The sequence below is a fragment of the Tamandua tetradactyla genome, chromosome 14 (genome assembly GCF_023851605.1).
Source record: "Tamandua tetradactyla isolate mTamTet1 chromosome 14, mTamTet1.pri, whole genome shotgun sequence".
In the NCBI taxonomy this organism is placed as follows: Eukaryota; Metazoa; Chordata; class Mammalia; order Pilosa; family Myrmecophagidae; genus Tamandua; species Tamandua tetradactyla.
Window position 1 is genome coordinate 44541604 of NC_135340.1, and position 72089 is coordinate 44613692.

The 72089-nt window shown below is 34.2% G+C and overlaps 1 protein-coding gene and 1 pseudogene across 1 annotated transcript; one reads left to right on the forward strand and one right to left on the reverse strand.

Moving 5' to 3' along the window:
• Positions 1-37267: 37267 nt before the first annotated feature.
• LOC143655422 (histone PARylation factor 1 pseudogene) lies at positions 37268-38348 on the forward strand (annotated as a pseudogene).
• A 6649-nt stretch (positions 38349-44997) lies between these two features.
• LOC143655057 (olfactory receptor 4F3/4F16/4F29-like) lies at positions 44998-45936 on the reverse strand. The gene is given in 1 exon segment (XM_077126608.1): positions 44998-45936. A coding segment is annotated over 1 exon segment (939 nt).
• Positions 45937-72089: the final 26153 nt, after the last annotated feature.

The following is a 72089-nucleotide window of genomic DNA, read 5'->3' on the forward strand; positions in this document are numbered from 1 at the left end:
TAATTAAAAGTTCTCATGCTAAACAGATGGTCTGTCCCCACAAGCTGGATTAAGATTCTTAAAACATGACTTTTTCTGGGCTGTACATAACAGTTTCAAGCCAGAACATTCCACCCTCTGGACCCCAAAAAGGAATATTCTTTCCCTATACAAAATACATTCATTTCATCAAAATATCACAAAGTCTTAAAACATTTCAAACAATACAAATACAAAGCAAAGTAAAAAAAGTACAAAGTCTCATCATAATCTATTATAGGCATGGTCTGTTCTAAGGCAAGATTAGTCTCTGGCTGTGGAACTGTGAAACCCAGAACAAATTATCTGCTTTCAATGTACAAAGGAGGGACAGTTATAGGATGAACATTCATATTGTCATAGGGAAAAGTTGAAAGAAAAACAGCGGTCACCAGTCAAATAGTTCAGAACACCTGCAAGGCAAACTCCATTAGATTTCAAAGCCTGAGAGTCATTAATGCTTGGGGCTTGTGAGAGCGGCAATCCTATCCTTTCCAAGGACTTATGCAGTAGCCCTGTTTTCTCCAAACACTGGGATGAGGGTTGCAATGATGGGGATGTTTGGGTTCCCCCTCTCCAAGCATTGCCACAGCACCCAGACCCTTTGACATTTCTGGAGCAGAAACTCAATCCGTTTAGAATAATAGCGTGGTCGCCATCTTACCCCAATCCCCAAGGAATGTGCTCAACCTTGTCTGAGCCTAGGGCACCAAAACTCTTTCTGAACATCAGGGCAGAAGGTGCACTCTCTACCTTTGGGGACATATCACCCCTCTACACATGCATGGTTGTATCCACTCTCCTGACCTGAGATCTCCTGGCTCCAGACCTTAACTTTCATGGTTCAGCGTTTGAAGTTATTTTTTCTTCATCTTTCCCTTTCCTGTCCCTTTTAATCCAGACTGGTGGAGGTCTGTTCATACAGCCCTCACAAGGAATTTGTTAATTTCCCATGCAGTACACAGGGAACACACCCATCAGACAAGGGGACCTTCTGGATAACTTCATTTTCAATCCTTGCTTGTAATATAATGACTAACTACTTCCATGTTTGTTTATATCCTCATGTGGAGCACTAGCTTCTGGGGTTTCACTTTCTGGAAGCCCAAAATTTTTCAGACAATCAATTTCTGGTTTCTTTGTACCCAAGAGTTCACTTCTCAGCTTATCCCATTCCTGTCACATTTTACTATAAGCTGCAAGGAACAGCCAGGCTGCATTTTCCACATTTAGTTTGAAAATTTCTTCAGATAAGTATCCCAGGCTATCATTTTCAAATTCTACCTTCTATCTAACACCAGGACTCAATTTTGGCAAATTCTCTGCCACTTTAAGACAAAGATTGCCTTCCTTCCAGATTGCAATAGCACATGCATTATTTCTGTCTAAAGCCTCATCTGAAGCAACTTTAGCATACAATTTCTACTAACAGTCTCTTCAAAGCAATCCCAGCCTTTGCTATTCACTGCCTCAATTCTTCCAGAATCTTCTGCTTATCCATGTAAAAAGCCATTCCAGCATGTTTTGTATTTACAAACTACAATACCTGACTTCTCTGATACCAAAGTCTTTTTCAGTTTCCTAAAGCTGCTGGAATGCAACATACCAGAAATGGACCAGCTTTTACAAAAGGGATTTATTAAGTTACAAGTTTACATTTCTATGGCCATGAAATAGTCCAATTAGGGCATTGACAAGAGTGTACCTTCACTCTAGAAAGACTGATCACTCCCAGGGGTTCTCTGTCACATGGAAAGGCACATGGTGACATGTGCTGGCCCTTTGCTTCTGGGTTTCCTTGCTTTCAGCTCCTGGTTCCAGTGACCTCCACTCTGAGCTTCTCTGGGCCCTCACTTAGCTTCTCTGGGGCAAACTCTGGATTTCATGTCTTAGCTTAGTATCTCCAATATCTGTTCCTGGTTTCATTTCTCTGATCTGTGTGTCAGTTCTTTAAGCATCACTAAACATCTGTGTTAGAGCATCTGCTCTCTGTGTCTGGTCTGAGATGTCTGAAACCAATACATATGGAATACTATTCAAACATAAAACAGAATGAAGTTCTAATACATGCTACAACATGGATGAACCTTGAAGACATAATGTTGAGTGAAATAAGCTAGATACAAAAAGGCAAATATTGTGTGTCCTCATTTATATGAAATAACTAGAATCTTAGAAACAGAAAATACAGTGCAGATTACCAGGAATGGGGTATGACTGGAAATCAGAGATTAATGCTGGGCTTCTGTGATGTGAAAGTTCTGGTAATGGATAGTGATGAGGATAGTGCAACACTGTGAATGTGATCCTCCCACTGAATGGCATGCTTGGAAGTTGTCAATATGTGAAACATTATGCTGTCTCTATATTTCCACCATTAAAAATGAGAGAGATTAAAAAATAAATGGCAATCAAATGTAATCTACTATTTTAAACTAGAACTAGTAATGTGGAAGAAAAGTCTAATTGACATTATTAGGACAATTGAAAAAAAGTGGGATATTGACTGTAAGCCTTATTTATATGTGAAATTGATAACCAGACTTAAAGTTCTTAAATAAGTTAGTGTCTTCATTCTCAGGAACTGTACACTGAATGTTATGTGTACAAGAAACCAAATGTATAAAACTCAATTTCAAATTTTTATAAAATATATGATAGATAGATAGAGAAATAAAGAAGGAAGGATGGAAGGAAGGAAGGAAGGAAGGAAGGAAGGAAGGAAGAATGAATGGTACCACAAACGGTAAAATGTTAAAAGTTTGTGGGTCTGGATGGTGTCTGGTTGGGTAATATGTGGAGTTCTCTCTGCATGGGTTTTGTACTATTTTTGCAATCACATTTTAACTTCAGAATTATTTCTAAATAAAAAGTAAAAAAAAAAGATGGTAAAACTTTTTGGCATTTTTGTATTTGCCATTGTTCCCCTGTGACACCCTAGTTCAGAGATGGTTTTAAACACATCAGCCCATATTTCCAGCATGGACCCTAGTCTCTGGTTCCAAAAGAAACTAGAAGATATTATCCTCAAATAATTTTGTTTGTTTTAACCAATCTGACTCCTACATGAAAGACTGATTCAAAGTGCTTAACATTTTTTCACATAACTTGGAATTTACTAAGAGTGAAAAAGTAGTGTACAGTCCTAAAACCATTATAACGGAAATATAACCCACACTTACTGTGCTAGCTCCAGATCAACCTTCCTTAAGCCAAAGTATTTTTCTCTGAATGCCTTAGTAAAGACATATGCCTGGCCTTAGGACTGTAAATGTATAACTTATAAAATTCTCTTTCTAAATGCTATTCCATTTCTGGTATATTGCTTTCTATCAGTATCAGCAAACTAATAAACTACCTGGTGTAACAGATTGCAAGTGAGGCAAACTATAGAGAAATGAAAGTCTGAAAGGAAAATTGGAAGAAAGTTCTTTGGAATATTAGAACATTCAAAAGGGTTCATGAATACTAGGGAATTTAGAAGGTCATCACATGCCCAAGATAGGATGCATACTCAAAAAAGACTTGAGAAAACTTTAAGGAAGTAAAAACTAAGAGAGATTTGTGAATGACTGCTAAATTTTAAAGGAGTAAGACAGCATAAAGATAATCTGCAAAGAATAGGAGAGTTCTCTATTTTATATTTATTGTTTTATCCTTCCCTCCCCTCTATTTTCCCATCTCTCTCTCTCTTCATGAATTCAGAAAACCTCTGTCAAAACACTAAGTGAATACAAGCTAAAGAATATATGCAACAACCACCAAAGCTCTAAATATATTAAAGAAAGATTGAATTGAAGATAGAAATAGACTTCAGGGACCATATATGACAAAGAGTAGGGAATTTAGAAAATAGTTTAGAAAATCAATAAACAACATTCTACAGCCCACAGCAAGCAGCAACAACAAAAAACATTAGAAGGAGAATAATTTTATTTCTTTGTTACCACAATATAATAATCGAAATGTCCAGATTTCAAAAAAAAAAAACAAACAAAAACTGTTCCCAGGGACAAATAGATATTGTGCTTACTAGACAAAGACTTTAAATCAAATGTTTTTAATCAACTTAAATAAATAAATAAAACCATGGATGAAGAATTAAGGCAGAAAAACCATGTTTGAGGAAAGAGAGACTATCAATAAAGAAATAGAAACTACAAAAGAAACATAATCGGAATCTTGTAGTTGAAAAATGCCATAAATGAAATGAAAAACTCACTAGAGAGTTTCAATAGTAGATTTGAGCAAGCAGAAGAAAGAATCAGTGAACTTGAAGGTAGGTCCAGTGAAATTATTTAGTCTGAGGAGCAGGAAAAAAAATGAATGAAGAAATATGAAAAGAAAATAAGAAACCTACATGATAACATCAAGTATATTAATATAGGCATAATGTGAATCTCAGAAGGAAAGAAAAGAAACAGACAGCAATAATGTTTGAAGAAATAATGACTGAAAACTCTGAATTTGTTAGATGATACAGAGCTATACCTTCAAGAAACTCAATGAACTTCAAGGGATAAGCAATGATACAAACTGGCACATATTACAATAAAATTATCAAAATCCAAAGACAGAGAGAATCTTGAAAATAGTGAAATATAAGTGAATTGCCACTTACAAGGGATCCTTAGAGTATCAGCAGGTTTAATTTCAAAACCATGACCAGAAAGGACTGGGATGGCATTTTTAAAGTACTGAAAGAAAAACCTCAATCAAACTCTAACTCTGGCAAAATTGCCTTCAAAATGAAAGAAAAAGAAGACATTCCCTGATAAGCAAAAAAGTTCATGGTTTAACTACAAGACTACAAGAAATGTTAAAGGGAGTACTTTATGTGAAAATGAAAGATTGCTAGGCAGTAACTCAAAGTCATAGAAAAACAGAACACCAGTAAAATCAACTACATAGGTAAATATAAACGCCAGTATTTTGGTTTAGCAACTCCTCCTTTTATCTTCCACATGACTTAAAAAAAAACTGCATTAAACAATAATTCTATCTCTATGTTAGTGGGAACACAATGTATAAAGACTTTATGACAACAACATAAAGGGGGAATGGAACTGTACAGGAAAAGAGTCTTGCATGCTCTTTAAGATAAGTTGAAATAAATTAACCTGGCTCATTATTGTTATTTGTTTTGTTTGTTTGTTTTTGGATGGGTAGGCACCAGGAATTGAAATTGTTACTAATTTAGGACATTAATTATAATCACCATGGACATCACTTAGAAAATATATAACTGATATACACAAAAGAAAATGATTAGGGAATCCAAATACAACATAATAAAAAAATCAAACAGAATAAGACAGGAATAAAGGAAATAAAGTACAATAAAGGTATTAGACATAGATAAAACAGCAAAATGGCAAAAATAAGCACTTTTATACCAATAATTATTTCAAATAAGATTGAATTAAACTCTCCAATCATAAGGAAAAGATGTATTTTTAAAAAACATGATCTGTTTTGCTGACTACAAGAGATTCACTTTAGACCAGAAGGCATGTTCCATGCAAACAGTAACCAAAAGAGCTGAAGTGTCAATACAGATTTCATACAAAATAGATGTTAGGTCAAAAATTAATACATGCAACAAAGAGAAACATTGTATATTGATAAAATAGTTAATCAATGAAATAATTATAAATGTATATGCATCAACCACCAAAGCCCTAAATATATTAAAGAAACATTGAATTGAAGATAGAAATAGACATCTCTAAAATAATAGTGATATTATTAATATTATCATATTAATTACTTCACTTTCAACTTAAGTAACTATATGAAGAAGAGCAAACTAAATGTAAAGCTAACAGAAGGAAGGAAGTAATAAAGAATTGATTTTAGAGATAAAGAGACTAAGAAAACAATAGAGAAAATGCAAACAAATTTGATTATTTGAAAAGATTAATAAAATTAACAAACATTTAAGACCCACAATTCAATAAAATCAGAACAGAAAGTGGAAAAATTTCTATAGACCTGACATAAATAAAAAGTATTTAAAAGACTACTATAAACAATTGTATGCCAAAAAATTAAATAACCTTAACAAAATGAATAAATTTCAAGATTTGCACAAACTATCAAAAGACAAACTCTCAGAAATAGAAAACCAGAATAGATCTATAACAAGTAAAGATCATCAATAATTGAAAACCTAGAAGAAAAGTCCAGGACCAGACTGTTTCACTGATGAATTCTATCAAACACTTAAAGAAGAATTAAAACCAATCCTTTTCAAACTCATCCAAAAAAACTGAAGAGAATTGGACACTTACCAACTTGCTTTATGAGGCCAATATTACCCTAATGTCAGAGGTAGAAAAAAAAAACATGAAAAGTAAACTACAGACCAACACTTTTTATGAGTATAGATGCAAAAATACTCAGCAAAATAATACCAAACTGAATCTATCAACATATTAAAATTATTATACACCATGATCAGGTGGAATTTATTGCAGGAAAACAATGGTGGTTAAACATAAGTTCTATGAATGTAATGTACTAAATAGAATAAAGGAGAAAATTCTCATGATATTCTCTAATGCCATAAAAAAGCATTTGATAATATCCAACATGCTTTCAACATAAAAAATTACAAAACTCAGAATAAAAGGAACTTCTCAACATGATAAACAACATTTATGAAAAATCACCCATAATATCATATTCATTGCTGAAAGAATGAAAACTTTTCCTTCCCTCAATTAAGATAAGGAACAAGATAAGTGTGTATGCTCTTGCCACTGCTGTTCAACATTTTGTAGGAAATACTAGAGAGAAATTTGGCAATAAAGTCAAATATAAAACATCTAAATTGAAAAGGAATAAGTAAAACTATTCAAAGATAACATCATCCTATATGTAGAAAATTCCAAAAGATTCCATGTGAAAACTACCAGAGGTAATAAATGAATTCAGCAACATTGTGTTTCTATCCACCAGTGAACAATCCAAAAAGGAAATTTCAAAAACAGTTTCATTTACAATAGCATCCGAAATAAGAAAATATATAAAAATAAATTTAATTAAGGAGGTAAAAGACTTGTACAATGAAAACTACAAAACAGAACTAAAAGAAATTAAAGATCTGAATCAATGGGAAAATGTTCCATGTTCATGAATCAGAAGATAATATTGAGATAGCAATGCTGCCCAGAACAATCTACAGATTCAATGCACTTCCTAACAAAATATCAATGGCTTTGTTTTTTTGTAGAAATCGAAAAGCTATTCCTCAGATTCATATGGAATTACAAGTAGCCAAGCAAGTCTGTAAAAGAAGAACAAATTTAAGGGGGCACACTTCTCAATTTCAAAGCATACTATACAGATACAGTGGCACACTTCTCAATTTCAAAGCATACTATACAGATACAGTGATAAGAACCCTGAGGTAATCATAAGAATAGACATACAGACCAGGGGAGTAGAACTGAGAGAACAGAAATAAGCCCATATATCTTTGGTCAAATGATTTTCAATAAGGATGCTGTGCCAGTTTGAATCTATTGTGTACCCCAGAAAAGCCATGTCCTTTAATCCTCATTCAATATTGCTGATTTGTATCATTTTTATAGTTTCCATTTAGATGTGACTCACCCAATTGTGGGTCGTAACCTTTGACTAGATGGCTTCTCCACCCATTCAAGGTGTGGTTGCTTACTGGAGCCCTTTAAGCGGGAAACATTTGAAAAATCTCCAGAGCCATGAGAGCCACCAGAACTGACCGAGCCAATAGAATGAACAGAGCCCCAGGGAAGCCACTGAAGAGAAAGCTAGCAGATTCACACCTGCCTTTCCAGTTGAGAGAAACCCTGAACATCATCACCCTTCCTGAACAAAGGTATCTTCCTTGGATATATTAAATTGGACATTTTCATAGCCTTGCCTTAAATTGGATATTTTCACATCCTTAGAATTGCAAGCTTGCACCTTAATAAATTACACTTTTTAAAAGCCATTCCATTTCTGGTATATCGCATTCTGGCAGCTTGCAAAACAAAACAGATGCCAACCTCATGCATGTGAAAAGAATAGCACACATGGTGCTGGCAAAACTGAATATCCACATGGAAATGAATAAAATTGTACCTCCACCTCACAGCCCCCCCAAATTAAATCAAAATGGATCAACTGCCTAAATATGACAGATAAAACCAAAAGGCTCTGAGAGGAAAATGTGGTAGTAAATCTCCATTATCTTGGATTTGGCAATATATTTTTACATATAGCACCAAAATTATGAGTAATAAAAGAGAAAATAAATTGAACATCATAATTAAAAACTTTTGTGAATGAAATAACATCAGGAAAGTGAAAAAAGACAACCTAAAAATGGAAGAAAATTCTTGTAAATCGTATGTCTGAGAAGGGTCTGATGTCATCTAGAACATATAAGGAATTCTTTCAACTCAACAACAATAATACAAACAACCCAAATTTTAAATGGCCAAAGACGAGTATAGGCATTCTCTAAAGATGATACACAGATGGCCCACAAGAAACATGGAAATATGCTCAATATCATTAGTCACTAGGGAAATGCAAATCAAAATTATGAGTTAACACTTTACACCCACCAGATTAGCTATAATAAAAAAATAAGTATTGGAAAGATATAAGAAATTGGAATCCTTGTGCATTTTTTATGGGAATGTAAAATAGTGTAACTACAAAACAGTTTTGTTGTTCCTCAAATAGTTAAACCTACTGTTACCATATGATCCAGCAGTTCCCCTCCTAGGTACATACCCAAAAGAATCAAAAACAGGTACTCAAGCAAATGCTTTTGCAAGAATGCTCACAGAAGCATTATTCACAATAGCTAAAAGGTGGAAACTTCCCAAATGTTCATCAATAGATAAAGAGAGAAACAAACTGCAATATGAACATACATTGGAATACTTTTTAGTCATAAAAGAAATGAATTACTGATACATGCTGCAACAAGGATGAACTTTGAAAAAATTATACTAAATCAAAGAAGTCAGACACAAATGTCACACATTGTTACGATTCAGTTTATATGAAATATCCAAAACAGATGATCCATAGGTAGAGAAAGCAGGTTCATGATTGTCAGGGGCTTGGGTATGGGTGAACAGGGAATGACTGCTTAATAGACATGGTGTTTCATTTTGGGCTGATGAAATTGTTTTGGAATGAGATAGAGATGGTGATTGTTAAATATTGTGAATGTACTAAATGCTGCTGAATTGGTAACTTTAAAATGGTTACTTTTATGTTATGTGAATTTCACTTCAGAAAGATTGAAAATATTAGGCAAAAGGGATTGACAATTTCCCAAACAGATATTAAATGTCCCTTAAACATATAAAAAACATTCAGCTTCACCCATAATAAGAGAATAACAAATCAAAATCATTGTAAGAGCAGGCAGAGTTCTTGCCTGCCATGCTGGAGACTTGGGTTCAATTCCCGGTGCCTGCCCATGAGGGGAAAAAAAAAAAACACTGAGATATGCATTTCTCATACATGAGCTTGGCAAAAAAAATACAAATGCTGACAACAGACTCTTGTGAGACTGTGGAGAAATGGTAAGTTTCTGGTCTTAAAACAAAATAGCCCAACGATTACAGAGAATAACATGGTGGTATTTAACCAAACTATGTATGCATTAGTCACAGAGGATTTCTGAGATGGCTGGCAAAGCTCTATATCTTCACCTGGCTGATGATTACAGGAGTATTTGCCTTATAAAAATCATTGAGATATAAATTTACTTTGTGTGGTTTTCTGTATCATACTGTACATCATCATAAATACATAAAATCAAAGTCAAAGCATGGTGAACAGGTGGGAGTACCAACTTCTCACCTATAAACCACCCTTTCCTGAAGGTCTGCATTCAACTAACCATTGCAGAAGACTGTTCCCACAGGGAACTCATATTTTTAACGCTGAAACACAATGAACAAGGAACATTTTTCACCTCTGATTTGGGGCATAAGGCAACAACATAAGGGAGGAAGAAAAACTCAAAATTTCTGTCCTGTTACATAATTCTCCCCTCTGCAAAGAGTTACCCAAAATGTTGTCATAGTAAATCAGTTAACTAACAGCACTAATTAAACTTGGACAGTGACCAAATGAAACTTCAGAGACATGATCTTGCCAGCCAGAATTCTGTCTGTTGTGGGAATTGTCTCCTAGAATCATGTTGGTTTTCCCAGAGTAATTAAGAGGAGAAGTAATTAATGGGCCACTTGGGAGTGACAACTCCTTCTGTAAATTGCTTTCCTTTCCCTACTAAGAATTTTTCCCCATGTATCCAAAAAAGACAGTCCTTGAATAACATAGAAATTAATTTATAATATAATAAAGAAAACGGTAGCAAAAGCCCTGTATGAACAATTTTAAGCTTTTAAAGAGTTCTACATTGTGAATTCTACATTAGAAATATAAAACCCTAACCTAATTACAGATGCAGAGACAAATTGAAGTTAGCAATATATTGCCTTGTATATCTCTTCTCTTATTGAGAAGAGAAATGGAGAAAAAGCAATGGGATGAATAAAGGAAAGGTTACAAAAACCTAAATGACAATGCCAAGGAGATATATCTATTTCCTGTTTGTCCACAAAATTTTAATTTATAACATGCAAAGAATAAATATTAATGATTGCTATTAACACTAGAAGTGAGATATTGAAAATGTCAGCTTTAGCCAGGACAAGATCATTCAATTTCCATACTGTAGTCTTAAAAGTAAACTCCTGATTCTTTAAAAGCTAAAATGACCTATTAAAATAAAATGAATGAATAAATCACAATTTAATAGTAGAGAATAAAAAATCTAGTTTTCAAAAAGAGTCAAAGTAAAGGAGAATTCTACATAATTAGTTAAGTGTATGGTTAAAGAAACAAATACAAAAATGTTGGCTAACATTTACTGTTTCCCTTGTGCTAGATAATATGTTAATGCTCTATCTTATTTTTCACTTAATCCTTGCTCTAACTTTACAAGTTTGTGGAACTTACATTTAAATTCAGGAGATCTGATATAGAACCTACACATCTAATAATTAAGACATATTTGTTTCACGTTCTTTTTTTAATATTTCAGCATATGTACATATACAATAAAAAATAGAGGGATTTACAGAGTTTTGTGTTACTCTGGAATTGTATAATGATACAATTAAGGTTTCTTTTATCAAGTCATCTATATCAAATAGAAAAATAAGAGAGAATGACCATATCAATCTGTGATATTTCCATCATAACAGTATGTTCTCAAATCAGTGCCTCAAAACCAGCTGACTACATACAGTTTAGTTCACCACATATTTACTGAGTGATTACTGGGGACTGAAAACTGCTAAATGCTGAAAATGCAAAGATAAATAAGCCCTTAGAAAGCTTATCATTCAGTAGGAGAGTTAGCATGTAAAAAGAATAATCCAGGAAAACCTAAAAAGTGATAAATTGAATAAATTCATAAAAATACAGGAACACAGAGGAAGGGGATCAGAGAAGACTTCTGAAGCCAATACCTAAGGTGAATCTTGAAAATAAGTAGGGGTTAACCAAGGGAAGAAATGTGTAGGTATTCCAAACAAGAAAGAACAGCATGAGCAAATTTAAGGGAGCAAGAAATAGAGGGATGTGTAAAGGAGCTTAAGCAGCTTTGTATTACTGAAGGATAATTAGAAGTCAATCAAGGGTTAAAAGAAAAAGCTGGATAAGTGTCCAGATCATAGAAAGTTTTGGTTATGTTATAAACAACAGGAGGGGAAGACCCGAAAAAGTTTAAATGAAGATGCATGTTTTATATTGATTATTCTGACTGCACTGAGTGGTAAAAAAGATTTAGAGACAAGAGAATAATTAGGAAACTACAAGAGTACAGGTAGATGAGTGATGACCAAGGCCTTAACTAAGTGGGAGAAACAGGAACAAGGAGATAAATTCTGCATAAGTGTTTGAAAGTAAAATGAACTTGACCTGGTATTCAATGGAATATGGAGAGTGAGAAAAAGGGTGAATAATTGGAGGATATTTATTCCACCAAAAATCCCAATCTACTACGGTGACAGAATAATATGTAAGCTTTCCCACATTTCAGAACTTCTGTCACCTCTGTGAACCTCTGTCACCTCTGGATAGAACATAAGAAGAGGAACTGGAGATTTCTATTCACAGAGAAGAGTATTAAAACCTATGTTTAGTGTTTAAATATTAACAACAAAGTAAATACCTACATAGCCCCATACAGGGTACAAAATATGACATTATCTGTGATTAAAAGTCCTTTGAGTGCTGCTTCCCTTTTTGTATTCTCCTTTGTTTGGCTCTATAAATGGCCACTATCCTTTTGGGAAAATATTCCATTTTTTAATATAGAGTTCAATCCATAAATGTATCCCCCAAAATCCATTATTTAGTTTTGCTCTTTGAACCTTATATAAAAGAAATCATATTGTAGAAGTCCTTTAGCTACTTTCACCTTAATCAACAAGTTTGCAAAATTCAACTATATCAATGCATGTTGTGTAGTTTATCCATTCTCATGGATGTATGGTATTCTGCTGCATGAATATATCAGTTTTTATTCATCAAATCTGCCCTTGATGGACATTTAGAATTTTTTCAGATTTTAGCTATTACAGACAATGCTGCCATTAACATCATTTATACATCTCCTGGTGCACATGTGCAAGAAAGTCTCCAGTATATATTTAAGAGTGGAATTGTTTAATTGCTCAATCTTATCATAGAACCTTTTTTTTTTCAAAACGGTCCTACCAACTTTCACTCCTGCCAAAAATAGATAAGCATTACCATTGCTCTCATCATTCTCAAGCTTAATATTGTGAGACATTTTAATTTTTCATTTATTTAGTGACATTAGAATTTACATATATGCTTCAATTAATATATGTGAATGCATAACATAAAGACATGAACAAACACACACATACACACATATTCTGGCTCAAGGCCTCCATTGTGTATGTGTGTGTATATACATATATACAAATAACGTATTTTTATTATATATACAAAATGTATTTTTTCTGATTGGTGATTTGCCTTTTCACTTCCTTTAAGGAGATTTTTTAATAAACAGAATTTCTACATTTTGATGTATTTAAATTTACCAATCTTTTCCTTTATTCTTTGTTTCACTTGTGTATTTTGGGGGAAAAATCCTTGTCTAACCCTATGTGACTAAGGTATTCTCTTATAATTTTTATAGAATTTTTATCTTCATGTCCTTCATTTTTAAATCTTTAATCTCAACATTAAATTTTAGTATGATGTGATTTGAGGGTCTAATTTTATTTTTCCTATACGAATAATCAGATGCCTCAAAGTGATTTATTTAGAAGCCCATCCTTTATGCACTGATCTCCAATGACAGCTCTGACAAATATCAGCTGCTTAATTGTATATGGGCATTTTTGTTGGTTTCTTATAATATTCCATTAGTTTATTTCACTGTGCCTATTATAACACTGCAATGCCTTTATGATAATTCTTGCTATCTCATACAGCATATTCTCACACCTTTCATTTAAGACTATCTTGGATTTTCTTGGTCCAACATAGTTTTATACTAGTTTTAGAATCAGGTTGTATGCTCCACCAATAAATTAAAATAAAATAAACTTTTGAGACATTAATTAATTGAAACATTGAATTTAGACACATTTGAAAAGAACTGAAAATTTTAAAATATTGTTTTCCAATCCAGACATATGGTACATCTCTCTCAATTTGCTTATGTTAATATATTTCTTCAAAGTTTTACCAATGTTTACATTATAATCATACATCCCTTATTAAATTTACATCTACATATTTTACAGTTTTATACCTGAACATATTCTTTATATAAATTGTTCTTTTGTTGGTGTTTTAAAATGTAGTTGATTATTAAATATTGATTTTAAATGAAGCAAACATTTTATCATTTCATTTTAAATCTAATATAGATTTTATATTTCTGCTATATACAATCATTTATACAGCCACTGTTGGTGTTGTATCACCCTTTTCTATCCTTATACATTTCATTTTTCTTTATCTTAATATTTTCGCTTGAACATTCATGCCATGCTATGTTGACCATAGTGAAAAACTTTTTCACTGAAGATACTATGTTTGCTCTGGCTCTCTTTGAAAAAAGCTTTTAATCAAATTTAATAAAATTATCTTCTTCCTAGTTTGCTAAGACTTTTGTTATGAATGAGTGTTAAATTTTATCCAACAATTTTCTAGTATCTTTTGAGGTGAACAAATGCATTTTTCTGTTAACTTGCTAATGTAGTGAATTATATTAATTATTAACCCATTTATGATTTCCTCTGGCAAACCAGTATTGCTGACTGATTACATTGGTATAAATCTGTTTAGGGTTTTTACACAAATATTCAAGAATGAGATTAACTCATAAAGTTTAAATCTTACTCTCTCCTTGGCATGTTTAGCGTCAATGCTATGCTAGCCTCAATAAAGAACTTAGAATGTTCTTGAAAAGCATTTGACCCAAAGTTTACTTATGGGACAATTTTTTTTATTAATGCAATTTCATTGAGATATAGTCACACACCATAAATCTGTAGAGCAAGTTTTAATAATATATTTAACTGGTTTAACAGTTGTAGAATTTCCTAGGCTTTCTATTTCACCTTGGGTCAATTTTAGTACGTTTGTTTTGTTTTTTAATTGTCCATTTTAGCTCTTTCTATTGACAAAGCTTTTTGTTTTATTCCCTTATCCTTATTATATCGAGCATACTTTCATAATCAGTTTATCAAATTATACAAAAATGCTGACATTTAATTGACTGTATTGAATCTATAAACCTATAGAATTAAAATCTTTAAACTTTCAAATATTCAGATCATTAATACAGTACATTTTTATTTTTATTTGCAATATTTTGAAGTTTCTAGTACATAGGTCTTATGCTACATTGATTTTGTATTTCATTTCCTCTTCTTTTTTAGAATATAGAAATCCAATTGAATTTTGTATATTGATCTTATTTTCCACAAATTGCTAAATTCACTTTATCGTTCTTGTACTTTGTATAATTATTTGATTTTCAGCATGAACCATCATGCCATTTGCAAATAAAGACAATTTTACTTCATGCATTTCAGTATTATTTTATTTTCATCTGCTTTATCATGCTGAATACTCTTACTAATTTAATGATCAAGAACGGTGAAGAGACTGGACATGTGTGTCATACTGCTTATCTTAAGATACAAGTGTTCAATATTTGCCACGAATTATGATGCGCATTGTAGATTTTTGTAGGTATATATCATTATATTGGTAACACTTCTCTTCTATTCCTAGTTTTCAGATATTATCACATAAATACTGCTAACTGTTAAAAAATGACTTTATTGTGCCAATTGTGATAACCATATGGGTCATTTTCTTTATTTGATTAATGTGGTTATTTGCATTGGTTGGTTTTATAGTATTAAATTAACTTTGCATTACTGAGATTAACTACACTTAGATGTACTTTCCTTTTTGTGTATTGTTGGAAAAGATTTGTTAATATTTTAATTTAGAATTACAGTGTGGTATAATAGTTTGCAGTCTTAAAAATATCTTTGCATGATTTTAGCATCAGGGATATACTGGCTTCATAAAACAAGTTGAAAAGCGTTATATTTTCCTCAATACTCCAAAAGATTTTGTGAAAAATTGGCATTATTTCTTCACTAAATACTTAGTAGAATTCATTAGTGCATCCATTTGGCCCTGAAGTTCTCTTTGTGAGAGTACTTTACATTTTATAAATACAATTTTTATTACTATAACAGGTCAAAAACTTTCCAGGTTTTCTTTTTCTGTTAGTGTTTTGGTTTGTTAAAGCTGTTAAAGCTTACAGAATTATACAGATCTTGAAAATGCCCAATTCAAGGCACCAGGTGGATGATACCTTCTTCATGAAGTATGGATACTGGCAATCCTCAACTCCTCTGTCACATGACAAGGCACATAATGATGTCTGATTGTCTCTTCCTTCTCTCCTGGGTTTCATTGCTTTTAGCTTCTGCCTTCTGTGGCTTCCTCTTTGAGTTTCTGTGTGTGTACTTGTCTCTCAGATTCTCTGGGGTTTTCTTCTGCATCTTCCCTCTGTCTTTTGTTCTCTTATAAAGGATTTCAATAAGAGGATTAAAACCCAACCTGAATGAGGTAAGTCATTTCATCTTAAGATCCTACTCACCAGAAAATCCTACTTACAATGGGTCCACACCCACAGAAATTTAAGAACATTAGCTTCCTAGGGTATATACACACAGTTACAAACCATCACAGTTAATTATGGAGAATTGTTTTTGTTAAGTAATTTGACCAATTTTCTATGAGTTGTCAATTTCATTAGCATAAAGTTTTTTATAACAAGCTTATTTTTCTAAAACAAGGGTGAAATATAGGCTTTCCCTAATAAACATAACTACAAGAAAGTATTGTTCTTGTTTTCTTTTTATTATCTGTAGATTATATAAGATGCCTGCCTTTCATTCCTAATTTGATAACATGCCTTTTTCTATTTTATTCACAGGTGAATTTTGCTATATGTATGTCAACTTCATTAATATTTTTTTAAAAACCAAATATCTGACTTTGGTTATTTTCTCCATTCTTTACCTATTTTATTATTGTTTGCTCTTATCCTCTTATTTCCATTTGCTTTCTTTTCTCTTCCTTTTCTATTCTTGAAATTGTGACATTACAAACCCAACAATACATTGTAATAAATATTGTGCTACCTTTTGCATATATTTCCTTAAACCAAAAGATCTTTGCTCCCACATCTTTATTAATGTTGGCAAATATATTGCTTATATATTACATTTCTAGATGGTATAAGCCCAAAATCATATATTATTTTAACCTATTGCTTTTTAAATCAGTTATAAGAAAAAGGCAGAAAACATTAACTAATGCTGTTTTTATGACTGCATAATTCCCTTTTGAATGACCATCAAGAGTCAATCACTTTTAGCCTGAATAACTTCTTTAGTATTTCTTATAAAGCATGTCTGTGAGCAATACATTCTTGCTGTTTTGTTTATTAGGGAAAGTCTTTATTTCACCTTTGTTTTAGAAAAATAGGCTTGCTGGATATTGGATTCTTGTTTGGCATATTTTTTATTCATTTGAGCACTTTGAATGTTATCCCACCGCATTTTGGCCTCCATTGTTTCTTCCAAGAAGTCAGTTGCTAATCTTATTGATATTATTGCAAGTGATGATTTATTTTTCTTTCATTGCTTTCCAGATTTCCTCCTCGTCTTTGACTTCAGCATTGTTATATGAGGTTTCTATTTCTGGATCTATTTCTTGGAGTTCATTGAGTTTCTTAAATGTGTAGGCTATTGTTTTTCAAAAATTTCAAAGGTTTCATACATTACATTATTTCTTCAAATATTTTAAAAGTATACATTTGGTTATTAAAAACTATATATTGCATCCAAATCTGGATACTTACTTATGTTATTATTTACTAAGAGAGATGTGCTAAAACATCCAACTATGACTGTGCATTATTTTAATTCTTCATTTAACTTAGGTAATTTTTGCTTCATGAATTTTCAAACTATTTTTATTCAAAATCTAAGTATATGAGCATGTAAGTTTGTAATGTCTGCCTGTTAAACTGACCACTTTATCTCTATGAAATTGTCCTTCTCTTATCTGTAATACTCCTTAGCATGAAGGTGACTTCAATATAATATGGTCATAACAGCTTTTTATGACTAGTGTTGCCATGGAATATCTTTTTCATGTTTTGCTTTAAACCCATCTATTCCTAATATTTTAAAGTTTTTCTTGGAACATTTATATTTCAGTCTATTTTTTCTATACAATCAAACAATTTCTGTTATAATTGGAGTGCACGGTCCATTTTAATTTATTTAAAATACTGTATGGTTTGGTTTAAGCCTATTATCATACTATTTGTTTTGTCTTAAATTTCTTCTCTGCTCTTTTGTTCTCCCTTTTCTGCTGTTTTGAGATTGATCTGCCATTTCATTTTTACAGATATCTTTTCAGATATTCTTTTCCATGTGATTTTGAATGGTTATTCTCAAGATTATAATATTCAGTCTTAGTTTATCACAGTCTATTTGAATTAAGATTATATTGCCGCGTCCTCTTTTTCCTCCCCGGTTTGACACGGTTCCCTGGAAGGAAGGGCGGTAGGCAAGGCCTTCAATGCCCCAAAAGAGGACGAGGCATAAAATGGTGTAATAGAAAAATACTGGGATTAACGACACTAATTGTGTGTTTCTTGTTGCTGGTTGTGCTCCAAGCATTATATCAAAACGAATCAGAAAGCAAAAGAATTGGAAAAAATGATACAAATTGTACAAATTGCAAAACCTTGTTAATGACTGTTTGGAAAAAATTAGGTTGGGACGCCCCCATTAAGCAAGTCATGCTGCAGATACAGCAGGCAGAAGTGCTTTTAAAACAAGTCACAGAAAAGTACCCCATAGAAAGTAAACACTTACAATTAAAAAACCCTGTATTGAGCCATCCTAGAAATTTACTCCCCACCACGGCACCGGTCCATTGCTATAAAACAATAAAAAATCTAACTAAACAATGTAACCTTTTAATCAAAACAAGCTAACCTTTAACCAGATTAAAATAGGTCTTGACATATTGTCTCACCTATAGAATAATAGGAAAAGAAAGTCTAAACTCAGAAAACTACAAACACAATGTCTGCGGTTTAAGCCAATATCTTGCTGCTATTAAAATCTTGTGTAAGTGTTCCTAAGAAAATCAGAATGTGTACTTTCGCTTTGCTTCCCTGAACCTGTAACTTTACCTAAAACGTAAGCCATAACACAACCATGATTCTGTAATACCTGTTTCCTTGCCAAGAATAAGGGTATAAAATCAGTTAAGCAAAAATAAATCTAAGCAACTCTTCTCGGAAAGGAATTCTCTAAGCTGTCTCTTGGTGTTCTTCTCGCGCCGACGACCCTCCACACCTTCAAACCCGTTCCCTCTGCTGTGGCTGGACCGCGGCATTATATTACTTTACAAACAGTATAAAAACCCTATAACAGTATAATCCCATATTCTCCCTTTGACCCTTTGCTATTGTTTTCATAGATCGTACCTTTATCTATATTACATGCCCAAGCAGGCATTGTTATTTCTTACATAAACATTTAGTAATTTACTTAGGACTATTCAATAATCTTTCATATTTACCCACATATAGTCTATTTCCAAAGTTCTTCATTTCCTTTTTCAAATTAGGCATAATTTCCCTTCAGTCTAAGAACTGCCTACAGCATTTTTTTAGCGTGGGTTACAAATTCTCTCAGCTACAGTCTGAAAATATCCTTATTCTACCTTTTTTGTATGCTGTTCAGTGGGGTCACAGTTCATTCTTTTCCATGTGAATATCCCATTATCACAGCATCATTTGTTGAATATTTTGTTGCTGTTGTTGTTGTTGTTTTAAGTACATGGGCTGGGAATCAAGCCTGAGTCTTCAACACAGCAGATGAAAATTCTACTACTGAACTACCCATACACCCCTATCTACTTTCATTTTTTTTTGTATTCTGTATGGTGGGAGTCACACTTCATTTTTCTGTCATGTGAGTATCTACTTATTGCAGCACCATTTGTTGGATTTTTGTGTTTGGTTTTTGGTTTGCTTGTTTGCTTGTTTATTTGGGTGGGAAGTGCATGGGCTGGGAATAGAACTTGGGTCTCTCACATGGAAGTGAGAATTCTACCACTGAACTACCCTTGCACCCTTGTCTACCATCATTTTTTTAAGTTATTTTGCTAAGTATAAAATTCTAAGTTGATAATTACTTTTACTTTTATCACTTTAAAAGTATCATTCCATGTCTTCTGCCTTCCATTTTTTCTGATAAGTCAAGTTTCATATTTATGGATCCTGAATGCAGCATTTTTTTTCCTTTGTTAGCTTTTAAGATTTTCTTTTACTTTTTGGTATTTGGAAGTTTCACTAGTAATTAGCTTAGTGCAGTGTTTTTGTAATTATCCAATTTGAGGTTTCTTGAATTTCTTAGATCTGTGGTTGAATTCTTTCATCAGTGTTGGAAAAAATCTCTACCCTTACTATTTCAAATATTTCTTCTGCCCTCTTATTCTTTTCCTCTCTTTCTGACATTCCAATAATGCATGTTAAATTTTTGATATTGTTTCTCAAAGCACTGAAATTCAGTTCTGTTTTTTATTCTTATTCCTTTCTGTGTTGCTGTTTGGATAATTTCAATGGACTCTCTTTGAAATTTCTATCTTTTCTCACATTGTTTAATATACTTGTAACAAATGCTTTAAAGACATTGTCAGGTCATTTCAATATCTTCTTTTATCAATAACTTTTCTCTAATTATCTTTGACATGCTACTACTTCTCTACTTGATTCATATTTTTTTTTCAAAGGTAAGCATCAGGAATTAAACCTGGGTCTCTGCATAATTTTTTTATATCATGCCAATCTTTGTGCAAAGGAATGGCAGAAAATGTCAACTATAATTTTTTCCCTGTCACAATCTAATTTGAGGTTTGATCTCATCAAACTAATAAGTAGTTAAAATAGATTAGATCTTTACTAGACCTTTAACTAGTTTCAACTCAACACTGGTTTTAAATGTCTTCTGCATAGGATCATCCAATCCTATGCAGAAGCACTTGGTTCAAGTACAATTAGTTCTGAATTGGAGTCCCCTTCAGACTCTAATACAGTATGCTAACCCATAAAGTTGATAAAAGTTCTAATGATTTCTATGCACCAATCTTTGTCCACTAATGAAAGGCTCAGCACTTTCAGAAATTTACCTCATATGGATATTTTTGCATACAGAGTTCTCTAATGTCTTTATATAAATATTTTATATTATTCATATTCCTCATTATGATGACATTAGTAATGATGCTTTACTTATTCCACATATTCAAATATAAGAAATCTCTCTTCTAATATTGACTTTTAGCTTAAATGTATTGTGATTAGAAAGCATAGTTTGCATATTTTCAATATATGAAAATTTGTTGGGACTTGGTGTACAGCTCAGATAAAGCCAAGTTTTATAAATGTGCCAGTTTGGCAGTTCCTCAAGAAGCCAAAAATGAATTTTCCATATGATCCAGCAATTCCATTACTAGGTATATATTCAAAGGAACTGAAGGTAAGGACACAAATGCACATTTGCACACCGATACTTACAACAGCATTATTTTTGATTGCCAAGAGAAGGAAATAGCCTAAATGTTCATCAATGGATGAATGGCTAAACAAGTTATCATATATACATATGATGGAATATTATGCAGTTGTAAGACAGAATAAAGTCATGAAGCATGTAACAACATGGATGTGAATTGAGGAGAGTATGCTGAGTGAAATTGGCCCGAAATAAAAAGATAAAGACTATATGGTTTCACTAATATGAACTAATAGTAATGAATGAACTTTGAGAGTCACATTTAAGAACACAGGTTATCAGGAGATAGGAAGAGGATTGAGTTGGGCATTTGGTGATTAAGAAATATGATTGTGTAGCAAGACTGATTGTAAAAATTCAGAAATGGCTAGCACAATACTACCAGAGGGTAGCACAATAATGCAAGTAAACCTTGCTTTGCAATGAGTAAACCTGAATGTGTGAATGGTTGAAGGAGAAGGGCTGGGGGCATGTGTGAAACCGAAAGGAAAAATAGAGGATAAAGCTTGAGGTGGTATAACTTAGGAATGTCTAGAGTGGACAATGATGGTGATTAAATGTACAAATATAAAAACATTTCTGCATGAGGCAGAAGAAATGAATGTCAACATTGCAAGAGGGTTAAAAATGGTTGGTATACAGCCAAAAGTGCAGTCAATGTAAGCTAGGGTCTACAATAATGTTGCCTTAAGCTTCCATTGAATGTAACAAAGGCATTATGCCAAAACTAAAAGTCAACAGGTGGGGAGGCATGGGGAGGGGGTATGGATTCCTTATGGAAGAAAATGAAATATCCACATATAGATTATAGTGGTCAAAGCATGTCTATACACTTAGGTTGGATTATATGATGTGTGACTAAGTGTATTTAAAAGACGTTCAGAAAGAAACAAGTGCTTGAGAAAATGTGGAGAGAGAGATGTTCTTGTTCACTGTTGGGAGAGATGCTAAGAGGTGCACCCCCCACAGCAGAGATCAGTGTGGTGGTTCAACAGGAGGCTAGGGGTGAGGTTGCCATATGATCTTGCAACCCCGTTGCTAGTATACCTGGAAAAGCTAAGAATGGGAACATGAGCAGACATTGGCACACTGGTGTTTATGGTGGATTCACAAATGGCTGGACATGTCCTAAGGGTACAAATATTGAGGAATGGAAGGAGGAACTGTTGTGCTTACATACAATGGATCACTGAATGGCTGCAAGAAGGAATGAAGTTGTGAAACAGGCAACTAGGTGGATGAACCCAAGAACAGTATGTTGAATAAAATGTCAGAAACAAAAAGGCAAATATTATCGTGCCTCAGTCATATGGATTAACTATAATATACAAACATAGAGAAGTGTAGTTGAGAGCATGGGTTATCAGGTTATGACCTATAATAAAGATTTCTAGATTGTAAGCTCTTACAGCACTCACATACATTTAGGAGTTGCAACTGATTTTAAATTCTGAGATGCTGAGCTATTTGTATATAGTCCAATTGTTCCCTGAACATTGAGTTAGAGTACTGTGCTATGAAAAACAGCATCACCTCCATTCAGCAACTATTTAAAAATCTGAAAAAGTCATCAGACTTTGTCTAGAGATATGAATGAAGCTGATGTGGATAAGACTAAAGTACAAATCAGATTACTGGGTAAAGGATGACATGACCCATATTTTCAAACTTTAACCTCTGTGTGAGACAAAAGGTAGAGATGTTTATTTAGTGCAAAATTTATATTTTGGGTAAGACATTATCTAATTTACCTCGTATTTTATTAATTTGCTTGAACACCACAATTACATGATGGGAATGATTTCATAATTATATCATAGGAATGAGAAAACCTTTTTGACAAAAAGGATGAAGAGTTAAATGAGACAAAATAAAGTTTCATGGCTGAGAGGTTTCAAACAGAGTCTAGAGGTTATCCTGGAGGTTACTCTTATGCATTGTATAAATATCCCTTTTTAGTTTTTGTGTTTTGGAGTGGTTAGAGGGAAGTATCTAGAACTACAGAACTGTGTGCCTTGATTCTGTGTGCCAGAATCAAGAAGCCTTGATTCTGGAAGAAGACTGTATAACTATATAGCTTTTACAATATGATTGTGTGATTGTGAAAACTTTGTGTTTGATGCTCCTTTTATTTAGGGTGTGGACAGATGAGTTAAAAAAATAAAAATAAGGATAAAAAATAGATAAATACTAGGGGATGGTAAAGGGCAAAAATTGGGTAGATTGAAATACTGTGGGTCAATAAAAGGGAGGGTGAGAGGTATGGGAAGTATGAGTTTTTTTTTTTCTTTTTGTTTCTTTTCTGGCATGATGCAAATGTTCTAAAAATGATCAAGGGGAAGAATATACAACTGTGTGATGATATTGTGAGTCACTGTTTGTATAGTATGGTTGGATTATGTGTGCAGATATTTCTCAATAAAATATTTTTAAAATAAATAACAAATAAATGTTCCATGTATGTATGCTCAAAATAAATACATATTCCATGATTATTGACTGACTCTTTATTCCATAGTTGTTCTATATATACTCAATACATCAAACTTAACTGTATTGTTCAAACTTTCTATACCCTTACTAATTCTGTCTGCATGATCTATCATCTACTATAGAATCTCTCATGATGATTCTGAATCTATATGCTTCTCTCCATAGTTCTAGCCATGTATTGATGCTAACTTCTTAGATGCTTCCAAATTTTATTTAAATTTTTTTCCTTTTAAATTTAAACTTTTATTATTATTTATGAGATAATGGTTTTTGCCTCACAATATATCTTGTCTAACAAGATTCTTGTGGTACATATTTTAATATCTTTATTCATTCCTTGATTTTTAATTATCTGTTTGGATGTTTTAGACATTATATAGATCAGAATTTTAATGTACTACAATGAGCTTTGTCATTTAACCAAATAACTTTGTACTTTCAAGAATTTATTTTACATGCTGACACCTGGATTTATAGTTACCAACTTTTTAATTTTTCTATTTGTTTTATTTTTCTTATGTTCTTTTTGTTTTCTTTATTGACTCCTTTTGGGATTTTTTCCCTTTTTTTCCATTTTAATTTAGAAGTTGTATACTGTTTTCCAATTTTTAATGGGTACCATAGGCAACAAAAAATGCCCACTTAACTTTCCAAAGTGTAACATTAATCAATATCTTTACTCACCTCTTAAAACTTATAGAATACTTCAACTTTCTTCATCCTTTCCCAGCTTATATACTAATTTTGTCACATATTTTAATTCCAGATATTAACTTTTAAGGTATTGTATTATGGTTTTATATAGTCAATATTTGTTTATACTCATTTATATATGAAGCACCTTTTGTACTTTTTAGCTATTTTACAGCTTAGATATTTTATAAAAGGTAATTGTTTCCCTTTCTGTAAAATGTCTGTTAAGTGCATATTTAAAAGTGTCAAAATCTTTTCTTTAATTTAAAACTATTTGCAATTTGGCCTTATTCACTTTATTCTTAAAAATTTGATATAGAAGTCTAGCTAAAAAGTTGTTTTCTCTCAACACATTAAAGATCTATTTCACTGTCTTGAGTCTGCTGCTAGTTAGAAGTCTGGTGTCAGTCTATTTTTGTTACATTTGACATCATCTCTCTTATTTACATGGCTACATCTATGATCTTCTCATTCTTCTTAATGTTCTATAATTTATTATAATGTCTCTAGGTAAAATGTTCCACTGTTATTTTTTCTGTCTGTGATCCATAAGGGATTTTTTTCTGTGGTTGACATTTGATAATCTCTGAGAAATTATCAGTTACTATCTCTTCAATAATAACTCATTCATTCTCTCTTTCCCTTCTGAAATTCTTCTTAAACATTTTTAGATCTCATTACTCCATCTTCTATATATCTCAGCTAGTTTTTTTCTTCTTATTTCCCATTTCCTTGTTTCTGTGTGTATTTTGGACTGCATCTTCTAATCCATCTTCCAAATTACTAATTTTCTCATCAGCTATATTTCGTATAATAATATGCTATTAAACCCATCCACTTGCATTTTAAATTTAAATGTATTTTATTTTTTATAAAGTTGTATTTGGTTGGGCTTCTTTTTCTTTTATTGTATGCTGTATAGCATGGCCACATTTCATTTTTTTTCATGTGAGTATCCCATTATTGCAGCACCATTTGTTGAATCTTTTTTGTTTGTTTGTTTGTTGTTGCTGGTTTCTTTGTGTGTTTGGGAAATGCATGGGCTGGGAATCAAAGCCAGGTCTTCCACATGGCAGGTGAGAAGTCTACCACTAAACTACCCTTGCAGCCCCCTGGTTTGGTGTATTTTAATGTTTTCCTCCATTCTTTTGAATTTTTGTTCCATAAACATATTTCTGAATATTTTTATATTTTACTTTAAGCATATAAAGAATAGTTATTGTATTTACTGTTTCTGATATTTCCTATATCTGGAATCTTTATCAGTTTTATTCTGATTTCTGTTTCTGCACATTTTCCTATATGTGTTTTTTCACTTCTTAACTTTAGTGGTGAGAAAAAGAGAGTGGGAGAGATAAAGAAAAAGGAAGTGGGAGAGAGGGAGGCAGGAGAAGGGAAAGGAAAGAAGGATGTTCTAAGTTATCATTAACAAATTGCTCTGGAATTATAGTTTGATTGGGAAATATTCCCACCTTGTAGAGTTTTAGGATATTGTGATTAGCCTAACTCTGATTATTAGCTCTTGAACCAAATGCTTTAATTCTAAACTCATCATCTGAGTTCTTTTTAAATTATTCCATATATCTTCAAAACAAATCTTTTCTATTCTTGATCATTCCAACTTTCTCCTCCCTTTAGCTGAACACCATCACTTTTTTTTCTCTAGGTCCTGGCACATTGTGTCTTGTAGCTACAAAAATCCACAAACTCTCATTGTAATAAATCTCTGATAAACCTATTTGGTTACTCTTGTTCCTCTGCTAATTTCCTTTAAAATTTTACATTCTCTTTTCTCCATAACCATGCAATTTGTTTCCTATGTTTCCCCTTTAAAAGAAATATGTTACACCATGTTTTCTCCCTACAAAAACTAGTTTCAGTGTTCCCTATGGTCTAGGGTCTTCTACATATAAATTTATTTAGATAATTAGACTTAATAAAAAGGTCCTTATAATAAATTAGTTAGAAAATTGAAAAAGGCCTTGAATTGCCATTTAAAGATTATTATCAAAAATTGAGAGATCAATCAAATCAGACAAGATTAACTTAATCTTGGCAGTGACAATAAACTGCAATCTGTAATTGTTGGTGTACAATTTTAATGATTGGAGGACTATTATGGTTTAAGCCACCTAATTTAATGCATTGGAGAGCAAATTTCATCACACATAAATTGGACAAGTGAGTAAATAAGACCAGTGATCCAGTAGCTATTGGAATACAAGTTAAAGAAAGCAAACTCATAATGATTGGACAGCATAATTATCTAAGCAGGTAAAAATTTAAGGTTATGAGTAGAACTATTTTGGTGGCACCAATAGCATTAATAAAAGGTTTTATATGTGACACAACTCCTAAAGGAGATTATTTTTACTTCCTGAAAAATCTAGTAATTATATTAGGGGTCACAGCTCAGAGACAAGACACACACGTGAGAAAATTTTGACCAGAAAAACATGGATAATCATTAAATAAAGGCCAGAGAGCATAGTAAGAACAAAGAGTTAAAAGCCAAACATCTACATTAGAAACAGAGGAATAAAAATAGAATGTCTTAAATTGTACAAGACCTAAGTCCCTGGAGTACAAACTCAGATGTCTCATTATGAGAATCTCTATCCAGAGATATCAGCACAGCTAAACTCTGATATTCCTCCAAATGGAAGAAAATGGAAAAAGAAATTGAATTTGTAACTTCAATTAAAATTTTTGGTGAACGGATGACAATATTTTTTAAAAATAATTCTTTATAATTTAGTGCCACTAAGAAACTCTCACAAAACCTTTTATCCTTTATCATAAATTGAGCTCAACTCAATAGCACCATGCTCTCTTCTTAGAGCCTGGTTTAATTCACCTAGACTCGTGACCATAAGGAAGTTTGATCCTTAAATACATTTGCATAACCAATGTCCTAGTTCCTCTCCTCTACAACTCAGCTATTCATGTTCCTCTCCTCTACAACTCAAATATTCATGTTTTTTAGACTTACTCTTCAAACCACACATTATCCCCACAGTAATATAAGTGAACAGAGTAGAGAGAATCTTATATCTATATTATGATAGGTGTGACCAATAATGTTACCAAAATAGTGACCATAATGAATGGGTAAAAAGTAGCAGTTTGAATAATGAAGAAAAAACTCAGATATGAACACGTTTTGGAAGTGACCTAGACTCTAGCTACAGGTAAATATGATGAACTGAAAAGGATCGTGGTAAAAACAGTACACTTAACTTTTCCTAAAAAAAAAAAAAACTAATCAAGCCACTTGAGTGGTTGAACATAGAAGTAAAATGCATAATGTATATTTCACTTACATATGATAATATATTTGGGAAATGTCCAGCCTAACGATTCCCCTATTTCAAAAAAATGCTCCAAGAAATGCTTACAGATAGATCATAGGCATGAGGGAAGATTGCCAATTAGACTCAATTATATAAGACTTCAGCTAAGAAGTAAAAGAAAGATCATTCTAGAATCATTTTTTTTCTGGTGAAGATGGTAACAGATGTGCCTGGACTTTCAGAGTGGCAGTAGTTGCAAGTTTGAGTTTCTGAGTAGAAGGAATATTGATGAGGTAAGAGTTAATGAAATTTCCTCTAGTGCTTCAGGTGGGTAGCAGGAGTTAAAGTGGTTTCCTCATCAGCTCAGTTCTGGTTGGGTATGGACAGGGTTCCTTTGAAGCCTGGCCTTGAGCCAGAACCAGTCTCTGCAGCCATCCCCAAAATCCTGCAATCTACCCAATACCTTTCAATAGACTTTTGTCTGTTAAATAAGCAAGGATGTGCATTGTTTCTCTTGTCAGCAACTAAAGATTTTCATACTCAAAGTACATGGTTATGTGAAGGTTTTCTGTCATGCTTATCACATAGAACACAGAGAAAAATAAACATAGTAGAAATTATATCTCATTAATAGAAACATAAATTTAGATACAGCAAAGTTACCCTCATCCTCCATTAACACGAAAATGGGTAACAGTTTATATGAAGAAAAGGAGAAAGCAAAAGTATTTATTATTAAAATATTCTCCCATATATTGTAAAATAAAAAATAAACTACATAACCATTTTAAACAATTAACTCATCTCTCATTATACATAGCCAAACAATTCCTTTTGGAGACAAAAATAAGGCATCATGATCCTAACTCAGACACTATTAGCACCTCAGTCCTATATCTTAATAGGCTACATGGAACTTGATTGCTCCTCCATTCTAGCAAACATCACAGTAGTTCATTATGTTATTAATATATCCATTGGCCCTGGTGAGCAAGAAGTTTCAACTATTCTAGATACTTTGGTAAGACACATATAGGTCTTTGAAAAGGATAGAAAAAATATCTCAAAAATATTCTGGGGTCCGTCATCTCAATTAAATTTCTAAGTTTACAGTGGTCTGTGGTAGATCAAAATATGTTATCAAAGGTGAAGGGTGTTATTGCGTCTTCTACCACTATTGCATCTACCACTATAAAAGAGGCACACTTCTGCATATCACTCAATATTTTCAAGATAACATAAACTGCATCTGGTAATAATATCCCAAACCAATTAATAAGCAATCCAAAATACTTCCAGTTTTTAGTGGGATCCATAACTAAAGAAGTCACCATAAGAGCTGCAGTCTGCTTGAAAGTTGCTCTGATACTTGGTCCACATGGTCCAGCAGATCCTATGATGCTTCAGATACATGTGGCATATGGGGATGCTGTATGATGATTCTGTCATTGTAAATCACAAACACAGAGGAAATATATGCAACTCTGCAAACAATAATTCACGTGAGATAGAATTTCTGACTTGCTTCTTGGCCCAAGTAGAGACTGAACACTTGACAAGTACCATTAAGATACCATGACACCTCAGTTTGCCATCATAAACTTGGTGCTGTAATCTAACAATACATAAAATTTGGTGTGCACAGTAGCACTCTCAAAATATGTAAGTGATTAAAAACAAGATTAGACTTAAGCAGAACTTGAAAACAAAAGTTTAATGAACACATGGCCCAAATTCCCATACAACATACTCCTTACATAATGTCTTTTCAGTCTACCTGCACCTAGAACTTCATAGAGAGTTTCTTAGGACCAGTTGTTTGAGGAAGAAAAAAAAAGTTTCCTTTTTTTAAAAGATGGTTCTGTGGGATTTTCTGGCACTTAGGGAAAGGTAAATTTTTTGTTTTGTTCAACTGTAGCTTGCCTTTAAAGGCATCAGACATCCTTACACCTCAGTCACAAATACTATGGGTGTTGGTTATTACCCTAACAACCAAACAAATCTCCACATTTAAGAACAATTATATGCTACTTAATTACTAATAGTTCTTTCACTAATAACCATTAACAACTTTTTCTTTTATCTGGCACATCCCTCATAGAATTTTGATTCTTTCCTTCACAAAGAATTCCTTTCACATGTCTCAATAAAGGTGATATTGGCATTATCCTACTGAATCCTATCCTGGTGTTAAAATAACCAAGCATACAGAAATTGCCAATGGAGCCATCGTACACATCTCCAAATAAAGTTTTCTAAGCAGTTAACTTAATGAAAATTTAAGTCACAAATGCTTTATATTAAGTTCTCCCAAAATAAATATCACTTCTAGAAAACATATGGTTAAATTCTGGGCCCCAAATTTTGGGAAAAGCATTGCAAAGTTCTTATTCTTTGTGATTTATAAAATAAGAAGAACACAAGCTCAGTTTAAGTAATGTTTGGGTTGACTTTATATCTGCCCAGCCTTCCACTGATACTTCTAATATTTATCTGTAACAAGAAATTGAGGGACTTCCGGAGAAGATGGCGGCTTAGTAAGACATGTGGATCTTAGTTTCTTCCCCAGGACAGCTACTAGGGGAGTAGAAACGATACAGAAAGCGCCCAAAGCCACAACAGAAATAAAAAAGACAGCGTACCCCATCCTGGAATGGCTGGCTGGCTGAGAGAAGCAGCTCGGGTGAGATCACCAAGGCGCGTGGGCCTCACCGGACGGGGCGGCAAGCGGCCGGAGTCACTCCCTTCCCCCTTCCCGGGCCGGCTGGGAGAATTGGAGAGGCGGTTCCCTGAAACCGCGGCGGCTGGGGCCCACAACATGTGCGGCCCCCCGGACCAACTGAGAGAATTGGATCAGAAATCCCCAGGCCGCGGAGAACGGTGACGGGAGTTGGAGGCCCCTTCCAAACCCGTGACTCCCTGGGAACGTGCACTCTCCCGGGTGGGCCGCTGCCACTGGTGCCCTCCCGCCACGCTTGTCGCCCCAGGCTGACTAGGAAATTCGGATGGGCTCTTTCACCGGCTGTGGCAGCCAGCAACCCTCGCTGCGTTCGGACCCCGGGCCAGCTCAAGCTGCTTCGGCTAGTGAACCTCCAGGATGGTGAGAGTTTTCCAAAGTTAAAGGTCCCACAGCACCTTTTACTGGTGGGACCCACAGACAAACATGTGCCACGAGCGCCACCTACTGGGCAGGATAAGAAAAACAGAACCCAGAGATTTCACAGAAAAATCTTCCAAAGTTTTGGACCCAATACCCAGGGAAATCTGTCTAAATGTGCAGATGCCAACAGAAGATAATGGATCACGCTCAAATAATTGAAAATATGGCCCAGTCAAAGGAACAAACCAATAGTTCAAATGAGATACAGGTGCTGAGACAACTAATGCTGAATATACGAACAGAAATGGAAAACCTCTTCAAAAACGAAATCGATAAATTGAGGGAGGACATGAAGAAGACATGGGCTGAACATAAAGAAGAAATAGAAAAACTGAAAAAACAAATCACAGAACTTATGGAAGTGAAGGACAAAGTAGAAAAGATAGAAAAAACAATGGATACATACAATGATAGATTCAAAGAGACAGAAGATAGAATTAGTGATTTGGAGGATGGAACATCTGAATTCCAAAAACAAACAAAACTATCAGGAAAAGAATGGAAAAATTTGAACAGGGTAACAGGGAACTCAAGGACAATATGAAGCGCACAAATATACGTGTAGTGGGTGTCCCAGAAGGAGAAGAGAAGGGAAAAGGAGGAGAAAAACTAATGGAAGAAATTTTAACTGAAAATTTCCCAACTCTTATGAAAGACCTAAAATTACAGATCCAAGAAGTGCAGTGCACCCCAAAGAGATTAGACCCAAATAGGCGTTCTCCAAGACACTTACTAGTTAGAATGTCAGAGGTCAAAGAGAAAGAGAGGACCTTGAAAGCAGCAAGAGAAAAACAATCCATCACATACAAGGGAAACCCAATAAGACTATGTGTAGATTTCTCAGCAGAAACCATGTAAGCTAGAAGACAGTGGGATGATATATTTAAATTACTAAAAGAGAAAAACTGCCAACCAAGACTTCTGTATCCAGCAAAATTGTCCTTCAAAAATAAGGAAGAAATTAAAACATTTTCAGATAAAAAGTCACTGAAAGAATTTGTGACCAAGAGACCAGCTCTGCAAGAAATACTAAAGGGAGCACTAGAGTCAGAACCGAAAAGACAGAAGAGAGAGGTATGGAGAAGAGTGTAGAAAGAAGGAAAGTCAGATATGATATATATAACACAAAAAGCAAAATGGCAGAGGAAAATATTATCCAAACAGTAATAACACTAAATATTAATGGACTGAATTCCCCAATCAAAAGACCTAGACTGGCAGAATGGATTAAAAAACAGGATCCTTCTATACGCTGTCTACAGGAAACACATCTTAGACCCAAAGATAAACATAGGTTGAAAGTGAAAGGTTTGGAAAAGATATTTCATGCAAATAACAACCAGAAAATAGCAGGAGTGGCTATACTAATATCCAACAAGTTAGACTTCAAATGTAAGACAGTTAAAAGAGACAAAGAAGGACACTATATACTAATAAAAGGAACAATTAAACAAGAAGACATAACAATCATAAATATTTACGCACTGAACCAGAATGCCCCAAAATACGTGAGGAATACACTGCAAACACTGAAAAGGGAAATAGACACAAATACCATAATAGTTGGAAACTTCGATTCCCCACTCTCATCAATGGACAGAACATCTAGACAGAGGATCAATAAAGAAATAGAGAATCTGAATATTACTATAAAGGATCTAGACTTGACAGACATTTATAGGACATTACTCCCACAACAGCAGGATACACCTTTTTCTCAAGTGCTCATGGATCATTCTCAAAGATAGACCATATGCTGGGTCACAAAGCAAGTCTTAACAAATTTAAAAAGATTGAAATCATACACAACACTTTCTCGGATCATAAAGGAATGAAGTTGGAAATCAATAATAGGCGGAGTGCCAGAAAATTCACAAATACCTGGAGGCTCAACAACACACTCTTAAACAACGAGTGGGTCAAAGAAGAAATTGCAAGAGAAATTAGTAAATACCTTGAGGCAAATGAAAATGAAAACACAACATATCAAAACTTATGGGATGCAGCAAAGGCAGTGCTAAGAGGGAAATTTATTGCCCTAAATGCCTATATCAGAAAAGAAGAAAGGGCAAAAATGCAGGAATTAACTGTTCACTTGGAAGAACTGGAGAAAGAACAGCAAACTAATCCCAAAGCAAACAAAAGTAAAGAAATAACAAAGATCAGAGCAGAAATAAATGAAATTGAAAACATGAAAACAGTAGAGAAATCAATAAGACCAGAAGTTGATTCTATGAGAAAATCAATAAGATTGATGGGCCCCTATCAAGATTGACAAAAAGAAGAAGAGAGAGGATGCAAATAAATAAGATCAGAAATGGAAGAGGAGACATAACTACTGACCTCACAGAAATAAAGGAGGTAATAACAGGATACTATGAACAACTTTACACTAATAAATACAACAATTTAGATGAAATGGACGGGTTCCTGGAAAGACATGAACAACCAACTTTGACTCAAGAAGACATAGATGACCTCAACAAACCAATCACAAGTAAAGAAATTGAATTAGTCATTCAAAACCTTCCTAAAAAGAAAAGTCCAGGACCAGATGGCTTCACATGTGAATTCTACCAAACGTTCTAGAAAGAATTAGTACCAATTCTCCTCAAACTCTTCAAAAAAATTGAACTGGAGGGAAAACTGCCTAATTCATTCTATGAAGCCAACATCACCCTCATACCAAAACCAGGCAAAGATATTACAAAAAAAGAAAACTACAGACCAATCTCTCTAATGAATACAGATGCAAAAATCCTCAACAAAATTCTAGCAAATCATATCCAACAACACATTAAAAGAATTATACATCATGACCAAGTAGGATTCATCCCAGGTATGCAAGGATGGTTCAACATAAGAAAATCAATTAATGTAATACACCACATCAACAAATCAAAGCAGAAAAATCACATGATCATCTCAATTGATGCAGAGAACGCATTCGACAAGATTCAACATTCTTTCCTGTTGAAAACACTTCAAAAGATAGGAATACAAGGGAACTTCCTTAAAATGATAGAGGGAATATATGAAAAACCCACAGCTAATATCATCCTCAATGGGGAAAAATTGAAAACTTCCCCCTAAGATCAGGAACTAGACAAGGATGTCCACTATCACCACTATTATTCAACATTGTGTTGGATGTTCTAGCCAGAGCAATTAGACAAGAAAAAGAAATCCAAGGCATCAAAATTGGAAAGGAAGAAGTAAAACTATCACTGTTTGCAGACGATATGATACTATACGTCGAAAACCCGGAAAAATCCACAACAAAACTACTAGAGCTAATAAATGAGTACAGCAAAGTAGCAGGTTACAAGATCAACATTCAAAAATCTGTAGCATTTCTATACACTAGTAATGAACAAGCTGAGGGGGAAATCAAGAAACGAATCCCATTTACAATTGCAACTAAAATAATAAAATACCTAGTAAGAAATTTAACTAAAGAGACAAAAATCCTATATAAAGAAAACTACAAAAATCTGCTAAAAGAAATCACAGAAGACCTAAATAGATGGAAGGGCATACCGTGTTCATGGATTGGAAGACTAAATATAGTTAAGATGTCAATCCTACCTAAATTGATTTACAGATTCAATGCAATACCAATCAAAATCCCAACAACTTATTTTTCAGAAATAGAAAAACCAATAAGCAAATTTATCTGGAGGGGCAGGGTGCCCCGAATTGCTAAAAGTATCTTGAGGAAAAAAAACGAAGCTGGAGGTCTCGCGCTGTCTGACTTTAAGGCATATTATGAAGCCACAGTGGTCAAAACAGCATGGTATTGGCATAAAGATAGATATATCGACCAATGGAATCGAATAGAGTGCTCAGATATAGACCCTCTCATCTATGGACATTTGATCTTTGATAAGGCAGTCAAGCCAACTCACCTGGGACAGAGCAGTCTCTTCAATAAATGGTGCCTAGAGAACTGGATATCCATATGCAAAAGAATGAAAGAAAACCCATCTCTCACACCCTATACAAAAGTTAACTAAAAATGGATCAAAGATCTAAACATTAGTTCTAAGACCATAAAACAGTTAGAGGAAAATGTTGGGAGATATCTTATGGATCTTACAACTAGAGGTGGTTTTATGGACCTTAAACCTAAAGCAAGAACACTGAAGAAGGAAATAAATAAATGGCAGCTCCTCAAAAGTAAACACTTTTGTGCATCAAAGAACTTCATCAAGAAAGTAGAAAGACAGCCTACACAATGGGAGACAATATTTGGAAATGATATATCAGATAAAGGTCTAGTATCCAGAATTTATAAAGAGATTGTTCATCTCAACAACAAAAAGACAGCCAACCCAATTACAAAATGGGAAAAAGACTTGAACAGACACCTCTCAGAAGAGGAAATACAAATGGCCAAAATGCACATGAAGAGATGCTCAATGTCCCTGGCCATTAGAGAAATGCAAATCAAAACCACAATGAGATATCATCTCACACCCACCAGAATGGCCATTATCAACAAAACAGAAAATGACAAGTGCTGGAGAGGATGCGGAGAAAGAGGCACACTTATCCACTGTTGGTGGGAATGTCAAATGGTGCAACCACTGTGGAAGGCTGTTTGGCGGTTCCTCAAAAAGCTGAATATAGAATTGCCATACGACCCAGCAATACCATTGCTGGGAATCTACTCAAAGGACTTAAGGGCAAAGACACAAACGGACATTTGCACACCAATGTTTATAGCAGCATTATTTACAATTGCAAAGAGATGGAAACAGCCGAAATCTCCATCAACAGAAGAGTGACTAAACATACTGTGGTATATACATACGATGGAATACTATGCAGCTTTAAGACAGGATAAACTTATGAAGCATGTAATAACATGGATGGACCTAGAGAACATTATGCTGAGTGAGTCTAGCCAAAAACTAAAGGACAAATACTGTATGGTCCCACTGATGTGAACAGACATTCGAGAATAAATTTGGAATATGTCCTTGATATCAGAGTCCAGCAGGAGGTAGAAACAGGGTAAGATAATGGCCAATTGGAGTTGAAGGGATACAGACGGTGTTACTGGACTAGATACAAAAACTCAAAAATGGACAGCACAATAATACCCAATTGTAAAGTAATCAGGTTAAAACACTGAATGAAGCTGCATCTGAGCTATAGGTTTTTGTTTTGTTTTGTTTTGTTTTGTTTTGATTTTACTATTATTACTTTTATTTTTTTCTCTATATTAACATTCTATATCTTTTTCGGTTATGTTGCTAGTCCTTCTAAACCAATGCAAATGTACTAAGAAATTATGATCATGCATCTATGTGATGATGTTAAGAATTACTGATTGCATATGTAGAATGGTATGATCTCTAAATGTTGGGTTAATTTCTTTTTTTCCATTAATTAAAAAAAAAAGAAAAAGAAAAAGAGAACGGGTAATTGGAGCTGAAGGGATACAGACTGTACAATGGGACTGGATATAAAAACTCAGAAATGGACAGCACAATACGACCCAATTGTAATGCAATTATGTTAAAACACTGAATGAAGCTGCATGTGAGGTATAGGTTTTATGGTTTTTTTTCTTTCTATTATTGTTTTAATTCTTATTCTGTTGTCTTTTTATTTCTTTTTCTAAATCGATGCAAATGTACTAAGAAATGATGAATATGCAACCATGTGATTTTATTAAGAATTACTGATTGTACATGTAGATTGGAATGATTTCTAATTGTTTTGTTAATTCTTTTTTTAATTAATAAAAAAAAGAAATTGATCTTGTCTTACCACCTGAATTATTTTTAGTTAGTTGTTTCATGAATCTACTCATGTTTCCTCAATTAGAGGGCAAGCTCCTAGAATGTAGGCACTATAGCCATTAATTTATTTCCATCCCCATAGCACATACCTTCATTCTTTGAGCACAAAAGGCAACCAACAGAAGTTTGCTTACTGAATTGGGATCATTAAATTCATGCTCATGACCTAAATAATCCATCCTATCACACATAATAATTTAGTATTGAGAAAGTGATTTGTGTCATTAAAAGGGGTCATTTTATTGTCAAATCCCCAAAGCTTTGACTGGACTCCAAAACAAGCATAGATCTTGTTTTACAATCAATTGTAAATTTCATAATCATGATGAAATGCCACATGTTTAAAATATCCATCAGTCAAACACACCCTTATATAGTGGTAAATAGAAAAATGAAACAGAAGGAAGGAAGGAAGGAAGAAAATAAAGGAAAGTTACCAGAAAGCAGTGTATTATAAGCAGGGTAGGTAAAGAAGATGAGAAGATGCTGAAGCAGAAAGAAGAAACCTTTTAATGAAAAGGAGGAAAAGGAAAAGACGTTCGTAGAATGTGTCAAAGTACTGCAGTGAAAATAGTCAGTGAAGGCACAAAGCACAGGCCTGGAGGCGAGCATGAACAGTGTGAAAACACAGTTGATGTGAAGAAAAATAAGTCCAGTAAAGCTGATATCTTTGCTGACCTTTGAAAATAAGCAGAAAATCAGTATAAGCTGTATCTTCCTGAAGATTTCTATCACTTCTGGACATTCTGTGAAGAATTTGATCACAAAAAGCTAGCTGATTCACTTTCTACAAGCCTTGGATTTCAATTCATGGGTACTTACAATATCCTTGTTGGAAAACAAAAAATGAGGAAAAAATCATTAAGCCTGAATTTTAACTTTCACTGGAGGTTTTACTATGATTCTCCTAAGTTCCAGACCATTATTATTGGAGATAATAAAACTTAATACCACATGTAGCATTTCAGGGATTCTCCTGAGGAAATTCCTGTTTTTGTGGGAACAAATGAAGCAAAGAAAAATTATATTATTGTTCAAAATGGAGATAATGCATTTCCTACAGTCAAATTACTTTTGATGAAAAAATGTGAAGATAAAAAGAAAACTATCTTATTAAACAATATAAATGAAAAACTCAAAGAAAGAGTCAGAGAACTTGGGTACTCATGGAACAGAGAACCATGATGATGAAACAGAGAGATAAGAAATCAGCAAAAAAGACCCTTCATGATGCAGACTTAGTTGTACTAGTAGATAACAATTATAATGGATACAGAGAGTCCCTTGAAACAGAATCTCACCTGAAGAGAATTTTCAAACCAATTGTTGAGGCACAAGCAGATGAGGAGAGATTTGAAATCTTTTGTTCCCATTTGAGAAAAGACTTTTGTATGGTGTACTAATCATAAATGTGATTATGGCATGGAGTTTGAGTTGGAAATGGTCCTCTTTTTCTATGGTTCACATATTTTCATAAAGTTGCCAGCCAACTTTTACCTCTTGCATATAATCTGTTAAAGAGGAATCTGTTTGCAGAAATAATTGAAGATCATCTGGCAAAGAAATAGAAGAGAGTGTAGACCAACTTGCTGCAGGAGTTGGCTTTGCTTCATACATAATATTATAAGACATTAGCATTACACTTGTTGCTTCTGTATTTTTTTTAATACAGGAAAAAAACCTGATGGAAACATTTACAAAAAGCATTTTTAAAATAGCATCAAAATGAAAATATTGATTCAACAAGTAACTTTTATGAAAACTAGCACACTTTGAGTCTGTAGAGTTGTAGGAATTTCTAGGGCAATGAGAAGACAAATTATCATGCATCAGTCCTCTGGATATCTCCAATGAAAGTATGGCATGGACATTATAAGAATGTTTTTGATCTTACAAAAAGTATAAAAAGAAACATAGCAGAAACTATGAGGGAAGAAAAGCACAATAGAAGAGAGTAAAAATATAATAGAGGCATACAAAGACAGATTTGAACAGGCAGAATAAAGAATCAATGCACTCAAAGGTAGAACAATCAAACTCTTACAGACAGAAGAAGAAATACTGACAAGAATGGAAAAAATTAAGCAAGACAAATCTCAGATATCTGAATGACAGCTGATGCAAACAAACAAATGCATCATGGGTGTTCCAGAAGGAAAATAAAAGGGAAAGGGGCAGAAAGAATATTTGAGGAACTAATGACCCCAAATTTCCCAACTCTTATGAAAGTTACAAATATACATACCTGTATCCAAGAAGTGCAATGTAATCCAAATAAAATAAATTCTAATGGACCTTCTCTAAGATACATACTAATCAGAATCTTCAACAAAATACTTGCAAATCAAATCCAATAAGACATTAAAAATTACACATCATTAATAGGTTTTATTCCAGGTATGCTTAGGGTGGTTTGACACAAGAAAATCAATTAATATAATATATCATATTAACAATACGAAGGGAAAAAATACAAAAACTTCTTGAATGATGCAGAAAAGGCATTTGACAAAATCCAGCATTCTCTCTTGATAAAAACACTTCAAAAAATGGGAACAGAAAGAAACTTCCTCAATATGATAAAGGGCATATATGAAAAACCCACAGCTAGCATCATACTCAATAGTAAAAGATTGAGAGCATTCCCGCTAAGATATGGAACAAGACAAGGAGACTCACTGTTTGCACTGTTATTCAACATTGTGCTAGAAGTTATAGCCAAGACAGTTAAGCAATAAAATGGAAGAAACAGCATACACATTGGAAAGGAAAAAATAAAACTTTCACTATTTGTATATTACAGGATCCTATAAAAAGAAAGCCCCCAAAAATGTACAGCAAAGTTATTAGAGTTAATAAGCAAGTTCAGCAAATTGGCAGGATATAAGATAAACACACACACACAAAAATCTAAGGTTTCTCCACACTAGTAATGAGCTATCTGAGGAGGAAATAAAGAAAACAAATCATTTATAATAGCAATTAAAATAATCAAATATCTGGGAATAAATTTAACCAGGGACGTAAAGGGCTTGTACAAAGAAAATGTCAATACATTGCTAAAAGAAATCATAGAAGACTTAAATAAATGAAAGGACATTTTGTGTTCACAGTTGGAGGAATAATTATCATTAAGATATCAATTCTACTCAAAATGATTTATAGATTAATGCAATCCCAATAAAAATACCAACAGACTACTTGCAAAAATGGAAAAGCCAATGATCAAATGTATTTGGAAGTTTAAGGGGCCCCAAATGGCCAAAAAAATATCTTGAAAAAGTAGAACAAAGTTGGAGGATTAAACAATTCCTGACTTTAAAATATATTACAAAGCTACAGTGGTCATAAGAGCATGATACCAATATAAAGATAGATATATTGACCAATGGAATGAGATAAAGAATTCAGAAATAGACCTTCACATCCACGGTCAATTGATATTTACCATGACTGTCAACTCCAGTCAGTTGGGAAAGAATAGTCTCTTCAACAAATGGTGCTGGGAGAACTGGATATCCATATGCAAAAGGATGGAGGAGGATTTCTATCTTACACCACATAAAAATTATCTCAAAATGGATAAAAACTTAAATATAAGAACAGGATTATAAACCACCTAGAAGAAAATGTGGGGAAGCATTTTCACGTTCTTGTGGTAGACAATGGTTTCTTAGGCTTTACACCCAAAGCACAATCAATGAAAGAAAAAAAATGAACCATGGGAACTCATAAAAAAAACTTTTGTGCATCAAAGGATTTTGTCATAAAGTGAAAAGGCATCCTACTCAATGGTAGAAAATAAAAAATAAACCACACATCCAGTAAAGGTTTCATATACAGAATATATAAAGAAATCCTACAACTCAGAAATAAGAAGACAAATAGCCCAATTATAAACTGGGCAAAAGACATGAATAGGCATTTCTCCCAAGAGGAATTACAAATGACTAAAAAGCACATGAAAAGATGCTCAGTGTCACTACTATTAGGGAAATGCAACTCAAAACTACAATGACATATCATTTCACACATACTAGTATGGCCATTATTAACAGAACAGAAAGCTACAAGTGTTGAAGAGGATATAGAGAAATAGGAATACTCATTCACTCCTGTTGGGAAGATAAAATGGTGCAATCACTGTGGAAGACTGACAGTTCCTCGGGAAGCTAAGTATAGAATTACCATATGATCTGACAATCTTGCTACTAGGTATACACCCAGAAAAACTGAAAGCAGGAAAACAGTCATTTGAATGCCAGTGTTCATGGTTGCATTATTGACAATTGCTAAAAGATGGAAGCAACCCAAGTGTCTGTCAACTGATGAATGCATAAGCAGAATGGTATAAACACATGATGGAATATTATTCAGCTATAAAAAAGAATGAAGTTCTGATGCATACAACAACATGGATGAAATACGAGAATATTATGTTAAGGGAAGTAAGTCAGATGCAAAAGTGCACATATTGTATGATTTTCTCCCTTAGGAATTAATTATAATAAGCACCGCTCAGAGTCAGAATCTAGGATATAGGTGTCAGGAGAGAAATTAGGATTAGAGAATGGGGACATGATGCTTAACTTGCATGGAATTTCTATTTAGACTGATGGCAAAAGTTTGGAAATGGATGGTGGTGATTGTACCCCATTATCATGAGTGTAATCAACAGCACTGAACTCTAGAGGTGAATGTGATTAAAAGAGGAAACTTTAGATTGTATATATCATAGAATAAAATTAAACAATAAAACATAGGACTGTACAACACTCTGAACCCTAAATGTAAATTATGGGGTATAGATAATAGTAAAAATATAAGAATTTTCTTTCATGAATTATAACAGCTGTACAATATTAATACAAGGTGACAATAATAAGGTGGTATTGGGGACCCAAAAAATGTAATATAAATAATGGATGATAGAATCATTTTGATAATCTTTCCTCAATTGTATCAAAGGTAACTACTGTTGAGCCATGGTGGCTCAGCAGGCAGAGTTCTTGCCTGCCATGCCAGAGACCTGAGTTTAATTCCCGGTGTCTGCCCATCAAAGAAAAAAAGGTAACTACTGTTTAAAAAAATGGTATGATTTCTTTTTAGTAGTAACAAATTTCCACACTAATGCAAGGTGTTGGTGGTGAAGTGGTGTACAGGAATCCTGTATTTTATGCATGATTGTTTTGTAAACTCACAACTTCTCTACTGAAAAGAAATGTAGCAATAGAAACTATCCAAAATTAAATGTTAAAAAAGACTGAAAAAATAAACAAAATGTCTCTGACTTGAAGACAATTTCACCTAGTATATGCATAATTGAAGTCCCTGATGGAATGGAGAGATAAGGGAGAATAGAAAAAATATATGAAGAGATAATGATGAAATGGGATGAAACACACAAGTCCAAGAAATTCAAACAACCCAAGCACAAGAAATAAGAAGAATTTTTATGGGGACATAAATGAAATCAGAAAGAAAGATAGATGTTAAAGATCGAGATGGTATAATCTAGGAATGCCTGGAGTGTATAATAATAGTGAAATGTACAAATTTTAAAAATTTTTTTGCATGAGGAAGAACATAGGAATGTCATTATTGCAGGGTGCTGAAAATAGATGGTAATTAGTATTTTAAAATGTCACCTTATGTGTGAGACTAAAGCAAAAAATGTTTCTTTGTTGCAAAATTTATATTTTGACTAGAGAATTTCCTACTACAACTTATGTAGATAGTTTGATTGAACGTCATAAGTACTTGGAATCTCAGGTAGGACATGAGATTTTGTTGGTTTGTCCAGAGTGATGCCCCAATGAATCCCAGAGTGATTTGATCAGTGAGTGGAAAAGTATTAAAAAAAAAAAAGAAAGAAGGAAGAAGAAGACAACACAAAAGAACATCATAATCAAATTGCTTAGAATTAAGGCAAAAAGAAAATCTTAAAAACAGCCAGAAAAAAAAAGATTTTGCATTTACAAAACAAAGATAAGAATGACAGCAGAAGTCTCACTAAAAACTGGGGTTGGGGTGTGGAATTGTAACACACCATTCTATACCTAGATATAAAATTAAAATACCTTTCAGATATAAAAGCATAGGAAAGAAAGACTTTTTCAAACACACAAAAACAACCAAAAGAAAGCTAGTATGACTGCACAAATATCATACAAAAAGGATTTCAGAGCAACTATTTTTATGAGGATAAAGAAGGTCATTTCATAATGACAAAAGGATCAATTCATGAAGAGAATATAAAAACCCTAACCATCTGTACACCTAATAACAGAACTTCAAAATGCACGTAGGAAAAACCAATAGAACTCCAAGGAGAAATATTTAAATCCAAAATTACAGCCAAAGAGTTAAATATCTTTCTTCCAATTATTTGTAGAAAAAACTGAAAAAAAATCTTTACGTATATAAAAGGCTTAATACTATCAACTCAGTTGAACTAATTGACATTTATAGAACACATCACCCAACAACAGTTGAATGCAAATTTGTTCAATTAGCAAGATAGACCATATTCTGGGCCACAAGACTGATCTTAGTAAACTTAAAAGTATTTGAAGCAAGTTATCTTAATATAATGAAAATAAATTAGACTCCATAACCAAAGATATCTGGAAAATTACCATAAGAATAATAACCCCTGATTTAAAGACAAAATTAAAAGGAAAATTACAAAGCATTTTGAATGGAATGAAAATAAACAAGATACCCAAATGTTCTGGAATGCAGTTATAACAGTGCTTAAAGGAAAACTAATAGAAATAAATTACTATATTAGAAAAGAAAAACAGTCGTGAATGACTATGACTTCTATGTAAACTAAAAAAAAGAAATAATTTAATGACATAAAAAGTAGGAAAATATAAATGCAAACAATAAGATCAGAAATTAATGAAATATGAAAGAAAACAATAGAGAAAATCAATGAAATGAAAACCTGATTGAGAAGATCAAGAAAATTGAAATGGAGTGGTGCAACAGTGGCTCAGTGGCAGAATTCTTGCCTGCCATGCCAGAGATCCAAGTTCGATTCCCAGTGCCTACCCATGTGAAAATAAAAAAAAAAATTGAAACACCTCCAACCATGCTGATCAGATCAAAAAAGAAAAAATATATAAAATACTAATATCCAGAATGAGAGAGTGCGAAAAATATTGCATCTTACAGATAGAAACAAAGATAGCAAGGATACATTTTTAACAAATTATTCCAATAAATTTTATTATAGATAAATGTACAAATTTCTTGAAAGACACAAACTCCCAAAACAGACACAAAACTTTTCTAGTAAATAAAGAAAATTTGTACTTGAAAATCTTCCCTTCATTTCCCTTTTCGATTTATAATCGAAAACAGAAAAAACTACAGGCCTACAAACTTCACTAATCAATTCTACCAAGCATATAAGAAAGGAATGACACCAATTCTATTCAAAGACATGAAGAAATTTTAAGATGAAATATTTCCCAACTCATCCTAAAAGGCCTGCATTACCTTAATATAACACAGAAAAAAGCATTTTACGAAATCCAACTTCCGTTACTGATTTTTAAAAAAACCACATCTTTCAACAACTTGTTAATGGAAAAGAACTTCCTCAACATGGTATAAAGCATCTGTGGAAAACCAGCTTATACCTAGCATCATACTTAATAATGAAAGACTGGATGTTTTCCCATAAGATCAGGAACAAGTCAAGATGTCCACTCTAGCCACTTCTATTCACATTGTTATGGAGAATGAAGCAAGAAAAACAAGGCAAGAAAAATGAATAAGATGAATTCATATCAGAATAGAAGGAGTAAAAATGTCTTTATTTGCACACAACATGATAAGGATGAAGAAAATCCTACATAAACTTTAAAAAACTAATAGAACTAATAAATGAGTTTTGCAAGTTTTTGGGACAAAATGTCAATTAAAATCAATTATATTTTATAATAGCAGTGAACAACTGTAAAGTAAAACAAAAAATGCTATTTAAAATCACATCAAAAATATGAAATATGTAGGATTAAGCCTCAAAAAACATATGCAAGAATAGCTTATTAAAAACTACTGAAAGAAATTAAAAGGAACTTATATAAATAGAGTGATATACTGTTTTCAGGAGGAATAAATACATTCATTAGTTAAGAACTGCATTATAGGTATGATGACACTCAAATATTCTGCACCTCAAGACTCCTGAAGCTAAAATATCAAAGATGGAAATATAAAGCTACATAAACCATTGTCATTGGAAGACCTTATCACATCATTTATAAGATTCTCCTGTAAATCGCTAGATTTTTGCATACTCTCTTCATTGCGGCCTTCATATCTTTATTCCTGAATGTGTAGATCACTAGATTCAGAAAAGGAGTAAGAACTGCATCAAAAATTGCAAGGAACTTGTCCATCTGTGAATCAGGGTGTGGCCATGTATAGACAAACATGGTTGGACCAAAGAACAAAAGGACTACTGTGATATGCGCTGACAGAGTAGAGAAAGCTTTGGATGAACCACCTGAAGAATGTTTCCAAAGAGTGAACAGGATGGTAATGTAGGAGATGAGAAGTATGAAGAAAGAACCAATGCAGATAAACCCACTATTGACAGTGACCATAAACTGCAATCTGTAGGTATCAGTGCAGGCCAGTCTGAGGAGTTGGGGAAAGTCACAGTAAAAGCTACCCAAAATATTAGGGCCACAAAAGGGTAAGTTCACAATAAATGCCAGTTAGAACAGTGAGTGACTGACACCAAGGGCCCAGGCAGCAGCCAGAAACAGCATGCACATTCGAGGGTTCATGATGGTCAGATAGTGGAGGGGCTTGCATATGGCCACATATCTGTCAAAGGCCATGGCTCTTAGTAGCACCATCTCCACACCACCAATGACGTGGATGAAGAAGATCTGATAAATGCAGCCTCCAAAGGAGATGGTTTTGCACTTTCTGAAAAGGTCATAAAGCACCTTGGATGAGGTGACAGAGCAGGCTCCCATGTCAATGAAGGAGAGACTGGCCAGTAGAAAGTACATGGGAGAATGTAAGTGAGGATCAGTGGTCACGGAAAACACAATGAGGATGTTTCCAGTCATGCTTGCCACATAGAGAACAGACGAAAACACCATGAGGAGAAGTTGGATCTCCCATGAATTGGTGAGTCCGAGAAATACAAACTCAAACACCAAAGAGTGATTCCCTCCATCCATTGATTCAATCAACTGGCCTGCTGCTGAAATTAAGAAAACTAAGAAAATGAGGGTGAAATTGTGATTTAGAGAATTATAATATGCCCTAGAATCACCTGTGTTGCAGTATTTTCAATAGGAATAAAAAGCATTTAGTTATTCATTTCCTCAAATACGAGAAAAATAAACATAAATTTAAAAACAACTTGTGAGCTGCAACACAAGTCAAACCACTCACCAATACTCTTTTCAAACTAACAGAAGATTAGGTGAGAACAAATGATTCTTGTGCCTATGACATTCATCAGCTCTTCAAATTACCTTTGATATTGACTGGTTCTCATTTTCTGCATATCCCATTTTGCTTTTATACATATTCCAGTAATCCCCTTGTCTCTCCATGTTGTACTCACAATTCTTTTATAGAAAGTAAGCGTGAGAAGAAAATATTATAATTAATAGATGGTTCATCACATGGAGTGAGAGAAGCTGAGATGTGAGTTGTGAATGAATTATGACAGGCTGTAGATTGAAACTGAAATAGAGTCTGTGATATATGATATTGGAGAGTCTGTTAGAGTAATAAAACAGGGGAAGTATGTGGAGTTTCGTTGAAAAATATAGAACCACTACTTTCTCTTATGTTTATTGTTATTCTGAATGCCTCTAGTTTGTGCACAATCTTTCTTAATTACTAACAAGGCTTTCATGGAGCTTAAGCTACCTGTTCCTCTAGCTTTATCCAGGCATAATAAATGTGTATTTGAGACATTTCACCACAGTTTCTGCTAAGACCTTAGTGGCCATAAAGAATGTAAAATATCTCTACAAATAGCCTCTCTCGATCCATACACATGAAGGTATCATAGATCAGCATTTGAAATGGTTAAGATATTAAGTTTAATTAATCAGTCTCTCAGCCTCCACCTGGTATCACTCCTTATGTTCATTGGCATCACCTGTACTCTAAGGTACTTGGTAATTTCATGCATTTTAACTTGTTCTGCTATTAAATATTACTCTGCTTATTTTGATTAAAATCCATTCAGGCATTTTATCTACAAGGCATTTTATAATTTTATACTTTTAATTAATGATTACAAAATGAAAGGGATATCAAACAATATTAATTAACATTTTAGGAGGACAGATGAGCTTTCTTCTTTATCTTTCATCATAAAATACAAAATGTCTTGCCATGCCAGAGACCCAGGTTCGATTCCCGGTGCCTCCCCATGCAAAAAAAAAAAATACAAAATGTGACACTGGGTATTTAGTCCTTTAGTAAACATTGTATTAATATGTGAGCATATATTTGAATGGAGGTGAGCAGCAAACAAAATTGGTTCTCTGTGTCTGGATGCCCACCTCAATCACTTCCCTAGAGCAGAGAGTGGATCCTGAAAACATTGATGAGAGGTTTGTTATTTGGGGAGTTGTTGAGGTACAGTAGAAGAGGTATACTGACTCCTGTCATTTTTGAAGGTATAAAATGGAACTTTCTTACACAAAGAGCCTCTGACTAATGCCCTCATTCATCCTAGGCCACAAAACTCACAGAGACATAGTGTCCTATCCCAATCTGGGTCACTGCCATCGGCATGAGTCTCTCTCTCTAGTCTCATCTGCCCTCAGTGATTATACTGTCACCACCTGAGCCAAAAGCCATAGTCTCAAGATGTACACTTGATATAACAAAAAATCAGGGGTCTGGGACCAGAAGCCAGGAGCTCATCAGAGAAAGGAGAGTCAGCAGTGAGAAGATTGATGGGAAGGGCATGCAGGAACAAATGATGAAAACATTGGAGAGGGGACAGGGGAGCACAGTAATATTTTTTAGAGTCCCAAGACATTGTTGAGGGAAAGCACCTGTCCTCAGTGTATGAGATGAAACTTCTCATAAGCTGATATAAAGGCCATTTTGTCCAAGTTAGTTGTTATTTAGGTGAAAAACTGAGTTTCACCCAATTCAGTAAACTGAGTTTCCCAGGTTCACACATTTGGCAGAATTAGGGAACAGAACCCAGGTGTCTTGACTCCCACTACATAAAAAATAAATTTTAAAGAAAATAACCAAAAAAAGAGCAAAACTCCAACCTCAAAAGTATGTTTTGCTTAATTAAAACCCCAATTAAGCACAACCATTCATACAAAGTACCAATTATTAATACTGAATTATATAGCAGATTAATAATATTAAATAGCACACCAAATATTTATACAATTAAAGATTGACTGCTATAATAGTAAATTGGGAAAGTGATTTTTCAATGCTATCATTATCTGTACACTCACTTTTCATATTTCACTGTTTACGCAAATGGCCAGTACAACTGTCAGAAAATGAAGTTCATCCTTTTGGTCTTTCTAAATTGTATACTCCTCAAAGATCAATTAAAATCCCAATTACTTCTAGATTTTACTAACAATCCCTCATTCTGATTTGTTCTTTCTCAACTCTTGTAAATCAAAGAATCATGAAAACAAATGACAAAAAATATAAATTGTTCAATAAGTACAATATGAAGTGGAAAATAATACATGTAAAGTGAATGATAAGATAAATATTTGATGAATATTGGGATGAAAAAAGTGCTCTGCAAATTCAAAAGCAGAAGATACAAGTGTCAGCTAAAACAGATGGGGAAGGCTCTGCCAAAGACATGGACATTTGATTCCCTTTAGGAATTCGTGAGAACTGAGTAGAAACAGTGAAGGAAAAGACATACAATGTGTGGAAAATGCTTTGAACTGTACAATATGAAAAAAATATATTTCTGTAGATTAATATTAATGCATATAGGAACCCATAAAATACAAATAGGAACATATAGAAAGTGAATGGATAGCTCTTAACTGTGAGATTAGGTTAGTAACACCAGTCTGTAGTAAGGCCGTGCCTTGGGTCAATGATCTTCATTATTCCTGACTTTTTCTTCTCTATCATCTTTTCCAATAAGTTCACCATTCACAGGATTTAAAAACTTGTAGTAGTCATGACTATTATAGCGTCCAATTAGGAGGAAACTAAGGCTTTACAATATTTTACTTGCATGGAATTAGATCACCTTAAACTCCAAACCTACAGCTAGTATTCACATTATTTTCCTGAAATCTTTGGAATGATTTGAGATGTGGAAAAACTAGGGCAGAGAGAAAGAAGGAATGAAGATTTAAAGAATGGGAAACATGAGTAAGGAGAAATTGTGAAAGATATGTACAATAATAAAAAAAAAGAAAAGAAAAATGAAACTTCAGGGGAAAAGAGAAAGAGATGAGCAAGGTTCAGACAATTTAAAATATGTAAATTCTGTTTCTGAGAACACAGTTAAAGAGAATATAAGTAAGATCAATCTCTCACCTTTAATATACTGATTCATGACTGCTCCTGACTTTGACATTGAGTTGCATTTAAGGAAAGAGAGAAAAGGAAAGATGCTTCTATTATCTGCCCTGTTAGGCTCACAGAGTTTTTGTGAAAATCACACATGATAATGAATAGGAAGACTATGCAAAGATATACACATGCTATTCACTGCAAAAATTATTACCATTATTATGCTGTGAGGAGTATAGCATACACTAAACAGGAAAAGCATGTGTATGGGTCAACAGACATTAGGTGCATGAAATTCTCCCCATGTTTTATGTGTGTTCCATATTCCAGGAGTATTTTCTGTCCAGTCACCTAATACCATTGAGAATCCCAGTGAGTGGTTTCCAAAGGTCTGTGGTTCTTCTTCAGACTGGACTTATCACATGGCTGTAGGTTCACATTCAAAAGTCTAGAAATCATTTCTAAAGTTTCATCCACCTCTTCTTCAATACTAAAAATACAGAAATTCACATATTACTTTTCATAAATTATAGTAAAATGATTGATAGCTTGGATTTGAAGTCAGCTAAACCTGCTTTTGAAACATGGCTCCATCACTTAATTGCTATGTGAGTGTAACAAAGTTACTTGACCTCTTTGAGCTTCAGTTTCCTCCTTACTAAGATGGAGATAACAACATCTCCCTCGTAGGCTGTTGTAAGAAATAAGTTGTATAATATATGTAAACATATCAAATTCAATATCTAACACATTTTATGGAACAATAAATGATATCTATTATATACTACAGACTATATATTATATACTACAGACTAAATGAATGACTTTCAAGTATAGAAAACTCTTCAATTTCTAAATATTTTCTTATCTAAGATTCTAAACCTAGACCTGGTTTAGAGTAAGACATTCATGACCACACTTGCATCTAATAGCATAAATATATTTTCCAAAGTATAATTTTGTTCCTAAGAACACACCAATTAGAGACTGCCTAAGGGATGCAACAGAAGCTTTTAACTCTGAGTCTGTGCTCCTTCTACAATTATAATCAACAAAATCGAAGGCTATAAATTCATAAATTCCAATCCAAAAGTGTGAATCTTTCTAGACCACCTCAGATAACACTGAATGTATCAATTGCCATTGGTGGGGATGGTGGTAAAAAGGAAGGCCAGGACAGGTACATTAGGGGATTTCCAAAGGTTGTTCCCATACATATATAAATTTATATTGGCCTGCCATGGCAAAGAAAGTAAAGTATAGGATAGCTTGTGTTCAAGAATTCAGACTTCTCCAAAAATACATTTTATTGAGAGGCACATAGAATTCCTTAGTTTCAATTCATATTTTAATTGTACAAGAGGAAAAAGAAGAGATAGTTTATGCATGTCAGAAACCCAGACAGTTATTAAAGATCAAAGTCTTAGTTGGATTATGTTCTATTCCCATTCTTGCTTCTAACATATTCAGTTTGTTCATTTAAAATAAATTTGTTTATTGTGTACCAGATGGCAAGAAAGAATAATGTTCTGAAGAGTCGATCCTTATCCAACGTGTATATGAGTATACATGAGGCATTAAACTATAATGAATAGCATAGAAGCAGAAAAATCCTCTAATATTTGAGTAGACTAGAAAGAGAAAACTATAGAGATGACATGCCTTCTATCATAGTATAGAGAATGTGAATTTAAGAGATGGAAAATATTACAATAAACAAACATAGGGTCTAAAGCAGTCATTTAAATCAGATGGTAAAATATGAAAACTAGGTAAATTCAGTGTATACTGGGTTAATGATGAAGCACACAGATTTTCTAGAGCACAGAATTTGTTTTGCAGAACAGAGGAAAATAAGATGAGAAAGGTGTCCAGGATTAGTTTGGGCCTAACACTGAGAACTAATATAAGATATATCAGAATCAGTAAATAAATTTAAGGAGCCAGTGAAGGAATAAGTGCAAAGAATAGGTGAGAAGGCCAGTTATTAGAAGAAATGCTAATTGTAAGTGTGATCGGTCAATTGGAGGAAAGGAAAAAGGAGGAAAGGAGTTCCTTGAAGGAAAGGCTGAATCAGAGCAGATCTAGGGGACCATACATAGGCACTATGACTATGCAGTGTTACTAGTAAGAATCTAGATGCATAGCTATTGGAAAGGAAAAAAAACAAAGAAATTGATGGCCGATTAAAATTGTTGCAAACATGAAAGAGAGTAATCAAAGATGACAAGATTTGAGCATGAAAAGATGGTGGATCCATTTTTAAAAACAAGTAAGTTGGACGTGAAATTTGTGAGGGTGGAGAAAATACTTAAACTTCAATTACATTAAATTAAAATCATTTTTATTTTAAGCAAATAAAGTATTAGATACTAGTGAGAATATAGGTAGATATATGGGACAGTATGTATAGAAAGATGTGTAGATTCAAGGTACAATTTGACAGCAATACATATAAAAGTAATAGCTGAATGTATAGGAGTGAATCACATCCTTGAAATAAAGCATATACAAAAAAAGAGAGGGAAGAACAAAAGACCCAATGAAGAAGAGTGTCCACACTGGTAGTGGGAAAGAGGCAATGAAGTCAATGAATTAGGCAGAACAGAACAATCATAAAGAAGGACAATCATGATGGGCCAGAAGAGCCAAAGGCAAAGAGCCTAACAAGAATGCAGGAGGAGAAAAAGAGAACAAAGGGAAGGAGTTTAAGAATTTTGTGACAGTGAAAAAGGTATGATGATAGAATAAAAAGAAGAAATACAAGAAAAGTGAGATACAAATTTATATAAATTTTCTAGTTTGCAAATGGGAAGATTTAGACTAGCATATTGTAAAATACATTAGAAAAGTCAAATTGTTAATTATGAATGAATAATATAATGAATGTGATAATGTTTTCTCAAAGAATGAACTAAAAAATACATTCCCATTATAGGTTGAATGACGAAGTATTCAGAGACCCAACATGTTATTCTGCTGTGGCAATCACTAGCAATTCTTGACACCTAGGAAGCAATAGAAAAGAACTCTAACCATGGGGATGATGGAGGCTTGGAAGTGAATGGCACATCAAGTGAGGCAGAAAAGCACAAAGGGGAAAGCTTCCTAGGCACTGGACAAACTGTCCAGATGGCCAGGCTTACCATAAAGCACAGGCCAGACAGAAAGGCATATAAGACCAAGAAAAACAGACTAAGATGTTAGGAAAATTTGGACAGGAAGATGAATAGTACAATAAACTTTGATTCTTCCTTGACATTCTTCTATAGCTTTATCATTCTTTCAGGGCTGAAATGGTCACTTTCCTACCTAGGTTATTAAATGCTGATATGTGACCCTCTTTCAGAATGCCTAATTCTTTTTCATTCTCCTTCTCCAGTGCTACAGCAAACTGCCACACAAAGAGCTGACATCACATTGACTTGCAGAAAACTTCATTTCTTCACTCCTAGAACATAGAAACATTGAGTCAGTGATTTGTCCAGTATAGATTTTATTTTTATCCCTTATACCTACCTGTTTTGCCAAGGGAAATTCATAATAATTCATTAAAAATTCACATATGGTCCCCCACACACAACTAGCTTTCTCCATGCTTATTACAGACTTACACAAATAGCTGTATTAAATAGTCAGAGTTGCAGCTAACTACAGCCCCAGAGGGTAGTGACCAAATGATGCTTCAGAGAGTTGGGATCATCAGACAGTGATCACTTAGCCAGGGAATTATTAATCAGTCATTTTGATTTTCTGTGGGGAACAAACCAGAGAAGCTGTTTTGGTAAGTAATTTTCTTATGACAAAGAAGCTTTTCACCATTTCCTGGAGTGGATTTGAATCGTTATTTATTTATTTATTTTTGCTTTGTTTTTGTTTTGGGTGCATGGTGCAGGAATTGAACCCAGGTCTCCCAAATGGAAGGCAAGCATTCTACCACTGAACCACCCATGCACCCTGAATCTTTATTTGTAATGACTAAAAATGAATTTTAGAAAAACATAAAAATGTTTTTTTTAATTTTTAGTCATTTAATAATTTCAGTACTGATTTACCATAATAATAATAATCAACTTAAACATGGTTACTGTTATAACTAAATAATTCCACATCGAGTCACTGTCACTTCAAGTCTAATGGCAATGGAAAGTTATTTTCAAATATGTATAACCACAGGAAATAGAGTTCCCATGATGAATTGTAGAAGAAAACTATGACAGCATAAATTCCATTAAGCAAAAATTGAATAGCAATAACAAGTAATACTGAGCATTATGAAGCCTAATATTAAAGAATTGTGGGGCTTGTATTTAAAAAGCAGAATAAAAATACAATAAAACATGACAGTGTAAAGAATAATTGTTAGCAACAAAAATAGGAAGAAAATGTAGTGGAAATATTCTGGTTCATCATTCACAGTGGGAAGAAAATCAACAGGCTATTTTAAAGGTGAGTAAGTATATATTATTTAAAAGTAAAAAGGTATGATTAGAAGAAGAAAATACTAAAATCAAAATTAAGTGATAAACAGAGGAAGGGGAGTGAGTTAAAGGGTTAAGGTGGAAGTACATTAGTTTATTTCTATTTCATAATAGTGAGTTCATGAATACCATACACAGAGCAAAATTAAAGAATTTAATATGTTAAATAGATGAATAACTAAAACTCTAATCTTTTCAAATAATTAATAGAAAACATGCACAAATAAAATATCATATAGGGAGAAATCCTACTATAATAAATGTATTAAAAATTAAAGCATAAAATTCATTCATTCAGGCCCACCCTCCTCTCCCCTCTTTGTCCGCCAGCCTGCCATGCGGCGCCCACGGCCCACAGCAGCCAACCCGCCCGCCCTCCTCTCCCCTCTTTGTCCGCCGGCCCACCACGCAGCGCCCACGCCCCACAGCAGCCGACCCGCCCGCCCTCCTCTCCCCTCTTCTGCCTTCACCGGCTCCTCTGCCACCGGCCTCGACAGCCTTGCCACCCTCACCTTTCCTCCTCCAGAACAGCTATGGGGGAGTGGAGACAATACAGAGCATCTCCGGAGCCACAACGGAGATCAAAGGGATGGCGTACCCCATCCTGGAACGGCTGACTGTCTGGGAGAACCAGCTCCGGTGAGATCACCAAGGGGCGCGGGCTTTCCTGGGTGGGACGGCAAGCGGCCGGAGTCCCTCCCTTCCTCCTTCCCAGGCCAGCTGGCAGAATTGGACAGGCAGTCCCCTTGGGCCATGGTGGCTGGCGCCCCCACCATGTGAGGCCCCCCGGACCAACTGAGAGACAACTCAGTTGTCGGAAATCCCCAGACTGCAGAGAACAGTGACTGGGAGGTCCCTTCCAAACATGTGACTCCCCGGTCCGGCTGGGGACAGTGCACTCTCCCGGGCTGCGACAGCTGGCACCCTCCCGCCATGCTTGGTACCCCAGGCCGACTAGGTAATTCGGCCAGGCGCTCTCCCATGCTGCAGCGGCCGGTGACCCTCCCCGCGTTCAGAACGCCGGGCCGGCTGGCACTCTTCCAAGATGCTTGAACTGCCGAACCTCCCCTATGGTGAGAATTTTCCAGAGTTAAAGGACCCACAGCAAATTTCACTGGTGGAACCCGTAGACAAATATGTGCCACGAGCGCCACCTACTGGGCAGGATAAGAAAAACAGAACCCAGAGATTTCACAGAAAAATCTTTCAACCTGTGGGGTCCAACACCAAGGGAAATCTGACTAAATGCCCAGACGCCAGCAGAAGATAACGGATCACGCTCAGAAAATTGAAAATATGGCCCAGTCAAAGGAACAAACCAGTAGTTCAAATGAGATACAGGAGCTGAAACAACTAATGCTGAATATACGAACAGAAATGGAAAATCTCTTCAAAAATGAAATCAATAAATTGAGGGAGGACATGAAGAAGACATAGGTTGATCAAAAAGAAGAAATAGAAAAACTGAAAAAACAAATCACAGAGCTTATGGAAGTGAAGGATAAAGTAGAAAAGATGGAAAAAACAATGGATACCTAAAATGACAGATTTAAAGAGACAGAAGATAGAATTGGTGATTTGGAGGATGGAACATCTGAAGTCCAAAAAGAAACAGAAACTATCTGGAAAAGAATGGAAAAATTTGAACAGGGTATCAGGTAACTCAAGAACAATGTGAACCGCACAAATATATGTGTTGTGGGTGTCCCAGAAGAAGAAGAGAAGGGAAAAGCAGGAGAAAAACTAATGGAAGAAATTATCACTGAAAATTTCCCAACTCTTATGAAAGACCTAAAATTACAGATCCAAGAAGTGCAGCGCACCCCAAAGAGATCAGACCCAAATAGGCGTTCCCCAAGACACTTACTAGTTGGAATGTCAGAGGTCAAAGAGAAAGAGAGGATCTTGAAAGCAGCGAGAGAGAAGCAATCCATCACATACAAGGGAAACCCAATAAGACTATGTGTAGATTTCTCAGCAGAAACCATGGAAGCTAGAAGACAGTGGGATGATATATTTAAGTTACTAAAAGAGAAAAACTGCCAACCAAGACTCCTATATCCAGCAAAATTGTCCTTCAAAAATGAGGGAGAAACTAAAATATTCTCAGACAAAAAGTCACTGAGAGGATTTGTGACCAAGAGACCAGCTCTGCAAGAAATACTAAAGGAAGCACTAGAGTCAGATACAAAAAGACAGAAGAGAGAGGCATGGAGAAGAGTGTAGAAAGAAGGAAAGTCAGATATGATATATATAATACAAAAGGCAAAATGGTAGAGGAAAATATTATCCAAACAGTAATAACTCTAAATGTTAATGGACTGAATTCCCCAATCAAAAGACATAGACTGGCAGAATGGATTAAAAAACAGGATCCTTCTATACGCTGTCTACAGGAAACACATCTTAGACCCAAAGATAAATATAGGTTGAAAGTGAAAGTTTGGGAAAAGATACTTCATGCAAATAACAACCAGAAAAGAGCAGGAGTGGCTATACTAATATCCAACAAGTTAGACTTCAAATGTAAGACAGTGAAAAGAGACAAAGAAGGACACTATATACTAATAAAAGGAACAATTAAACAAGAAGACATAACAATCATAAATATTTATGCACCGAACCAGAATGCCCCAAAATACGTGAGGAATACACTGCAAACACTGAAAAGGGAAATAGACACATATACCATAATAGTTGGAAACTTCAATTCCCCACTCTCATCAATGGACAGAACATCTAGACAGAGGATCAATAAAGAAATAGAGAATCTGAATATTACTATAAATGAGCTTGACTTAACCGACATTTATAGGACATTACATCCCACAACAGCAGGATACAACTTTTTCTCAAGTGCTCATGGATCATTCTCAAAGATAGACCATATGCTGGGTCACAAAGCAAGTCTTAACAAATTTAAAAAGATTGAAATCATACACAACACTTTCTAGGATCATAAAGGAATGAAGTTGGAAATCAATAATAGGCGGAGTGCCAGAAAATTCACAAATACATGGAGGCTCAACAACACATTCTTAAACAGCAAGTGGGTCAAAGAAGAAATTGCAAGAGAAATTAGTAAATACCTAGAGGCAAATGAAAATGAAGACACAACATATCAAAACTTATGGGACACAGCAAAGGCAGTGCTAAGAGGGAAATTTATTGCCCTAAATGCCTTTATCAGAAAAGAAGAAAAGGCAAAAACGCAGGAATTAACTGTTCACTTGGAACAACTGGAGAAAGAACAGCAAACTAATCCCAAAGCAAGCAAAAGGAAAGAAATAACAAAGATTAGACCAGAAATAAATGAAATTAAAAACATGAAAACAATAGAGAAAATCAATAAGACCAGAAGTTGGTTCTATGAGAAAATCAATAAGATTGATGGGCCGTTATCAAGACTGACAAAAAGAAGAAGAGAGAGGATGCAAATAAATAAGATCAGAAATGGAAGAGGAGACATAACTACTGACCTCACAGAAATAAAGGAGGTAATAACAGGATACTATGAACAGCTTTACGCTAGTAAATACAAAAATTTAGATGAAAATGGATGGGTTCCTGGAAAGACATGAACAACCAACTTTGACTCAAGAAGACATAGATGACCTCAACAAACCAATCACAAGTAAAGAAATTGAATTAGTCATTCAAAAGCTCCCTAAAAAGAAAAGTCCAGGACCAGACGTCTTCACATGTGAATTCTATCAAACATTCCAGAAAGAATTAGTACCAACTCTCCTCAAACTCTTCAACATAATCAAAGTGGAGGGAAAATTAACTAATTCATTCTATGAAGCCAACATCACCCTCATACCAAAACCAGGCAAAGATATTACAAAAAAAGAAAACTACAGATCAATTTCTCTAATGAATAAAAATGAAAAAATCCTCAATAAAATTCTAGCAAATCGTATCCAACAACACATTAAAAGAATTATACATCATGACCAAGTAGGATTCATCCCAGGTATGCAAGGAGGGTTCAACACAAGAAAATCAATTAATGTAATACACCACATCAACAAATCAAAGCAGAAAAATCACATGATCATCTCAATTGATGCAGAGAAGGCATTTGACAAGATTCAACATCCTTTCCTGCTGAAAACACTTCAAAAGATAGGAATACAAGGGAACTTCCTTAAAATGATAGAGGGAATATATGAAAAACCCACAGCTAATATCATCCTCAATGGGGAAAAATTGAAAACTTTCCCCCTAAGATCAGGAACAAGACAAGGATGTCCACTATCACCACTACTATTCAACATTGTGTTGGAAGTTCTAGCCAGAGCAATTAGGCAAGAAAAAGAAATACAAGGCATCAAAATTGGAAAGGAAGAAGTAAAACTATCACTGTTTGCAGACGATATGATACTATACGTAGAAAACCCAGAAAAATCCACAACAAAATTACTAGAGCTAATAAATGAGTACAGCAAAGTAGCAGGCTACAAGATCAACATTCAAAAATTCGTAGCTTTTCTATACACTAGTAATGAACAAACTGAGGGGGAAATCAAGAAATGAATCCCATTTACAATCGCAACTAAAAGAATAAAATACCTAGGAATAAATTTAACCAAAGAGACAGAAAACCTATATAAAGAAAACTACAAAAAACTGCTAAAAGAAATCACAGAAGACCTAAATAGATGGAAGGGCATACCGTGTTCATGGATTGGAAGACTAAATATAATTAAGATGTCAATCCTACCTAAACTGATCTTCAGATTCAATGCAATACCAATCAAAATCCCAACAACTTATTTTTCAGAATTAGAAAAACCAATAAGCAAATTTATCTGGAAGGGCAGGGTGCCCCGAATTGCTAAAAACATCTTGAAGAAAAAAAACAATGCTGGAGGTCTAGCGATGCCGGACTTTAAGGCATATTATGAAACCACAGTGGTCAAAACAGCATGGTACTGGCATAAAGATAGATATATCGACCAATGGAATCGAATAGAGTGCTCAGATATAGACCCTCTCATCTATGGACATTTGATCTTTGATAAGGCAGTCAAGCCAACTCACCTGGGACAGAACAGCCTCTTCAATAAATGGTGCCTAGAGAACTGGATATCCATATGTAAAAGAATGAAAGAAGACCCGTATCTCACACCTTATACAAAAGTTAACTAAAAATGGATCAAAGATCTAAACATTAGGTCTAAGACCATAAAACAGTTAGAGGAAAATGTAGGGAGATATCTTATGAATCTTACAACTGGAGGCGGTTTTATGGACCTTAAACCTAAAGCAAGAGCACTGAAGAAATAAATAAATGGGAGATCCTCAAAATTAAACACTTTTGTGCATCAAAGAACTTCATCAAGAAAGTAGAAAGACAGCCTACACAATGGGAGATAATATTTGGAAATGACATATCAGATAAAGGTCTAGTATCCAGAATTCATAAAGAGATTGTTCAACTCAACAACAAAAAGACAGCCAACCCAATTACAAAATGGGAAAAAGACTTGAACAGACACCTACCAGAAGAGGAAATATGGATGGCCAAAAGGCACATGAAGAGATGCTCAATGTCCCTGGCCATTAGAGAAATGCAAATCAAAACCACAATGAGATATCATCTCACACCCACCAGAATGGCCATTATCAACAAAACAGAAAATGACAAGTGCTGGAGAGGATGTGGAGAAAGAGGCACACTTATCCACTGTTGGTGGGAATGTCAAATGGTGCAACCACTGTGGAAGGCTGTTTGGCGGTTCCTCAAAAAGCTGAATATAGAATTGCCATACAACCCAGCAATACCATTGCTAGGTATCTACTCAAAGGACTTAAGGTTAAAACACAAATGGACATTTGCACACCAATGTTTATAGCAGCGTTATTTACAATTGCAAAGAGATGGAAACAGCCAAAATGTCCATCAACAGAAGAATGGCTAAACAAACTGTGGTCTATACATACGATGGAATATTATGCAGCTTTAAGACAAGATAAACTTATGAAACATGTAATAACATGGATGGACCTAGAGAATATTATGCTGAGTGAGTCCAGCCAATAACTAAAGGACAAATACTGTATGGTCCCACTGATGTGAACGGACATTCGAGAATAAACTTGAAATATGTCATTGGTAACAGAGTCCAGCAGGAGTTAGAAACAGGGTAAGACAATGGGTAATTGAAGCTGAAGGGATACAGACTGTGCAACAGGACTAGATACAAAAACTCAAAAATGGACAGCACAATAATACCTAATTGTAAAGAAATCATGTTAAAACACTGAATGAAGCTGCATCTGAGCTATAGGTTTTTTTTCTATTATTACTACTTTTATTTCTTTTCTCTATATTAACATTTTATATCTTTTTCTGTTGTGTTGCTAGTTCCTCTAAACCGATGCAAATGTACTAAGAAACGATGATCATGCATCTATGTGATGATGTTAAGAATTACTGAGTGCATATGTAGAATGGTATGATTTCTAAATGTTGTGTTCATTTCTTTTTTTTCTTTCCATTAATAAAAAAATAAAAAAAGAATTAAAAAAAATTCATTCATTCATTTGTTCTACTAATGTTTATGGAGCACCCACATGCCAGTCATTGTGGTGGGTGCTAGTGATGGTCCCTAGCAATCATCCTAAACTTTCTGAATCCATTCACTCTTCCACTTTTCCAGACCTTTTTTTTTTTGTTATCTTTACTCTCAGGTAACGATCTCACATAGTATTCCAGTGATAAGAAATAAAGTAATTAAGGAAAAGACTTCCATGGACTCACCACAATGACATCTACCAACAAATACCTGTGCCCATATACTCTGCCTTCCCACCTAATAAAATAAATAAGCTACCTATTTCAAACTGGAGGAGTAAAATGAGCCACAAATTCTTTGGCAATGTTCCTATTGAGAAATGTGATTTCTGTCCCTTTTCCTTGTAAGAGAGTGGGCTTTTTGTCCACTTTGGCCAATAGAGCAAAGTGGAAGTGAAACTGCTCATTTCTGAATCCAGACCTTAAGATTCAGGAATTTTCCACTTCTCTATTTTGGAGTACTTATTCATAGAGTCTGAGCTGTCATGAAAGAAGTCTGCCTATCCTGCTTGAGAGATGATGTTGACAGGCACTGAGATTACATGGAGAGTAAGAGGGACTCTGCTGGCTTCAACTAGCTTTGCTAATAAGACAGACACATCAATGAAGCCTGCCTGCTTCACTGCCTTCCAGGCTATCCCAGATGCCAGCTTAACACCACAGGGTGGTGACATTCAATGCCATGTGCAGTGATATCACATTATGAGTCCTGACTGAATTTTCAACCTCCAAAATCAGGATATGTTAAAAATAAAATTGTTGTTGTTGTTTTAAACTTCAAAGTTTGAGAGTTGTTTAGGTACCTGGATATAAGGTGCTTACTATAACATAAATATGGCATTGCCTTTAAAATCAGACCAGGTTTGAAAGGTCCTCATAATGACTGTTAGTGAAAGATGGACAGGCTGCAAGGAGACTGCGAGTGAATTTTGCAAGGATGTTTTGAGGCTGGTATTGAAGACTGGATGAGCCTCAGGAAACTGTTGGTGGAAACTGGAAAGGCCTTACAGAAACTGTTGATGAGGGCTTGAAGGGCAGTAAGGGAAATAGTATTGGAAGCTGGAGAAAAGGGTACTCAAGTAATATTCTGGGAAAATAACAAAAATGAAAATAGGATGGGTACCTAATAAGCTTGTGAAAGTGTGAGAGTATATCTCTGGGCAGAATATTTTTTTTTTTTTTTTTTAAAGACAGAGAAGGAAGGAAGGAAGGGAAACATTTTCTTGTTTTATTATATTTTGTTTGTTTGTTTGTTTTTTACATGGGCTGGGGCCGGGAATCGAACCGGGGTCCTCCGGCACGGCAGGCAAGCACCCTTGCCCGCTGAGCCACCGTGGCCCGCCCCTGGGCAGAATATTTTAAAGAGCCAACAGCCTTTTTCCAGCTACCCTTGAAAGGGTAAGAGAAAAAAGAGATAAAATGAAGAAAAACTGTATTGTTTTATATTTTTCAGAATTTAGAAGGTATATAAAGGAACTAGAAATTGTTGGGTTTGAAAAGAAAATTGTTTCAGCCCAAGCCTCTGTCTGAAACATTTCTTAAAGTGTGGTTCCTGGGCAAATATTAAATCCAGATGCTAAAATTAAAAGCATGGCCTAAAAATGAAGGTCTCCAAGATATGGCTATAAAAGCCTTTAATGAAACCTCAGACAATTTAATGGCAAACTTAGTGGGACATATAATAAACTTAATGATGTGGCTCTGAGACAGTTTCAACTAAAGAAAAAGTTTTCCAATGAATTACAAGGTTGTTGCCCATAGCACAATGACTGTCAGCCCAAATTTGAGAACAAAAATGTGAAAATGTGACTTTGTCTAATGAACTAGATTCATAACTCACAAGAAGTCCACAAAGTTTTTAAAGGATTCATATTGGCTTGTATTGAAAGGGGCAGAAACAGTAAAAATGAAAAGAGGCCTTTGAGCAACCATACTTCTATATGCAGGAAGTAGACTGAGAAGACTACTCAGTTGCAAACATGGGTCATTTGGTATGGGAAAGAAAGATGACTCAGTGTTGATCCAAGATCCCAGGGGTGGAGCCAAGATTCATGGAGAATCATTCCCAGGGAACTCAACTGAGACCAAATCAAGGAACTGGAAACGAGTTTAGCTGGATTTCAGAATTTCTGTGGACCAGTGACTGCTATGTTTCTATTTCCTCCTTTCTGAATGGGAGTATCTATCATTGTCCTATGCCCTTCACACCGTTTTATGTAGGGTGTAGGAAAAGGGGACAGATAACATTTTCATTAACAGGTTTTTAAATCAAACAGAATTGTACAAACACAGCTGTACCTAAGGAACCACACTAACTTCATCTGCATCTTATTTAAAAGGGCAGATTTTGAACTTTGAGATGATGCCATAAGAAGATGAGATTTTAGGTCACTTAGGAAGGAATTAATGCATTTTGTATATGGGAAGGACTTGAGATACTGGAACTAGAGATCAAACTGGCATAGCTTGGTTATAACAAGGCCCCATCAATTTCTCCCACATTTAATACATATTCCACTTCTCCATCAAGAGGCAAGATCTATACTCCACTCCTTTTGAGTCTGCACTGACTTCACTTAGCTAATAGAATGTAGCAAATAAAAGTGCAATTGCCATGCCATAAGTTACATGGTTAACTTAAAAAAAAAAGCATAATGGTTCTAAAGTGACTGCACCATTTCGCATTACTACCAGAAATGCATGGCAGTTTCAATTGCTCCACATCCTCAATGGAGCAGTTTTCCTACTTGGAAATTGGGGACACTGTCTTTTTGTTCTTTCTTTTGCTTGGTGGCTATTAATGACTTACATTATTACCTTTTCATGTGCTTCTGTTCTATTTACAAATAATATTTGTGAAGTATCAAGCCAAATCTATTGCTAATTTTTAAATGGGTCATTTTTCCTCATATAATTTAGTCTGAGGGGTGCTTAGAGATTCAAGATATTAATCATTTCTTAGATTTACGAAATACAGAAACTTTTCTCCCAACTTATTTCTTACTAGATTATCAACCCTGTCTTTCACAGAGTGGAAATGTTTAATTTTGATAAAGGAATGGTTCGGCTATTTAATGGTACTTTTAAAATTGTATTTTTTCTTAAAAAATTAACATTTTCAATTGTTAATTTCTAATATATAGAAATATGATTAAATTTCACATATTGACTTTAAGCAGGTGACTTTGTTAAACTGACCTATTAGTTTTTATATATATCTTAGGATTTAATATTTATAAAGTCATTTCTCCAAATGGAGACCTTTTTTTCTTTCCAAACTAAACGTAATTATTTCTTTTCTTGCCTTATTGCAACGGCTATGACTTACAGTAGGATGATAAATAGGTCAAGAAGGTAAATTCTTGCCTTTTCCCAATCTTAGGGGCAAAACATTTAGTCTTACAATATTGAAAATGATCATAACTGTGGGGTCTTATAGTTGTCATTAATAAGTTTAAGGAAATTTGTTTCTGTTTCTGGTTGGCTGTGTTTTTTATCATGAAAGAATATTGAATTTGGGCAAGTGATTTTTATACTTCTATTAAGACAATTATGTGGCTTTACTTCTTTACTCTTTTGATTGGTTTTTAATTGTTTTACCAGCCTTGTATTTCTAGATAAACCCTTGGTTTTGACATATTTATACTTTTTATACATGTTTGAATTTTATTTGCTAATATTTTGTTGAGCATTTTTGCGTCTATGTTCATGTTGTGTATTAGTCTGTAGTTTTCTTATGTCTTTGCATGGCTTTGAGACAGGACAATGATGGCCTCTTAAATTGACTTGAGAAGTGTTTCCTCTTTTTCTATTTCCTAGAAAAAAAATGTAAAAATGATGTTACTTCTTCCTTTTATATTTGATAGAATTTGTCACTGAAATCATTTAGGCCTGGAATTGTTGTCATTGGAAGGTTTTATCCAGGAATTCAATTTCCTTAAGAGAATAGGACTATTTAGGTTATGAATTTCTTATTGAATGAGTTTTGATGTTGTGTCATTCAGGAAATTAGAACATTCCACGTAAGTGATAAGAATTACTTATAATATTTTCATTTTTTTATTCTTAATGTGTCCAGAATGTGTAGTAAAGTCACATCTCTGATTTTTGATAATGGTAATATAGTCTTATCTGTTTTGTTCTTAGTCAGTATGGTTAAAGGTTTCTCAATTTTATTTATTTTTATATAAATCACCTTTTAATTTCAATGTTATAATTTTACAGATTCTTCTATGGTCAAGATTTTTTATTTTATCAACAATCTGTCCTTTCTTGTGCTTGCTTGTGTTTAATTTCTTCTTTTCCTAATTCTAAAGGAGAAAGATTAGAGTATTGATTTAATACTTACTTTAATATTAGAATTTAATATTATGAAATTCCCTCTAAGGATTCCTCTAACTATAATCACCAAATTTTGATGTATTTTCATTTCCATTTGACTCAAAATGTTTCCTAATTTCTCTCATGACTTCCTTTTGACTTATTTGCAGCGTGTTGATAAATTTCCAAATATTTGGGGATTTTGCAGTTAACTTTCTATTTTTTATTTTTGCTTTAATTCTGTCATTGTTGGAGATGTATTTTGTTTTAATTTTTTTTTAATTTGAGATAAGATTTGCTTTATGGCCCATAGTAGAGTATATATTGGTGAACATTACATATACACTTGAAAAAATATATATTCTGCTATTGTTGGATAGAATATTCCACAAATATTTCCTGGATCAAATTGGTTGATAGTGTGATTTAGGTCTTCTAAAGCCAAACTAATTTCCTGTATACTTGTTCTCTTGAATACTGAGAGGTGCGTATACTTATCTAAGTACAATTGTGACTTTTTCTACTTCTCTTTTCAGTTTTATCAACTTGGCTTTAATTTTCTTTTGTTTGTATCATTCATTTTGTAGTTCTAGAATTGAAGTAATATACATTTGTTATTTGTATGTCTTCTTTGCAAATTGACTCTTTAATAATTATGTAATATCTATCTACACCCATAGTAACTTTCTTTGTTCTGAAGTCTACTTTGTTTGAAATTAGGATAGCCATTCACACTTCATGTTGATTAACATTTTCATGGTATATTTTCCACTCTTTAACTTTTAACCTGTCTATATCTTTATATTTAAAATGTTCTCAACATGTAAATGGGTCTTTTTTTTAAATCTAACCATTTCTTTTCAACCTCTCTTTAGTTGGCATATTTATGTCTTCTATTTTCAGTGAAATTATTCATGTAGTTTCCTTTAATTATTTTCTGTTGGTGTTTGTTTTGGTTCCTTTTATCACTGTAGATTGCTTTTCATATTACTTTAATATTTTTTAGGCTTTGATTTAAAATTTATATGGTCCTTCTGGCTTTATCTCTTTATTGTTTCTGTGGTTGCCATTGTTGCTTTGTTGTTTTATTGGTTCCCTAGGGGTTATAACAAAGACATAGTTAAATTTTCACATCTACTTAAGATTTAATATTTTAACAATTCATAAAAATATAGAAGTCTTACAACCATACTGTTCTCCTTACACTTTCCCCACTTTATGTTGTCATATATATTATATATACAAATTCCATGATCTTAAAGTCACTACTGAAAACCCTATTATAGAATGTTATAATTCTTAGCTTTAACATCCATGCATATTTCAGAATGCATGAGGGGAAAAATTATATTTTTTATACTTCTCCAGAGATTTACCATTCCTTTTCCTTCATTCCTGAAGTTCTACCATCTTCAGGTCTACCTGAGTTTTTTCTTGCAAATCCACTGATATTTCCATCATTACCCTTTTATCTAATGTGCCTTTTTTTCTCTGGATGCTTTTGAGATTTTTCTTTGTCTTTAGTTTTCTGAAGTTTGACTGTGATAATTCTGAGCATAGTTTTCTTTGAATACATCGTACTTTGTTTTGTTAAGCTTCTTAAATCTACAATTTATGTTTGTCAATAAATTTGAGAATTTTTTTTACTATTATTACTTTAAACATTTTTCATTCTAAACTCTTTTGGCTCTAGTTTGAAACATTTGTCAATGACATTAGGTCATTTAAAACTGTCCCCAGGTCTCTGAGAATATAGTCTTTTCCTTTTAAATATTTTTAATTTTTGTCCTTCACAATGGATATGTTTAACGGTTGTTCTTCAGTCAGATAATTTCTACTGATTTGTCTTCAAGTTCACTGTCTCCATTATCATCTCCATCTGCTACTTCAATCCACCCAGTTAAATTTTCTTCTCAAGCATTGCCTTTATCCATTCTAAAATGTCCTCATGGATGGTGCCTACAGTATTTTCTATTGCATAATGCCTAGCTACAATATCACCTAGAGGACAGCCAATGTTGGTCCACAAATAGGTCAGTCAGCCATTATCCTACCTTACAATTAAAACTCTTGTACATGAAGGCAAGAAAGTGGCAAGAAATTCCTCACGTACAGCTTTATATCAAGAAAAGCTCATGAAGGATTCTTGCAAATTATGTTATGTCCAGGACAATGGTCAAAAAATTTTTTCTCATGACACTTCTACATAGAAAGAGGCAAATATTTTAACTTATCCTCTTTTAAATACCCCTCATCCCCATCCTAGAATCCTTGTTTAGTCTCTATTGAAACCCAGTATGGCTGCATACAAAACTTCTCTTCTAAATTATATTCTCTTTTTAGCCCTCAGGAAACTGGAAATTTAGATGAAAAAAAGTTCTCCTCATTTTCCTTTTCCAGAGAAAATGGGAAATGCCAACAGTCAATACAAACTAAAAAGATGGGGAAACATAAACCTTGAATGAGACTCTCAATTACATTACCACTCTCCATCTGTAGTGACAGGGAAAGTAGTAAGAAATTCCCTCTGCCAAGATAATTATAACTCTCTCTCAAGACAAGGACCTAGAAAACTCTTGTCATTTGTGTTATTCCCATGTCCCAATTTCCATTAGAGAAGAAAATACTTATTTTCTAAAAAGCATGAGAAAATGTAACCATCAAGCTGGTTAACTGTAATAACTTAAAGGAAATGACTCAGGAGAAACAGGGAAAACTGGCCCTATCCCAGTATAGGTTATTTGATGCCCTAAGAAGTATACTAATTTAAGCCCAAATTTCTGGGAAAGTCAGATTTTTCTGGGCACCCATTTCATCAGCCAGTTTGCACCAGACATTTGGAAATAGATGTAATAGCTGCCAATGGGCCTGCAAACTCCCACTAATGACTTTTTAATAACTGCCTTTTCTGTCTTTAATGATCAAAACAAGGCAATGGAAAGGCAAAGAGACATAGGCAAAAAAAAAAAAAAAAAACAAAGAACAATCCCAGCTTATTGCAGTCACTGTTAACAGTACCCTTTCCTCTTGAGGTCACTAAAAGCATGGCACCAAGTCTCAAGATCCTTGCTTTAAGGGTGGGCAAGAGGGTCACTGGCAGAGAGGGCTCCAGAAACCTAAGACAACCCTCAACCTCAGAAACCACTAGGGCCTTGCCCCAGGTGCCATCAACATGGGTGTCAGGCCCAGGAACTGTACTTTCTCCCAAAGCAGGTAACAGAACAGCCCTCAAGCCCTTCTCATGGCAAGTGAAGAAGACTGAGTGTGCCCAAGGTTGTTGTGTATGGCTCTGCTGACTTCCCATCTTATCAACTAAAGGAGCTCCAGTTGACAGTTGATGGGATAGATAAGATTTTTAATTAACACTGAAGCCACTCTGTCCTAAACTGCCACTCTGGGCCTACATCCACATGCACTTGCCTTGTTATGGGAATTGACAGCAAAGCCAAAATTAAACTCTTCACTATCTCTTTCCTTTTTATGCTTAAGGACATTCTAGTGTCCCATAGATTTCTCATTGTCCCTGAATGTGCCACCCATTTCTGGGGAGATCTTTTTTTCATTCCCTGTAGGCCACTTTAAGATTATTAAACCCAGTTAGATTTATCTCCTTGTTTGCCTTGAGGCCCCTACTAGATCAAGGCCTCTTTGAATCCCAGAGAAGATCCTTAAGCAAATAAGCCTGCCTGTATGGGATGAAAACATCACGAGCTAGCCAGTCAGTAATGCCTGATGACATGCAAGTTTTCAGTCCTAAATCTTACAAATGCATTTTTGTATCTTTTTTCACCCTAACTCTATACCTATTTGCTCTTAAATTGCAAGGACTTAAAATAAGACTCTCATCCTACTCACTTAGATGGTGCTGTTACAACGGTTCCAAATAATCCCTATGTCTTTAAAAATCCCCTTGAGGCAGACCTTATTGGACTTCAACTGCCTCAAAGGACAGTTTTGCAATATGTTAACTTTGTAAACTAAAATATTCCAAATATGAGTGATTTTTGTTTGTTGTAATCACTGCTAACTGAATAGATATGGAAAATTTCAGAAAGGCTTAAGAAAGTGAATTTTGTGGTCATTATTGACTATAAGTCCTGAATAGATATAGAAAATTGCAGAAGGTTTAAGAAAGTGAATTTTGTGCTCATTACTGACTACAAGTCCTGAATGGATGTGTAAAGTTGTGGAAAATTTAAGAAAGTAAGATCGTTTGTAGTCACTGCTAACTACAAGAAATTATAGAGAATTTATAAAAATGAATTCTGTCTGTCCTAGTCAATGCTGCTCTCTGTTAAACTGCTTTTAATGAAAAACTTTAAGTTTTTAAGAAAACTTAAAAAGTCAGTTTTTTAACCATCTGACTATTCTGTCTAAAAGATAACAATTTTATATCATATCAGAATGATATCCTTCTTAATGTTTATGCTAACCTTATCATCCTTTATTTCCCAAGACAAGTTTTCTCACTTTTAAAGGGAAACTACTTAAAAAAAGATTTCTTCTCTCATCTTGTAAAAGTACAGTACTAAAATAGTTTAACATATTACTTGAAAAGTGTTTGATAAGTATTACAATAATTAAAAAGAGATTTTCTATCCTTCTGTTAGCTACATTTCCATGGGTGAAATGTTATTCATATATTTAGAAATTGTTTCTATCCTAATACTGATCTTTATACTGTTAAAAGTTACAAATCATGAGAGCAAACAAAACTGCTTGTCAGTTACTCTATTTTAAGTCTTCTCTAAAAGTGCAGGTGGTCAACTCTAAGTCAAAACTTCATCTTCAACAGAAGGACTTTAAGAGAATCAAGGTAAGTACAAAAAATATGTTCTACCAGTTAACTAACACAACCCTAGTGAATGTATAAAAGTAAAACAGAACAGAACTTCTCCTATAGTTTATAGTTGGTAACCCCAATACAAAACAACTGTCTAATGTTTTCCTTAAAGTATTTTTTTAATACCTAGAAGAAATTAAAGCTTAAAGTGTAAGTTCTTATAGCAATCACATTTATTCCTATGTTTTAATTATTACCTCTAAATTCTGAAAGCTTTGCTGTTTGTATATCCTAAAAATTCCCTAAAACTTTGAGTATCTGTGTAACACCCAAGACTCAGAGTTAAAGTTCTCCACCGCTGCAAGTCAGCATTATTCCATACAGCAAACTGTCAATAATGCCAATCTAATTAAGACTACTTTAAATAATATAATACTGTCTATATTCAAAACTTTAACTTCTATGTAAGACCAATAAAAAAGCCAGAGTATTTTAAGCAATATATAAATATATATATTTGCAATGTCCCTCAACCCAATAAATAAAAAAATAAATAAATAAATAAATAGATAGATAAATAAATAAAACTATTAAACTTCCACACCTGGGAACTCTTTCTATTCTCTTAAGCAAGGCGGGTTCCCAATTTAATAAGCCAAAGCCTTGCTCCCAGGGACTTTAGTTCAAAAAGAAAAACTAATTGCCCTCATCTGAGCTCTGGAACTAGGAAAAGTGAAAACACTGTGCTTTCCTAATCCTGAATGCTCATGCAGCAGAGTAGAAAGGGTGAAGCTTTCTCCTAATTAAACACTACCTGGAGATACTCACTTTCTTAAATGCCATGTTCTTACTAACAAAAAATAGTGGTAATTCATTGTCTTGACCATCAGAAAAATATTACTCTATTGGTTTGTTAAAGCTTCCAGAATGCAATATACCACAAATGGAATGGTTTTTAAAAAGGGAATTTATTAGTTACAAGTTCACAGTTCTAAGGCCATAAAAATGTCCAAACTAAAGCATCCAGGAACACATACTTTGACTCAAGAAAGACTGATGGGTACAAAATACCTCTGCCAGCTGGAAAGGCACATGGCTTGCATCTGCTGGTCCTTTGCCTTTTGGCTTCAAACAGCTTCCCTGGCAGCATTTTATATCTGTAACTCCAAACACCTAGGTCTCCTGTTGGCTCTCTCTGTAAGCTCTGTTGGCTATGAAGCAACTGTTCTCCAAGTGTCTGCATCTGAGGTTTCTCCAAATGTCCTTTTAAAGGGCTCTAGTAAACTAATCAAGACCCACCTTGATTAGGTAGAGTCATATCTCCATCTAATCTAAAGGACACACCCGCAACTGAGCAAGCCAGTCTACATAGAAACAATATAATCAAAGGTTTCCACTCTACAAAACTTAATCAGGATTAAAGGTTATGACTTTTCTGGTGTACACAATACTTTCAAACTGGCACAAATACTAACATCTTTGGAGGGAATAACTGGGCCAACACAACAGTCAAAGTCACAGTCCAGTCAATCAAGCCCCTTCTAAGCCACATTCCTGCACCTTTTAGCGCATGCACCATCTTATTCCCCAGTTAAGCAGGAATGAGACACACAACTAAAATTCACTCTTGGGCCTGAAAGATGGTCATTTTCTTCCCTCTTCCCAAGTCTCACTTGGCTAATGCATTTCATAAGCCCACTCACTTTTATCTTCCTCTTTCTGTTAATCAGCCCTTGCATTTTTAATCTTCTCACCAAGTTTATTCCTTCCAGACTAGAATCCTTTCACACCAAACCAGTTCAGATGCAAGGATTTCCAGCCATTCTAACTGCCCTTCTGAACAGGATTCCAGTGTGTTTAGATGTAAAACTTGGGAAACATGGACTTATGAGCTTCTACATTTTGGTGAGCAATGGAAAACTCACACAGGATTTCTACAAGGCACTATAAAAACTTCTATATGTGTGTATTGCAAATTTTTGATTCACATCTGCATCCAAATTTAACTGTTCCAGGCCATAAATGTTAGAGTACCTCCAAGTATTCCAAGTAACTAGCACAATCCCAGGTATATTGTGAACAAAAAAATAAATTGTAGAGGAAATTGAACAAAAAAAGAATTAACTACTCGTTCATGGATGTGCATATATATGTGAAAAATAGGAACCCAGTGGATATCATTAGTTTATGTTTCCAAAATTCTTCCCAGAAGGGTTTATTATCAACAAATATGAAAAGCACTGACTGCTCATAAGAGCAATTATCTAAAAAAGAGAGAGCAGTGAGAAAGTGGAATGAGGGCAGAGTTCAAATGAGGGAACAGTGCTTCTCTGGATGGACAGTAAACATTTCAAACTGGTATTGGTCTGAGATCAGTTTGGCTTTAATTGTTTGAAAAAAAATCTGAAAAGAAACATTTCCTACTGGAAAACATAGATGTGTCCTCCAAACCACAAAGAGAAGGTTGATAGAACATAATATGTCAAAGAAATTGGAAGAGATATTAATATTTCTCAACTTGCCAAAATAATCAAAAAAGAGCAGCTGGTAAAAATGGATATAAACCACAGCAGGGGTGTAATTAACATCTTGGTTACCTTAAGAATAAGATTATGTGGAAATATATGGCTATCTTAAGAGACAACAATAAACCAGTAATCTTGAGAAACA